At 35.6% G+C, this 69,930-nt stretch overlaps 3 protein-coding genes across 10 annotated transcripts; 1 reads left to right on the top strand and 2 right to left on the bottom strand.

Annotated features, from left to right (window-relative positions):
- Positions 1 to 30,858: 30,858 nt before the first annotated feature.
- HEN2 (RNA helicase, ATP-dependent, SK12/DOB1 protein) lies at positions 30,859 to 56,012 on the top strand. Of its 8 annotated transcripts, none has more exons than XR_005482210.2 (17): positions 30,860 to 32,249; positions 34,432 to 34,746; positions 34,871 to 34,975; positions 35,077 to 35,145; positions 45,363 to 45,530; positions 45,608 to 45,679; positions 45,767 to 45,883; positions 46,449 to 46,658; positions 46,788 to 46,946; positions 47,775 to 47,864; positions 47,960 to 48,052; positions 48,478 to 48,631; positions 49,510 to 49,658; positions 49,748 to 49,843; positions 52,521 to 52,613; positions 52,848 to 53,038; positions 55,619 to 56,012. XR_005482210.2 is itself a non-coding variant. In XM_039033249.2 (16 exons), exons 1-16 carry the CDS (start codon positions 31,206 to 31,208, stop codon positions 52,956 to 52,958), a joined length of 3,045 nt encoding a protein of 1,014 aa, XP_038889177.1. In that variant the 5' UTR covers positions 30,859 to 31,205; the 3' UTR covers positions 52,959 to 53,359. The 8 variants fall into 8 exon arrangements, 1 of the variants encoding a protein (XP_038889177.1); XR_005482208.2 differs by lacking the exon at positions 55,619 to 56,012 and adding an exon at positions 54,433 to 54,784; XR_005482206.2 differs by lacking the exon at positions 55,619 to 56,012 and adding an exon at positions 54,485 to 54,784.
- Positions 56,013 to 58,669: 2,657 nt separating this feature from the next.
- LOC120079060 (cytochrome P450 CYP73A100-like) lies at positions 58,670 to 60,676 on the bottom strand. The gene is made up of 2 exons (XM_039033251.2): positions 59,744 to 60,676; positions 58,670 to 59,597 (listed from the first exon to the last, which is right to left on the bottom strand). Exons 1-2 carry the CDS (start codon positions 60,613 to 60,615, stop codon positions 58,862 to 58,864), a joined length of 1,608 nt encoding a protein of 535 aa, XP_038889179.2. The 5' UTR covers positions 60,616 to 60,676; the 3' UTR covers positions 58,670 to 58,861.
- A 4,626-nt stretch (positions 60,677 to 65,302) lies between these two features.
- On the bottom strand, positions 65,303 to 67,189 carry LOC120080215 (cytochrome P450 CYP73A100-like). The gene is made up of 2 exons (XM_039034796.2): positions 66,283 to 67,189; positions 65,303 to 66,193 (listed from the first exon to the last, which is right to left on the bottom strand). The coding sequence occupies exons 1-2, from the start codon at positions 67,125 to 67,127 to the stop codon at positions 65,461 to 65,463; spliced, it is 1,578 nt and encodes a 525-aa protein (XP_038890724.2). The 5' UTR covers positions 67,128 to 67,189; the 3' UTR covers positions 65,303 to 65,460.
- Positions 67,190 to 69,930: the final 2,741 nt, after the last annotated feature.

A 69,930-nucleotide genomic window follows, 5' to 3' on the forward strand; every position in this document is an offset into this window, starting at 1 on the left:
TTCTGTTAGGCGGTCTAGCATTTGATCAATAAAAGGCAAGGGGAAATGGTTCTTCTTTGTCGCCGCATTGAGTTTGCGGTAGTCCATGCAGATCCGCTAGCCAGTGACGGTTCTCATTGCTATTAATTCATTGTTAGCATCTGGGACTATCGTCATCCTGCCCTTCTTGGGCACACATTGCATGGGGCTAGCCCATGTGCTATCGGTGATTGGATATATAGTTGGTGTCCAACCATTTGATTCAACCTTCTTCATCGCAGGGTTTAGTCTGCATTGAGGTTTGATAAACCCGAACCCTTTTTGGTTTTTTTTTAGACATATTCTGTGCATGCAATATGCGGGGTTAATTCCTCTTATGTCTGCTAACATCCATCCTATTGCTTTTATGTACTTCTTCAGGATGTTAAGCAGTGCATTCTCTTGTTCTTCTTGTAGCGCAGAGAAAATTATCACTGGCAAAGTGTCGTTTTGCCCCAAGAAAACAAACTTCAGATGGCTTAGCAAGGTTTTTAATTCCACGGTAGGTGGTTGTTTCAAGGATGATTGTTGTGCTTTTCTCTCTTCATTCAACGTCAATTTTTCTTCTTTGTTTGTTGTTTCCATGATCACATTGCAGATTACTACGAATGCGGTCACACCCTCTCTTTCGTCTTCATATTCGGGCTCTTCTTCTTCATTACAACTGGGTTCATTGTTGGAATCGGATAAGTCTTCATTTTCTGGATACTTTATGGCTTTAATAATGTCAAACCTGAGCTTCTTTCCATTTACATTCAGCGTGATCTCCCCCTTGTACACGTCAATTTGAGTGTGTCCAGTGGATAAAAATGGTCGTCCCAATATGATGGGTACATTCTTGTCCACTTCGTAGTCGAGAATGATGAAGTCTGCCGGTAGAATGAATTTGTCAATTGAGACCAGGACATCCTTCACCTTCCTCTCTGGATGAACTAGGGACCTGTCCGCCAGCTAGAGAGTCACCGTTGTGGGCGTCAGCTGCCCCACATTCAACTGTTTGAAAATTGAAAGAGGCATTAAGTTTATACTGGCTCTAAGATCGCAAAGTGTTTAACCTATATATATCCCGCCAAATGAGCAAGGTATCGTGAAACTTCTTGGGTCGCGCATTTTTGGTGGAATAATGGTGTTTAACTTTTATGTTAACGCCACCTTTGCGAACTTTCCTGTGATCCTTTTCTTTGTCACATGTCCTTCAAAAACTTAGTATATTTCGGCATTTGTTCAATTGTTTCAGTGAAAGGGATGTTGATATGTAGCTGTTTCAACATTTCCATGAAGCGATGGTACTGCACTTCATTGTTTTGCCTCTTCTTAAGTCTTTAGGGAATGGTGGCAGTTGTATCTTCACGGTTCCCTTTTCCATAGGCTTAGAAGTGGACATAACTTCTGGTTGCATCGTCTCATTTTCTGGTGGTTCATCTTGTGCCAATGGGGTCTTAGATTCCAATGCAAATGGAGTAGTCCTTCCTTGGCTCCGACTTCTCTTCCGCTAGTGTCTTTCCACTTCACAAGGTCACGACTTCACATTTTTCCTTTCCCGTATTCCCCAGGTTGCGAGGAAGCTCCGTTGATCTCGGCAACGCCGCTTGCGGTCTACTTTTAAGTTCGCTCGCAATCTGCCCTATTTGAATTTCGAGATTGCGGATAGAAGTCACCTGATTATGGAGTACTGTTTCATTCTTCTCAATATACTGCTTTAATAGGCTCTCCAGAGAAGAAAATGGCGATGTTTGTGAGCTGCTGGCTTGATTTTGCATTTGACCGTTCATTTGCGAAAAAATCCTAGTGGTCCTTCCTTTTGTGCCATAGGTTGATAACTTTGTTGTTGATTTTTCCACGTGAAGTTGGGGTGCTTTTTATACTCGGGATTGTATGTGTTAGAGAAAGGATTTTTCTTTACAAAGTATATAGATTGCGGGTTCCTCGGACATTCTTCAATTGGATGCGAATCTCCATAAGTAGCATAACTTGTGTTTGTCAGCTCGATTGCTTTGACCTGCCCTCTTTGCATTCCTGGGCTATTGATTGCGATTCCCTATATTAGATTCATTATCGTATTCATTTGATTTTGTAGGAATGCAATGGCCTCATTGTTTGCGTCACCTTTTCGAATTTTTAATCGTTGATCGCTTTCCCTGCAATCTTCGTGATTCTTCGAAATGCGATCAAGGATATTTTTAGCCTCATCATATGTTTTGTCAAGAAAACCTTTAGCTGCTACCGCATTGGCAGCCATCTGCAATGCAGGGTTTAAATCGTGATAAAATATTTTCATTTGGAGACAGTCAGGTAAGCCATTGTGCGGATAATCTCGAGGCAATCTTTTAAACCTTGCCTAGGCATCACTGAGCAATTTGTCAATATCCTGTTCAAAATTTGTAATGAACTTCCTTCTTCTTGCGTTCTCGGTAGGGGGGAAGTATTTCTTCATGAATTTCTCTACTACTTGTTCCCAAGACGTTATCTCTCCTGGTTCGAGAGAGTAGGTTCATTTCCTTGCTTGGTCGTATAGCAAAAATGGGAACAACGTTAGTCGAACTTCTTCAGCTGAGATGTTTGGAAACACAAAAGTATTGCAGATTTCGATGAAACTCCGAAGATGGGCATGCGGATCCTCGCCACACCTTCCACTAAACTGTCTGGCCGTCTGAATCATCTACAATATAATCGGCTTCATCTCAAACCTCAATCCGTCCAGAGCTGGCCTCCTGATTCCTGGGGAGAAATCATAGAGATTGAGCAACGCATAGTTCCGGATGGGTCTATTGCGGTCGTTCGGCAGGAGAATGGGGTTTGCCATGATATTGTTCGCATTTGCTGCTCTGTCTTCCGGTTGTTCCGCCATTCTAGGATTTCTCTCTTGCTATTATTGGCGGTTGTCTCTCTGTCTTCTTCTGAACGTTCTTTCGATCTCTGGGTCGTAATTGGACTCAGGAACTTGACCTTCGCTCATACGGCACCTGTTTCTACCCTTACCAAAGGAATGGCAGTGCACAGAGGTTGAAAGCTGCAAAGAAAATAAAAAAGTTACTGTTAGCGCAATATGTACTGTCGTAGTCCCCGGCAACGGTGCCAAAAACTTGATGCATTGTGAATGTGATGAAATAATGGTAATTGCGGTGACGAGTTATGCATTGCACATGCAAGTTTTCCTAGTAAAACCCAAGTATAAATCTCATTAGGTTTCCTGGTAAATTCAGGGTCGAACATAGGGACTACTGAGTTATGATAATGGGTAGAAATGCACGTTATTACAGCACAAAGATATAAAACAATGAAGGATTGCGACGGTATAAATATATAAAATTGCGTCCAAAAGCATTAAGTTTAGAACATTGCGATCGCATGCGTCCATCGCATTAAAGCAACTAACTTATGTATTTTGTGTAGAAAATGTGTTGATGCAAGGCGAAATTGTGATCCAAGGAAATTAGTGTCTGAGCGCATAAGAGATTGCGACCGCAAGGCTATGCGATCATATGCGTTCACAAAGATCTGCTAAAGAAGGTGGCCACATAGAGCCGGCGCATTAAGGTGACAGCTTAATAAATCACGATGGGACAGAAAGCTGATGAAGGTCGAATCCGAATTTAGTTGACAAGCCGTTAACGACACTGTAGCAAGTACACTCAGCTTTTCGGTGACAATTATTCAGCGCATCAGACAGAGAATTAATGACATCCCATCAGTGCAATCATTTGAGAGAAAAATCTTTTCACCCTGAAGCTCTATAAATACCGAAGGCCGCCTTCGTTAAAGGAGTTCGGAGAGTTCGGTTCCGCGATTCAGAATTTATAGTTCTTCTTCACCATAGATAGTAGTAGTCTGTAATTTTCTATACTTAGAAGGAGGAGGCGAGTGAAGAGAGAATACGCCGAGAGATCGTCCTGGTTAACTCGAAAGAGTGCCAAGAAGTGTCGAAAACAGAGAGAGGTCCAACCCTTGTGGAAGCAAGAACATCTTTCGGACAGAGTAGAGAAAACTCAGTGTAAAAGCCTTGGGTGCTACCAGGCTCTCTATCCTTACTTTCCATTTCCATTTTGTATTCTGAACTTACTTATAAAATGGAAATTGCATCTTTATATCTGTCCATTCTCTTTACCTTATGCATGAGTAACTAAACTGTCAAATGGGCTGAGAAGCACTTAGCTAACATGACCTGAGATCTTCACTTGATGTGATCATCTTGTATTATGTACGCGTCATTCATCCTTTAGAGATGCTTGGGAGGGTGGTCTAAGGATAGAATATAGGCTTGGAAAAGTCATATTAGAATCTAGGCTCGGGAAAGTCGGATTAGAATCGCATAATATAGAGATAGAAGCTTAGGAATAAGTTCTGTTTGCTATTAACGCATCGCATGCACCCTAGAGATAGGATATGATGGTATGCGGTCACCTTGTACCTGTGTGCATCATTCACCATCGCATAGGCAAGAAATAGAGACTTAGGAATAAGTCCTATAGACATCATCGCATACATCGCATGCGTCTTAAAATTAGGAACCATAGCATTTACATTGGAAGATGAATTGTTGTTGTATGTGTATAGCATGATCGCATAGCTTGAATGCAATTTCAGGAAGCGCTAACTAAATACCTTCTCAACTCGTTCCCCTGCATACTCATCGCATCTTTCGTATTATTAACTCTTTTCTCAATTCCGCCGAATAAATTTTATATTGCAAACAACATACCAACCAACACATTGTTTTATTTGTCAATGCAAAGAGATCTGAAATTACCATCGCATACTGTTCCATAGTCCTTGTGTTCGACCCTAGGCTTACCAGGCAACTTAGTAGGATTTATACTTAGATCTTGCTAAGAAAACTTGCATGCACAACGCATATTCCACTATCGCATTCTACACCATTATTTCATCGCATTAACCATGCATCAAGTTACTATGCCTCAATAAAATTGATTCCTTTGCGGTGGCAAAAACAAATAAGTTTGGTTGGTGTTTTGTTCAAGTATAAATCCTATGCGACGGATTTGAGTAAAGAGTTGATGATAACGAGAAGTACAATGAGTATACGGTGAATGGGTTGAGAAGAATTTAGCTAACACTTCTTAAGATTGCATTCAAGTTATGCGATCATGCTACACACACACAACAGCAAATCATCTTCCAATGCAAATGCCATAATTCCTATTTCTAGAACGCATGCGATGTATACGATAATATCGATAGGACTTATTCCTAAGCCTCTATTCTTGTCTATGTGATGATGAATGATGCACACATACACAAGGTGACCGCATACTATCATATCCTATCTATAGGGTGCATGCGATGCGTTAATAGCAAACAGAACTTATTCCTAAGTTTCTATCTCTTGCTTATGCGGTTCTAATCTGACTTTTCTAAGCCTAGATTCTATCTTTAGACCACCCTTCCGAGCATCTCTAAAGAATGAATGACGCATACATAAGACAAGATGATCGCATAAAGTGAAGATCTCAGGTCATGCTAGCTAAGTACTTCTCAACCCATTCGAAAATTTAGCTACTCATACGAGATATAGAGAGATTGAGCACAAGTTTAATTGAGATTTCCATTGTCTATAGATTAATTACAGAATATAGAATAACAATAGAATGCAGAGATAAGAAGTCCGGTAGCATTGTCTTGCTTCCCGTGGCCTTTTACACTGTCTTTTCTTTCCAACTCTACTCAGATGAATGTCCTTACTTCCGCAAGTGTTGGCCCTCTCTCCTTTTGTAGCACTTCCCGACAATCTTCCGAGTTTTCCAGCAATGTCCTCTCAGCGTCTTCTTCTCTTCGCTTGCCTCCGTCTTCTAAGTATATAAACAATTACAGACTAATGGCTATCTATTTGTATGTGATCTAACTTCTCCATATGGCGAACTGCTTTATCGATGGTAGCCTTCAGTATTTATAGAGCTCAAGGTGAAGAAGTTTTTCTTTCTAATGATTGCAATGATGGGAGGTCATTAAATCTTCTATTTGATGCGCCGATTAATGGTCACCGAAAAGTTGAATGTACTTGCTACAGTGTGTCATTAACGGCTTGTCAATTAAATTCGGATTCGACCGTCATCATCATGATTTATTATGCTTACACCTTGATACGTCGTCTTTATGCGGCCACCTTCTTGAGCGAATTTTCGCGAGTGCGTACGATTGCATGACTTTGTGATCGCCATCTTTCCATGCGTGCGGACGCCTAATTCCTTGGATTGTAATTTAATCTGTGCCAACATATTTTTCCTGCATAAAATAAGTAAATTAGCAACGGTTATGCGATGGGCGCATGCGATCGCAATATTCTCAGTTTAATGCTTTTGGACATGACCTTATGTATTTTTACCGTCGCATTCCCTCATTGTTTTACTTATTTGCGCTGTAATAACGTGCATTTTTGCTCGTTATCACCTATGACTCTTTTCTCGCGGGCCCTAACAAAAACACGATGAAGGTAGCTCTTTTCACCTCTACCCATGCACACACACACGTTAGTGAAGTTTATGTTAAATTGGCAAATTTGCTTTTTTTTTTTTTTTTTTTTTTGTGCTAACAACTTTTTTTTATATATACTAGGCTCTTTTTATTCCTCTATGTCTAGACTTGCCTCTAAAATAAGATGGTTGTTCTTAGACCAAAGTTTTTTATATCGGGGTAACAAAGAAAATTAAGTAGATGTGACATTTCTAAGAGTCTAAAGGTTTCAAATAAATTTAAAGACTAAGTATTCAAATTTTTTATGAAGTTAAAAGGAAAAGAAAGTTTCTTTTGAAAAATGAGTTTCAAATTTTTGTTTGAAAAACTTTGAAGGTCTAAAATTTTGTTTGTATCCTTACTTGAAAGAGTGCATCATCAAAATTTCATTAATAAGAATCAAGAGATTGAGTAAAAACAAATGATGCATAGAATCAAAGTCAATGAGATTCTTGAATGTGCCACCATGAATTTATTCAATTATGAATTTATTCCATTCAAGGAAAAAATGGTCTTTTGAAGAATAAAGAATTCAATGGACATCTTTTTCAAAGAATCAAAATTATACCATCAAGATGAATCAGAGTCTCAAATTTATTCAGATATATTATAACAGAATCGCATATATATGTAATCAATCTAAGTAATCAACAATCTATTAACCCGAGCTCAGATGCTCAAAGGTTCTAGACATGCAAAAAAAAATTGTGAGACTATTTTTAAAGCTAATCAAAGAATACTCAAAAGAATACCAAAAACATGTGATGTTTACCTACCCCCAACTTAAAGATGGAACATTGTCTTCAATATTTAGAATTAGCAAATGAATTCAAGAAACAAAAAGGAAGAGATGTAGAGAGAAACTTCTCTGGTGTAGTTGTTGATCATTTATTTGCTTCAGAGAGAATTTTCTTGCTTTTTTTTAGAGCTCTTTTTTCTTTTATTGAGTAAATCACCTACATAGAAAAAGAAAAGAATCAATTATTCTATTTATTTGAAATTCTAAAAATAAAAAAGAAAGAAAAAATGAGAAATGAGAAAAGAAAGAAAAAAATGAAAATGAAAAGAAATGAAACAAAAGGAAAATTTATCCTGTTTTTTGCAAATTTTTATCGTCGTTTGCTCGACATTGGTGAAGAGGGGTATCATGTGTATGATGGATTCGTTAAACGCAAGTCCAAGTGGACTTGGTTTACATGCCCTTCATTGTATAATTTGAGTCTCTGCCCGTTCACCTTGAATATTTTTCCTATTTTTCAGGGAAAATCAAAATTTTCAATTTTTCTTGGTTTTTACTTCTTGGGGTTTTTTAAACAATTTCCCAAGTTCTTGCTCTTCTTTGGAGAAGGGAGAGTTTTAAGCTCAATCCTTCTTACCTACACATTGAAAACAAAGCAAAGATTAAAAGCTTTATTTTTGTTTTTGTCATTACAAACAAATTTTAAATTTGAATTATCAGTTGAAGGGTTTTCATTTATACAAATTTTGTTTTGAAAATTTGAATCTTCTTTTGAAGTATTTACATTTGGGCAAAATTTTTTGTTGAAAGAATTATCATTATCCTAAACCCTAAACCCTAAACCCTAAACAGTGTTTAGGGTTTAGGGTTTAGGGTTGAAGAAGATTCATTCTTTTCAGAAAATCGAAGTGAAGAATTAGAAACATGCTTTTTATTTAGATTATTATGGTCACAAAAGTGAAGAGATGTAGAATCACGAGTAATCCAATCAAAATCATAATGAATGGAAGGGGTTACCAAACAATGAGAACTTTTGCATAACATGCATCATTAATGTGATCAATTTCATCATATGTGTCTATGGAGCAAAGAGAATAATATTTCTCCGAAAATTTCATGGCGTCATAAATATTAAAAGATTTTATCTCTCCATCAAATTCTACTGACAAAGACGCTTCATCTACATCAATTATTGTCTTTGCAGTTTTCATGAAGGGTCTACCAAGTAGAATGTTAGAGGAAGAAGTAGATATGGTTCACCCATTTTTAAAATGTAAAAATCAACAGGAAAGATTAATTCTCTGACTCTCAACAAAACATCTTCTACAATGCCTAGGAGTTGAATATATGACCCATCCTCTAGTTATATGCAAACATTCATTTTCTTTAGGCCATTCAATTTGATATCTTCATAGACATGAAAAGATATGACATTTACTGATGCACAGAGGTTTAGCATGGCATGAGTGATAATTCTATCTCCTATCTTACAAGGTAGAGTAAACATTCCAGGGTCTCTACATTTCTGAGGCAGGCCCTTTTTAACAAAGCAGACACGTTTTTGCTAACAATTACTCTCTCATCTTCTTTCCCTTTTCTTTTCTTAGTACATAAGCCTTTTAAGAATTTAGCATACTTAAGTATTTGTTGAATGACATAGAGCAAAGGAATATTAATTTGCATCCTTTTAAATGGTCAACATCTTCTACCTTAGGTTTTGCTAGTCTATTAGGGAAGGGGGCCATAGGTACATATGACTCTACATTAGAGAGAGAGTAGTTACGTACCTCAGGGAAGATGGGAGATTCCTCATATTCATTTACCTTGTTATCATGATCAATTACCTTTTCAGGCTTCTTGGGAGTTGGTCGAACTGGGCTAGCTACTTGGGAAGAAGAAGGAATTTCCTTACCACTTCTTAGAATAATTGTGCTTACATTTGCATGCTCTGGTTAAGCGAGAGCTTGCCCGATGACTTACTCTCAAGCTTGCTTACCACACTTTCAAATTGTGTGATTTGTGTGCCCAAGTTTGAGAAGCCTTGTTTAGTCTTTTGTTGAAAAGATTTTGTGTCTTGTTGAAATTGTTTGGTTTCTTGATGAAGTTGAATGTTGTCCTTTTGTAAATTGTGTCGTTCCGTTTGAAATTTTAATGAATGGTCAGTAAGGGATTTTACTGCGTCCTTTAAAGACATTCTTGAAGAGCTGGAAGAAGATGGTGGGTTCCAGTTCTCAAATTTTCTTGAGATCCCCACTTGAAATTTGGGTGATCTCGCCACCCTTAATTATAAGTTTGCCCATGGTCGTCGTACTTCCTTTGGAAACCTCTTATTGCGTTAACTTGAGGTTTACCTTGAGGGCAATCTTTCGAAGTATGTCCATGAAGGAACTCTAATGGGAGAACCTTGAGTGGAAACAGATCGACCAAATTCCATTTTTATTGAATACAAAGTTTCCAGTAAACAAACAACAAGATATGCATTTAATTCTAAGTTACAACATGCTTTAAAAGAAAAGGTTTCAAGAAACCTCACCTTTGAAGACCTTTCTTCGCGTTTTTCCCTCGAACAAATCACGAACAACTTAAAGACCTTCTTCAAGATTAACCTCGAACAAAACCCGGACTACCACAAAATTACCTTGGTGTTCTCAAGGTGAGGACCCAGGAGTGGTGGGCTCTGACTATTTTAGTTAAGAGGGAAAACTTAAGGTAGAAGAGGAAGATTGAGAACTCTCAAAACTCAAGACAAAAACATAGAACTCTTCTGTATTTTTCTTTCTCCATCTCAATCGTTTTACAACCTTAGAAGAAGAAGAAGAAAAACATTTTTCCTTTATTCTCCTTGCCAAAAATTAACCACCATGCACTTACGTGGGTAGAGAGAAAAGAATGGGAAGAGAGTTGTAATTCCATTCCTTATTATCAAAATAATAATAATAATAATAATAATAATATAAATATGATAATTAACATATCATATTATATATATATATAACATATAACCTATAGTTTTAATATTGTATCATATACAATATAAACTATAGTTTCTATTCTCTTTTATATGGCATTTAATATAAATCATATTTATATTAAATTTAACAACTATGAATCCAATTCATAGAAACTATATTTGAATCTCATTGAAATAATTTTTTTCCTCCCATTAAGCTATAATGTATCAAATACATTATGACAATTATATCACATATAATTGAAACAACTTAATTATATCACATATAATTAAATTCCTCTATTAATTTGAACAATTCGAATTAATCCAAAAACTGATTATCCGCTAAATCTTATTAAGCCACCAAGGGGATCTCATGGACTTATAGCTTAAAGCTCTAACGGTACATGAATAATTAATTAAAATTTTTAATCACATTATTCACCATCCGTAACTATCGGGCACTTCACTAAATACCGACAAGTGCACTCTTCGCATTATAGAAATATTTTTGTGTCCATTGGATATAACTCCTTAAGTACCACTGATCCTTTCAAACTCCTTAAGTACAGTTAGGCCAAATTACCGTTTTGCCCCTGTAGTTACATCTAACTCCTTAAGTACCACTGATCCCTCTAATGAACAATAGATCATAGTCCAACTATGACTAAACCCCTCTCGGGCCAAGAGAAGGTGTGACGTCACATTGTTCAAGATTCGGAATCATCCCTTAAGGGAGTAATTTATCTACATACCCCTGCCTCGGGGAAGGAGTGAATTCCATCTTGTGTAGTTGTGTTCTTAGCTCCCCAATCAGACGAATCCTTCAAATGGTAGGCATGTTGAGTTGGCGATCTGGCCACTCTCACCCAAACAAATCAAAGAACCGCCCTTATATGCAGGAGTTCATAACTCATTCAGGATTCAGGTCATGTTACCTATGGTCATCCTGGTGAAATGTAAGTCTCTATTATGAACGGTGTTATATAATAAGACTAAACATTTCATGGTCTGGTCTTATACAAACTTTTTTGTATAGAATATCCCCGCTCGCATGTCTATACATGAACGATTAGGATCAGATCATTTGTAGCACTTTACAATAATTGTAACACCTACAAAGTAGGCCATACTCGTAGTGTCACTAAGATAAGGTACCGAGCCTTATCCATCTACTACAAACCATTTAGGTTATCACTTAAATATGATCCATCCGTATGTCTCTACATACATGTTTAAGTTACAAAGATAACATTCGATGTTAGTTTATTGGTCTGTGAATGCAACTAAAATATCATATATTTTATAGACAATTAATAAAATATCATATATTTTATAGACAATTAATAAAATATCAAATATTTTATTAAATATATAATGAGTTTGTTCAATATTGTTTACAAACTGTAGGACCCTACAAGATTTAGAACATCAACCCCAATAGTCCAACCACTCCACATGTTGCACATGTTTTAATTTGGGGAAGTTCTCCTTGAGCAACCTAAGTGAAAAGGGAAACTAGATTAGATAATTGATTTCTCAACTCACTAACCACTTTAGCTTGAACTGATGGGAGATACAAACATGCAATGGAAGCAAACAAAATCAATAAGCACTCTAATAGTTTGAGTTCTAAAAGCATGCTTTGATAAAAAATTAGAAGAGGGTTTCTTATGAACATACCTTTGATGAAATCTCCCAACTTCAAGCTATTTTTCACGTGATTCTAGCTCCAATTCAGTAGTGAACCACCAAGAGATCCTTACTATTCTCAGCCTTGAATTTGAGTGGTGGAACTCTAATTAGAGTGAATTTGTGAAGGGTGTTTGTGTGGGCTTTGGTCAAGATGAATTTCTGCAGCATTCTTCTAAAGAACTCTGAAATTCACACTTCCAATATTCAATTTTAGAGCTTTTATACACAAAGTGCATGCAAGCATTCAATACTCAGCTCAATGCCAGCAGCAACTTCATGAAGAAGTGGGAATTGTGTGTAAATTTGGGAGGAAAACCTCCTACTTGGTGTATATGTGGGAAGAACCCACTCCAACCAAGTTTTCATTTTCGAATTTCAAATTTCAATCAATTCTATAATTACTAAAATTTGATTTAATTAATTCATAATTAATTAATCCAAAATTCAATTTCTCAAATTGAATTGAAATTGAAATTAATTTGATTTAATTAATTAAACATATTTAATTAATTAACTAATTTAATATCAAATATTAAATTAATCACACACCTAATTTTTATTATGAAACTTATTCATGTAATTAATATTTAAATCATTATTTAAATATTATAAACTCTCAATTTAATTTAATTTCAATATATCAAATGTTAATTATATCAAATATAATTATAAAAACCCTAATTTTAATTTGAACTTATTCAAAATCAAACCCTAATTCCAATTTGAACATTTTCAAATTGAAATTCACTTTGAACAATTCAAATTAATATCATTCTAAATTCACTCAATTTATTAATTCAAGGTGTTCATGTTTTACAAGCTAGTAGAGGGACCTTATAGACCTACAGATCATGAGCTCCAACGATTTGAGATTAATTGCCTAAAACTCTTTAACTAGATTAATCAATATTCGTTAACTATCAAGTCACACCACTATAGCTCGATAGTTGCACTCTCCTCACTATAGATATATTTGTGTCCACTTGATTTAAACATAATCAGTAAGTTGACCCTTCACAGGTTGTTCGTAATAACAGTTGAGTCAATATGTTGTTTTACCCTCAATATTACGTCTTGCTCCTTAAGTTCCACCGATCCTCTAATGAACAATTGGTTTGTGATCTAATCACTAAACCAATTCCCTCTCGGGCTAATGAGAGAGTGAGGCCCCTTGTTCAAGACCTGGATCCAGTATTTAAGATAACAACCTTTCTTCTATTCCTAAATCGGGTAGGCGTGAATTCCTTATTGCACCCTATGTCCCTAGCTATCTGCTCGGTCATACCCCTGAAATGGGAGGCCCATTGAATCAACCCTCACTTATGAAAATCTAAGGATAATCCCAAATAAATAGGAGTTCATAATTAGCTCAGGATTAAGATCGAGTTACCTAGGTCATCTAAGCGAAATAGCCAGTCTTAAAGAGTAAACAATGTTATAAAGTAAGAGTGACTTATTTCTTGATCTAACCTTATGCAAACTCATTGCATAGAACGCCCCCACTCCTCATGTCAATATATGAACGAATCAGGATCACCTCGTTTGTAGCATCTTTATAACAAATTGTAACAACTACAGTGCGGGTCGTATCCAATAGTGTTACCAGAATAAGGCACCCAACCTTTTTCTTATACTATAGACTGTTTTGGCTATTTACTCGGACTTGATCCATCTTTATGTCTCTACATAAAGTTCAAGTATCCATATAATAGCCATGGATCTTAGTTTATTGGATTTAGACTTTACAAATGTAATTTATAGATTCAATAACAACTTTATTGAAGAAATATTGAATAACATCTTTATTGATATTAGAATATATTTAACTTTACAAACTGCGAGTTTTAGGACATTCAACCCAACATGAACAACATAATATTCTAGATTCCTTGATCCAAAGTTCGCTGAATTCTCCACCATGGTTTATATTAGTTTACTAGCTTCAGTGGGCGTTTTGTCAGCTAAAGCTCCATCGACAGCTGCATCAATGTTGCTCCTATCAGATGGAAGCAATCTTGAATAGAAATACTGAATAAGATATTGGTAAGAAATTTGATGATGGGGAAAGGAAGTACAAAGTTGCTTATATCTTTCCCAATACTCATATAAGGACTCCCCTACCAATTGCTTTATTCCATTTATTTCTTTTCTAATATTATTAGCCTTAGATGCAAGGAAATTTTTTTCTAAAAACTTTTTCTTAAGACCATTCCACGTAGTGATTGATCCGATCGATAATTAGTACAACCAATCCTTAGCCACATCCTTCAAGGAGAAGGGAAAGGCCCGAAGATTATGTTGTTCTTGTGTTATCCTATGTGGGCGCATACCGTCACATATCAAATGGAATTCTTTCATGTATTTGTGTGGGTTCTCACTTGGATTACCTTTAAAAGTGGGTGAAAGATGAAATAAATCAGGTTTCAATTCAAATGGTACCATAGTCTCCGGGTACACTATACATAACGGTTGTTGAGTGTAATCCAGTTCGGTCAACACTCTTAACGTTTGCTCCCTTGCTTCATCCATAGTGTTTGTTTGTATTGGTTCCTCTTCTTGACTTGATTCTTCAAATTCTCCTTCTTCTCTTCTTATCCTTTCCTTTTGTAGTCTCCTCTCCTCACGGTCAATATCTACAACAAAATCACAAAGTATACTTTGGGAGGAGCAGGTCATGCACCAAAAGATAGTACAATCAAACTATCGGTTTTTTTTTTTTGTTTTTTTTCTTTTTCTACAGTAAAGGAATTCAAGGATTTTTTAAAGGCAAATTGCACGGCTCCCCGGCAATGGTCCAATTTGTTTGGCGTGAAATAGGTGTCATTAATTCTATCTTACCCAAAACAAAAACAAAAAAATTATAATACTCTAACTACAACTAGAACTAACATGTAGTAATAGTGGAGTAAAAGGTTGATCCCAAGAGAACCTTTATTAATTGGCCAAAAATAGACTACTTGAATTCCAAAATGAAAAAGATTAAATGGGGGGTTGTTTGTTTAAGAACTAGAAAGTAACTAAGTGAAAAAGATAAGAATTGATATAGGAAATTTATCGATGAGAGAAATAAGAGAGATTGTGAGATAAGATTCAATTAAAATGAAATCTTGGGGATTTTATGTTAACTGGGAAATTCTATCATTGACTTAACAAAAAATCATGCAATTAGATTATTCAATAGTTCATTATGAATAAATTTCTAATGCCCTAATTAGCTAATTTGACAATTAACCCTAATCTAGATCTTAATTGCTTCCTGAAAACATTCCACAGTTAATCCCTAAACTGCATTAAACTCATGGGTTTTCTTAACTATTCCAATCTTGAAATCAAAAGACTAAAAATTCAAGATTGATTGCATGAATGTTTTGAATTAATAGATTCCTTAAAGAAGAGAGGAAAAGAAATCCACATTTTCTATCAAGACTACTCATTCTTACAACTATAATTACAATTTTGTTATAGAACCATGTAATTTTTTCATACAGAAATTGATTAATCTTGAGTCGTCAATTCAATCTTAGTCAATTTTCTTCTAAACCTTTGCAAGAACATTCAAAAGAAAGTAATTACATGAAAGAAAATTCAAGGAAAAGTCTCAAGAAAATGCCAATCTACATAATTCCCCAAGAAAAAGGATTACCTACTCATGGATGATGAAATTCTTCAAGCAATCCATTGATAGTTTCATATTTGACACAAATATTGAATACAAATTCATTGAATCTCACAAAAAATTACAATAATCGCTCTGTAAATTCGAAGTGTGTCAAGACGTTGGCACTTTTCTGTATTTGTCTCTATCTCTTTATCATCAATTGTATTCATCTTCTTAGTCTATCATCCGCACCATGTATCAGACACTAAATATTAATATTGAATATCATGATCATTTTCATCTCCATCTTTCTGTCTATTTTCGTTCCTCCATTAATCCCTTTCTCCATGATGTTTTCTTAATCCCTTGGTAATTAGCATGAATCTCACAAGTAAATTAATATGTGCTAAAGAAATGAATATGTTTAGCTAAAGCATGCTAGACGACATCTTCACCTGTGAGAGCAGAAGTGAAGATGCCATTCCTTCTGTCGAGAGAAGGTTGGAAGAATGCGTTAACTAAAGAGAGAAGTACTTCCAGAGATGGAAGCAACCTTGCATTAATTACGTTCATCCCTGTTTCACCACAGAGATGTGGGAACACGGCCGATCACCAAGAGGTGTACACCAAGGGAAAGCAGAACCGTAATTATGTCTTTAACACAATTAATAACTTGCGATGTTTATACTAGTTATCTTTTCTATTTCTGTTTCATACATAAAGACTTGCCACCGCATAACACGACCCTTCGTATAATCTTCATAGTCAGTCTCAAACTCAGTATCATGTATCATGTATCGTTATCCTGTATCTTGTATCATAATAGCTTAGGTTTACTTTTATCTCACTTTATTTGATTATCGCAACTTTACTTTACCGTAATAGTTTACTTTACTACAATTTTTGATACCTGTACACACACACTTTTTATTAATTGAAAAACCCCAGGTCGCATATATCACGAACGTAACACATTAACTATGCAATCCCTGTGTTCAACCTCGGATCACTCCGAGAAAATTGCGGTGAAATTATACTTGGTTTCAACGCAAGGAAACTTGTGACAATGCATAGCATGCTACAAACATTCCATTAATAATGCATACATCTAGAAGTAGTAACATATATCATAAACTTGCGTTATAATCATCCATGCATTGTGTGACATAAGAAAAGATCAAATTCTATGCCATCAAGTTTATGGCGCCGTTACCGGGGATTGGTAACAGTTATTGTTGAATATGTTTGTGATATTTTGCAAGACAGATCTCTTTGTGCTGGCTGTTTATCGGGAAGAGCAGTCTGACAGCTTATGAGTACTGGAGTGATCCAGAAATTCTAAGCTGTCCCAGAGATCCAGTGTATTTTTCGCGCAAGAGCATATCAAGGCCAAATTAAAACGGTGAAGAAGCATGGCTAACAATAACGAGGCACCTGCAAGAAATCAATGGGAAAATTGGTCAGTGCAAGACTCCATATTTCTTGCTACTGACCGCAACATTCCTATGAGGAACTATGCGGCGCCGTATTTTTATAACTTGTCGCCAGGAATTTCAAGACCCATGGTTGAGAAGAATGTAAGCTTTGAGATACGACCGATTATGCTGCAGATGATTCAGAATGTGGGGCAATTCGAAGGATTACAAGGAAAAGACCCGTATGCTCATTAACGAGCTTTATAGACATGTGCAGTGCATTCTCCATGCCTGGTGTGACTCAAGAACGATTTAAGATTACATCTTTTCCCGTATACACTATGGGATGAAGCAAAAAGGTGGGCTCCATGCCTGGTCGAAAGGTTCATGAATAGATTTTTCCCTCCAGCCGTCAACGCAAGGAGAAGGAGGGATGTGTTGAATTTTGAACAAAAGGGTTATGAAACTTTGAGCACTGCCTGGGTGCGATTCTGACAACTAGTGAAGAGTTGTCCGCATATCGGGATTCCCGATGGCATTCTAATGGAGACCTTTTACAATGGCTTAGACCAACTAACGCAAGCAGTTACTAATGCCTTCGCAGCAGAAGGATTAATGGACAAATCATATACGGAAGCAAATAGCATCTTGGATCACATCTTGCGACATTCAGATGAGTGGATTGATATCGGGTTCGAGGAAATAAGTCTGGAGCAAAAAAGAGCTAAAGATGTCGTTGTGCCAACTGATGCAATGAGCACACTGGTAGACTGTATGACCACAATGACCTCACTTCTTCTGACTATGGCTAATCGATAGAGCCATCTCTCTCAAGGTTCAGCGCAAGTTAATGCGTTGACACACGTGGCCGCAATGAATTGCGTTCAATGTGGAGAGGGACATCCAGCAAAAGTTTGCTCGTGGAATCAACAGTTCATATATACTGTCTACAATGAACCGTTTGGCAACATCTACAACCCTGGTTGGTGGAATCACAAAACTTTAAGTTGGGACGGGAATCATAACTAGGGGAACCACAGTTTTCATCAGAACAATTATCAAGGGAATCGAGGCAACCCTCTGGTCTTCATTAATTCGGACCATAGCCCAGGTAGCTCTCAAGGCATGCCACCCTATGAGCAACCGTTCTTATCTGATACCTCTTGCAGTACCTCATCTCTGGAGACAACATTGAAACATTATATCGAAAAGAGCGAGGCAATTAGACAGTCGCAAGCTGCCTCCCTTTGAGATTTGGAAGAACAAATTGGACAGCTTGCGATTGAGTTGAAAAATAGAGTGCCTGGTATGCTGCTCAGCAGTTCAAGAGCATCGGGGCCGCGAGGTAAAGAGCAATGTTAAGCAGTAACATTGAGAAGTGGTAAGACAACCGCCCTTATGCCACCAGTACCAGATTCAATAACAAGACCAGTGGAATTAACCGTCGAAGATGACCAATAAACTAGTAATGGAAAAATTACCAGTTCAAAAGTAAGTACATCTACAATAGATGAATCTCATCAAGACTTGAATTCTAAATCAACGCAACCTCTAGTCATTACAACACAGCAACCACAGGACCTCAATGAACAGCCAAATAAACAAGAAGTACGGCGGGATCCTCCACTTTTCCCGTCCAGGCTGAAAAAGAAAGATAATAGTAAGCAATTTCAAAGGTTCTTGGATGTTTACCAACAACTACACATCAATATTCCCTTAATACAAGCTATGGAACAGATGTCAAGTTATGTAAAATTCCTAAGGGATATTCTGGCTAACAAAAGAAAGATCGGGGAAAATGAAACAGTTGGGTTAACATATGAATGTAGTGCACTGTTTCAGAACAGTATCCCCACCAAAATGAAGGATCCTGGGAGTTTTACATTGCCTTGCTCAATAGGAGGGAAGATGGTCGGAAACGCGCTATGCGATTTAGGGGTGAGTATAAACCTAATGCCCTTGTCGATCTTTAAGAAGCTGGATATCGGCAACGCAAGACCAACTACGATTACATTACAGTTGGCCGATAGATCGATAACGCATCCCGAGGCAAAATAGAGGATGTACTCGTGCAAGTTATTAAGTTTATCTTCCCGACGGACTTTATCATATTAGATTATGAAGCTGACAGAAAAGTGCCTAATATCTTGGGTCGCCCATTTCTTGCAACAGGGCGAGCACTGATCGATGTACAAAAAGGAGAACTCACCATCAGGGTTGACAATCAACAAATGAAGTTCAACATTCTCAATGTATTGAAGTACCCAAGTGATATGGAGAATTTCCAATACGTTGAGGAATTGCGAGAAGAACCTTGGCACGAGCCCTTAGAAGAGTTGGAGGAAAAAAATTTTGGAATTGGCGCAATGTAGAAGGAGAATTACGCCGCAATACAAGTTGAATCAAATTTTGAACCACTCAAGTTATCTGAACGAACATCGCAACGCACTAAGCCATCTTTGGAAGAACCACCCATGCTAGAGTTGAAGCCATTGCCTGTGCACCTCAAGTATGCCTACTTATTAGGTGTTACATGTTATCATATCTGCCTCGCTGAGTAAGGAGAAGGAAGAATCACTCGTCCAGATCCTGAAGAACAACATAAAGGCTTTAGGATGGACCTTGGCAGACATTCGAGGAATCAGTCCCTCGTATTGCATGCACAAGATTCGTCTGGAAGAAGGAAAAACGAGATCGATAGAAAGGCAACGTCGCTTGAACCCTGCCATGAGGGAGGTCGTGAAGAAAGAAATAGTGAAGTGGCTGGATGCAGGCGTCATCTACCTAATATCTGATAATAGCTAGGTGAGCCCAGTGCAATGTGTTCCAAAGAAAGGGGGGATGACAGTCGTCACCAACGACGGGAATGAATTAATTCCCACAAGAACAACTATGGGGTGGAGAATCTGTATGGATTACCGCAAGTTAAATTTGGCCAATAAAAAGGACCACTTCTCACTCCCATTTATTTATCAGATGTTAGAAAGACGTGCTGGGATTGAATTCTTCTGTTTTCTTGACGGCTACTCAGGGTACAACCAGATTGTTATTGCACCGGAGGATCAAGATAAGACAACCTTCACGTGCCCATTTGGTACGCTCGCATTCCGTCACATGCCATTTGGACTTTGCAATGCGCCAGGCACTTTCCAATGATGTATGATGGCGATATTTTTAGATTACTTGGAGGAGTTAGTCGAGGTATTCATGGATGATTTTTCAGTTTTCGGAAATAATTATGACTCCTATTTATCTAACCATGAGAAAGTCTTGAAGAGATGTGTGGAAACGAATCTGGTTCTGAACTGGAAAAAATGCCACTTTATGGTTGAAGAAGGAATTGTACTGGGTCATAAAATATCAAAGGCAGGATTGGAAGTTGATTAGGCGAAAATCGACGCAATTTCCAAGCTACCTCCACCAATAAACGTGAAAACACTTTGGAGCTTTCTGAGACACATTGGGTTTTATCGAAGATTTATTCGCAACTTCTCCCAGATCACAAGGCCCCTAAGTGCGCTCCTTGAAGCTGACCGTGAATATAATTTTGATGATGCATGCACTGAAGCATTCAACACATTGAAAGATGTGCTCATCACCGCACCCATTCTGATTGCGCCTGATTGGATGCAATCATTTGCATTGATGTGTGATGCTAGCGGGTATGCTGTGGGCACAGTTTTGAGTCAGCGCAAGGACACGGTTTTGTATCCTATCTACTATGCGACTAAAACATTGAATGATGCATAGGATAATTATACAACCACAGAAAAGGAAATGCTCGCAGTGGTATTTGCACTGGAGAAATTCCGACAGTACTTAATTGGAACAAATATTGTGGTCTATACTGATCACTTTGTGATCAAATATCTGATGACAAAGAAGGATGCAAAACCGAGACTGATGCAATGGGTGTTGCTTCTACAAGAGTTTGACCTAGAAATCAAGGGCCGGAAGGGCACCGAGAACCAAGTCGTTAATCATCTATCAAGATTGGAAAATTGCGAGGTTCAGGAGAAAGAAAAAGATATTGAAGAAAGATTCCCCGATGAGCTACTGATGTCAGTAGGTATTAATGTTCCCTGGTATGCAGACATTGTAAACTTCATCATTTGCGGTCAAGTACCAGAGGACTATACTTACCAGCAGAAGAAGAAGCTGAGACATGACGTCAAATTTTATTTCTGGAATGACCCATTCCTATATCGACTTGGACCTGATCACATTTTACATCGATGCGTTCCTGAGCACGAAGTCAAGCACATTTTGGACCTTTGTCATGAGTACCCTTACGGAGGACATTTTGGGGGGCAGCGGATAGCCGCGAAGGTTCTACAGAGTGGCTACTTCTGGCCAATATTGTTTTAAGAATGCCCATGCCCAAGTTGTTCAGTGCGATAGATGCTAGAGAATGGGGAATATGTCTAAAAGAAATGAAATGCCTTTGACGTCAATCTTGGAGGTCAAATTATTTGATGTATGGGGAATCAACTTTATGGGCTCATTTCTACCATCAAAAGGTCATCATTACATCCTAGTCGCGGTTGATTACATATCAAAATGGGTTAAGACTATCGCATGTGTAAAGAATGATGCGGCCACAGTGGCGAAGTTTCTCAAGAAGAATATCTTTGCTCGATATGGAATGTCACGGGCTCTAATCAGTGATAAAGGTTTTCACTTCATCAACCGCATAATCACCAACCTGTTGACTAAATTTAACGTCAGCCATAGAATTGCAACCGTTTATCACCCACAAATTAATGGGCAGACAGAGATTTCTAACTGAGAGATCAAAACTATCTTGGAGAAGGTAGTCAGTACCTCCAGGAAGGATTGGTCACCCAAGCTCGACGAACCACTGTGGGCATACAAGACTGCCTACAAAACTCCAATTGACATGTTCCCATATGCCCTGGTCTTCGAAAAAGCTTGTCATCTGCCACTCAAGTTGGAACATAAGGCGATGTGGGCATGCAAGAAGCTGAACTTTGATCTAGTAAGTGTGGGGAAAGTCTGGAAATTGCAACTGAACCAGCTGGTCGAATGGCGAAGGGACGCTTACGAGAATGCCAAGATCTATAAGAAGAGAACTAAGAAGTGGCATGACGACCGCATAAACAACCAGACATCCGTCGAAGGTCAATAGGTATTATTGTTTAACGCACGTTTGCAATTGTTTCCAGGGAAGTTGAAATCTCGCTGGTCTGGGCCATTCTGGATCAAGACTAACTTTCTCCACGGCGTAGTGAACTGACAACTGAAGACGGAAACAATGCATCTAAAGTCAATGGTCAACGGATTAAGCCTTATTACGGGGGCGATGTTGACCAACGCATGGATACCATTGACTTAGGCAAGCAGGATTATCCACTTGCGGGGAATGCTATTGCGGTAATTCTGAAAACTTTCTCCAATCAGCATCCCTATCTATGTTTACTTGCTTTCTTTACCGCTTTCTAAATTACGTTATTTATTGCATTATTAGAATTAGCCTTTAATGCTTTATGTATTTTCCTTCAATTTAATTCGTTAATATCTTTCTATGTCAATTCCTTTGGTTCGTAGGCATTAGTAGCGATGTTCTTAAAATTTTTGTGAATGACTGGATGAAAAGTTGAACACCACAAAGTCTTTTTGACTTGCATTATTGATGAATTAAAAAAAAGAAAAATAAAAATTGGTATATAACGCGATGATGGGTGCATTCCATGTTAACAGATACACTTTGCGTCCATTACACCCAAATGCATTGCGTTGAGGGGTGTATTGCGCTCGTATGTGTTCTTTGCCCGTCCTTAGCGAAGATGCACTATGTTGAGGTAGTGTTGAACTGGTAGAAATACTGTGCACCCGTCCTCTAGAAATGCGTTGAGTTAAGGGGTGTGTTGCGGGAATACATGCGTTGTTGCCCGTCCTCTGCAAAAATGTATTTGTGTTAATGGAAGCGCGGTGTAATTTTTAATCGTGCATCTGTCTAAATCAAATTCAAAAGACAACTGCAATTCATTATTTTTCTAGGTTTAATTAAATTCTTTGATTCTTTGTACAGGAACAACTTTCTGTATTGCGTTATTTGTAATTACTTGTATACTTAGTTAATTTTCAATACAACTAAGTAACAATTCTATCCATATGCATGTGCCTCTTCTCTATCATCCTTTGACAACTTTGCGATATTCTTAATCTTTCATTTTTGCGTTATTCATTGCGCTACCATGATGTATAATATGCATACACTTAGTAACATTTCCCACACTTTGTATTTTCTAACTAACACTTAGTTAATTCGTAGCTATAGCAATGCTTTACCTTTTATCCTTCAAAATTTTGCTCAAACCTTCTTTTTGAAATTTTGTCTAAGTGTTTGTCTATTCTGTTCAAACAACGCAATGAGAACCTTGCGCATCTCTAAATTTGGGGGTGGGAAAAGTCTGAGCAGATGAGATCAAGAGTATGCGGTCATTAAGAAAAATGCGCTCATTATCTCCAATATATATATATATATATATATATATTAATAAATTTTCATATAAACTCCAATGTCAACGCAAGGGAAACCTCAAAAACAATCCCAACCTGATATGAGTTAAGTTGTGAAAGAAGCCTGCTCGTAGTTGGATGTTCGCATGACACCTGTGGGAGCAAGCCAAAACGAAGGTGGGTTTCCAAGAACAACGCAATATGAAAGGAGAAAAATGAGAAAGAAAAAATAAAAGAAACAAGAGATAACTCCTCTGAAATGCATGAGTTAAAGTTGAGATTGGCACACAACCGTAGTTGGATGTTCGCATGACGCCCGTGGGAACAAGCTAAAATGAAGGGTGTCACCATTTTCAACAGTCTCTACTAAATGACTCAAAGTTTGACCACCGCATCCAGACGCATCAAGTTGTTTTGACAATTAGAGGTAAACATTCTTTATAAAACTAGAAAAGCATTTTTGAGCAGAAATTTGTAGTATAGAAGAATAAAGTAGGGCTTTGTTTGGAATTAGCAAGGATAGAAGGAAATTGCGATGTTAAGTAATGTGCCTAGGTGGAGCATTCGGAGCAACCAATCAACGCAAAATTTAGGATATGAATTGAGCATTATTGCCTTAGTAGAAGATATGCTTGAGGACAAGCATATATCTAAATTTGGGGGTGTGATAACTTGTAGAAATACAAGTTATTTATACTACTTTATTTAGATATTGTGGCCAAAAGAAAGGAAAGTTGCGTCAATTGTAGAGAAATTGGGTAAGAAATGCAAGAATTGTAAATTGTCGTCAATACACCCACTGACACCATTGCGATGGTAGAAAAGAATATTTCAATTCTGTTTTGCAGGAAATTAAGTCACCGCATGCGTTCATGGCTCAAGATAATCTAAACAATGCATCTACGTCGCATTGCATCAATCATTCAGAAATGAATAGACGATCAATGCAATGACGGCACATGCGATAATCGATCAAGAGTTAAGTGATTAACGCAACTTTAACCACATGCAGTAATAAAAAAACAACACCGCATGTGGGCAAACGATCGAAGATGCAAAAGAGCAACGCAATTACGGAGGATCCAGACATGTGTACAGCTGACCGTTGTGCATTTCTGACGGGATTGATCGCGTAACAGAAGGAATATCCACTCCACCATTTCCAGAATTGCCACAATAATAAAGTGGGGTCCACAAGTCAGAGAATCAAAGCTGAGCCTATAAATAGCCTCTGAAATTCTATTGGAAAATATACTTGATATGAGCATATTTTAATATTTGTATATTGAGAGAGAGACTGGTCTGAAGAGCCTGATCGGAGAAGATCTGGGAAGATTTAAGAGACAAGGCCGAGAGGTGAGTCTCAGGGCAAATCCTTTCTATCCCCCTCGTGGAAGCTCTGTACCAAGGTCACTTCTACCAGACGAGCAAGCCTGAGAAGGAAGCTCTTCTCTATATTCACTCCATCCGTTGGCAAGCACATCCACCATCCAAATTTGTGTCAAGACGTTGGCACTTTTCTGTATTTGTTTCTATCTCTTTATCATCAATTGTATTCATCTTCTTAGTCTATCATTCGCACCATGTATCAGACACTAAATATTAATATTGAATGTTATGATCATTTTCATCTCCATCTTTCTGTCTATTTTCGTTCCTCCATTAATCGCTTTATCCATGATGTTTTCTTAATCCCTTGTAATTAGCATGAATCTAACAAGTAAATTAATCTGTGCTAAAGAAATGAATATGTTTAGCTAAAGCATGCTAGACGACATCTTCATCTGTAAATTAAAGAAAGTAAATTAATCTCTCAAATAAATTTTATATTATAATGTATCAAATACATTATAGTAATTATATCATATATAATTAAGTTAAATTAAATATATCACATATAATTAATTCCCTCAATAATTTAAACAATTCAAATTCATCCAAAATTAATTCATAATAATTTCTATTGAGTTACAGAGGGGACCTTATGAACTTGTAAATTGAAGCTCCAATGGTACTTGAATAATTAATTAAACTCTTCTACTAAATTATTCAACATCCATTAACTGTTGGTTACTCCACTAAAGACTGACAGTTGCACTCTTCGCACTATAGATATATTTTGTGTCCATTGGATATAACCAGTAGACAATGTGATGACCCTTCATAAATTGCTCATAAGTACAATTGGGCCAAAATTACCATTTTGCTCATGTAGTTACATATAACTCCTTAAGTATCATTGATCCCTCTAATGAACAATAAGTTATAGTTCAACTATGACCAAACTCCTCTCGGGCTAAAAAATGGTGTAGTGTCACATTATTCAAGCCCTGGAATTAGCCCTTAAGGGAGCAATTTATCTACTTACCTAGACATCAGGGAAGGAGTGAATTTCATCTTATGTAGTTGTATTCCCAACTCCCCAATCAGAGGAATCCTCAAAATGGTAGGCTTATTGAGTCGGCGATTTGGCCACTCTCACCCATACAAATCAAAGGACTGCCTTCATAGGCAAGAGTTCAAAACTCATTCAGGATTCAAGTCAAGTCATCTGGTCATTCAAGTCAAATCATGAACGGTGTTATATAATGAGACTAGTCATTTCGTGGTCTTTGTAGCACTTTACAATGATTGTAATATCTACAAAGCGGGTCGTATTCTTAATGTCATCAGGATAAAGTATCCTGCCTTATTCATCTACTACAAGCCATTTCGGTTATCACTTAAACATGATCCACCTGTATGTCTCTACATACATGTTTAAGCTACAGGTGATAGCCTTAGATGTTAGTTTATTGGTTTTGTGGGTTAATGCTACTAAATGATAAATAAAACATCTCATATTTTATTAAATAAATAAATTGTATGCACGTTACAATTACAAACTATAGGACCCATGAGATTTAGGGCATAAACCCCGACATCCCTCTCCCACATACTATAAACACTCTCTCCATTCACCTTGATATTGACACATACAAATGCCATTCGAAGGGGAACGCTCCCAAGGCACCACGAGGTCAAGCATGAGTCTCGCAGTGTGAACTTTTAGGGAGAACGTGAGTGGAAAAATTGACATATCGTATATATTTTTTTCCTCTCACTGAGTATTTTAAAATTTTAGGGTTTCATATTTAGGCAAATTCGACTAATTTGATTTATCTAAGTCATTGTTAATTTGCTCAAATAATGCTAATATTGAATATTTTAATAACATGTGATCTCATTCATCAAACTCTTTAACAAAATTGATCCCTTATTGCATGCTTATAAAATATTTGCCCAATTCACTTCCTAGTCGGTTCCCAGGTAGAGATGTTTCATTTCCATCAGTTTAAAAATCTCAGCCTAGACAAAATGTTCCTTAGACAAAGGTCCCTTATGGGCATTCATTTTATAAATTTAATCTTTTAATTGGAGTTCATTTTAATCATATTAAAATGAATTAAAAGATTAACTTATTTCTAATCTCATTAGAAACGTGTTTAACATAAGTCTAGGTGAATTAATTTTAAACCATTTAAAATTAATTTTGACCTATGTTTACATGCAACTCTTATTATAGATTTTAATTCTAATTTTATTACTTTTAACCATTATAAAATAATGAAATATAAAATCTATAAATTTGCAGTTATGACATTGATTAAAATAACGCTTATATTAATCTAAGTAATGTCATGTTCAATTGAAAATTCATTTTTCATCTAATTATAACGCTTATAATTATCATACATGAAAAGTAAACATACATATTCATTTCTCTACATCATACATTATAACATTTATAATATATGAATATACTTCCTCAAAATATGCATTCAAATAATATAACAATTATATTATAATGCATGAGCATACTTATATTAATCAAGTAACCATATAACTTTTATATGATGCATGATCATGTTTATCCTAAAGGTGGGATTTTAAAACTATATGACATACATAATGCAACATATAAAACATATAGTTAAATAATACATCACATGCATATAAAACTATATAAAAGCTATGATAGACCAAATATTGAAACCCTAATTTTAATAAAATTAAAATTACAAAGGAAAGTTGTCATCTTTGCGTTGGAATAAACTCTTGTGATCAGCTATCAGCCAAGTACCTTCTATAATGCACAAATCGAAATGGACAAGGGGTTTTCGTTGAACCCCACACATGGCAGACAATGTGCTTAACGCATGGTGCCTCGCTCGACGCATAAGTTTCGAGTACTGCATGCGTTAGACAATGAAGTTCAATGCATGGGCATCGTCCATCCATATGCGACTGTGAGCATTGCATCCACTACGCCAAAGTCCCTTCACCAAATGGACATTGACTCACCGCATGGGTATGCTGCCTGCCGCATGGGTTTGCATTTAGCCTTGTAAGTGTCGACGCATGGTATACGTTGGCGCGCTTATCTTCAAACTCCTCTACTTTGCAAGGCCATCACCCCATCACATAGAATGCGTCCAGCCGCAAGCCATCATTGTATGCCATCTCACCGCAATGCATCATCACATGCCATCTTGACGCAAGCCATCATCGCATGCCAAGATACTAGGCGACGCGAGAAAGAAGCAAATCCTCTATTTTTCTCTGAAAAATTGGGCTACAGACAGCTTCGATTCTGACCCTAAACAACCCAAAAAATACAAGCTCGATTGCAAAAATAAAATGCTCAAACAATAGGCCCTTATATTGATCAAATCAACATAAAATTTTACAATCTATGGTGCCAATAAATGAAATTATCTATCAATCAAACCTTATACATGTTCAAGCAAAAAGCAGAAAAATAACTCACCTCATGAGTTGATTTTTGTTTCAAGAAATAGAAAATCAAAATGCAAGAAAACATTGGCTCTGATACCAATTGAAGGATTCGAATTCCCATGGAAGCGTGTGAATGCCTTGCATTCTGAAATTAGTTTTATGGAAACAAAAGTAGTAAAATAAAACATGCATTTGTAGGATAAACATTCAAACGAAACTATAAGCATGCTAGAAAAAAGGAATAAGAGAATAAATCAAAACTCACATTTGTTGATTCTTCTAGCTTTCCTCTTTCACCATTATCAATGATCTCGAACTTCTCCAATGAAGAAAGACCCAACAAAATTACCTTGCTATTCTCTAGGATTCTAAAGCACTTGAAAGAGTGATCTCCAAGAACTTTTGAGGAGGAAAAGAGTAGAGAATTTATAGAGAGAAGGTAGTTGCTTGGAGGCTAGATTTTATGTAATAAAGAAACCCTTACCCAAAATGAGATATAATGATACATGTAGAAGGGTTAACCCCTTCTCCAAGAATTTTCCTTTATACCTTTAGTGCTAATTAATTAAATAATCCTATTCAATATACATTTAATTAATTATCATAAATATCATATTATTATGCTAACCTCCGATCTCCATTGTTTTTTAATCAATTAATTAACTATTAATTAATCAATTAAATAACTATATTAAATCATATTTAGTATGGAGTTAATCAACATATAAATATCACATATTTATATGTATACATCTCTTTATGAATCCAATTCATATGAATCTAATATTTGAATCTTATTCAAATATATCTCTCTTACATAATTTGGATTATAGATCATATATATAATTAACTGTTATATATTAATCTCATTAATATAACATTCCTTCATTTGATTTGAACAATTTAAATCCTTCCTTATTACTATCCTTTAGTGAGCTAACAATGGGACCTTAAGGACCTACAAATTAGAAGCTCTAATGATATGAGATTAATTCATTAAACTCCCTTAATCCAATTAATCAATATTCATTAACTCTCGATCACTCCATTAAAGATTGATAGTTGCACTATTTGCACTATAGATATATTTTTTTGTCCATGTATATAACCAATCAACAAAGCGATGACCCTTCACGAATGCTCATAACTACAACTGGGTTAACATTTTATCCCTGCAGTTACATCTAACTCCCTAAGTACCACTGATTTCTCTAATGAATAAAAAGTTTATAGTCCAACTATAAACTAACCCCTCTCGGGCCAGTGAGAGGTTGAGGCCTCATTTTTCAAGACCTAGAACTAGCTATTAAGGGAGTAATTTATCTACTTTCCCAATGAATGGGAAGAAGTGAATTCCATCTTCTGTAGCCATGTTCTCAACTCCTTAATCAGACAAATTCGGCTTATTAAGTCGGCTATCATGGTCACTCTCACCCGTACAAATCAAAGGATTGTCGTCACAAGCAAGTGTTCACAACTCACTCAGGATTAAGGTCAAGTATCATGTGGTCATCCTAGTGAAATATTAGTTTCTTCAAGTAATGGTGTTATAAAGAAAAACTAATTATTTCATGGTCCGGTCTATGTATAAACTCCTTTATACATGAACAATATGGTTCATATTGTTTGTAACACTTTAAATCTCATGTAACAATTACAAAGTGGGTCGTTTCTGCAATGTTACCAAGATAAGGCACCCAACCTTCATCCATTTATTGCAGACCTTTTAGGTTATTGATTGAACATGAACTACCTGTATGTCAACCACATATTGTTTAAGTGACTTCATATAACCTTGGATCTTAGTTTATTGGATTGAATTAATGTTGTCCGAATGTCAAACAAAATATCTCTGATTTTATTAGATAAATAATGTGTGTTTACAAAACTATAAACGACGACATGCACTAGATTTAGGACATCAATCCCAACATGATCTCCTTTAGATGCGGACATTGATCCTCTCTCTTTGGGCCGAGACTAATTCAATGATTTTCTAGAACTTTTTGATGGGCTCATTCATGATATCATATTAAGATTCATCATTTTGTGGATTCATTGCGTAATCTATGAGGTGCAATCCAAACTTGTTAGCCACAAGTACAATTGTATTGCGCATGAGCTTGTTTTACATGCTCTTAAAGACATAAAATGACAAAAAATTGGCTTGAAAACCACCCACCCGGGGTGGAATCCCTTGTAAAGGTTGATTGTTGCCTTTTCTAGTTTTGTTCGTTTTTTCCTTGTCTTGCTAAAAAAAAAGTAGTGAGCATATGAGAGATTTGAACCTCTTAAAAAGAAAAACGAGTACATGCCAATTACTAAGTGAATTAAATTGTTGAACCATGCTTGAGTTGACGATATAATTACACTCTTAACCGACAATAAAAATATTGATGTCAATGTTGATATCGAGATTTCAATTTTATTGACATGTCAATAAAATATTGTATCGACAAATATTTCTGCAAGTAAAAATATTATGAACTTTATTTAGATTAGTAATTAAGTTATTTTTAATCCCAAACTAAGTTATGAATATTATGAATATTATTAATAGTATTTCTATTTTTTATATAATAAATAATATTTTTATTTATATTCAATTAAGTAGATTTTTTTTAAAAATATTTTACGAAAATTTATAATAGATATTATAAATATTAGTGGACGCTTAATATTAATATCTAACCCTTGGACGTTTCTACGGATATTTTCATAATTCCTCTTGACCTATGGCTCTTGTCCCAATTTTCTTCGACCCTTTAACCTATTTTAAATTTGTTGGCCTAAATATCCCGAAATGCCCAGCAGCAGTTTACACTGAACTTCAATCGTCGCCGGTAATTCTCTTCCGCCTCCGCTGCTCAGAATCCCTTCGTTTTCGGCCTTCGTCATCTCATTCACCTGCTGCTCACACTCGCCACTCCCAAGCAATCTACTCTCACTCTTCTTCTTCACCTTTCTCCCTCTCATTTGTCTGTTGACAACACTCCTCTCCCCATTTCCACACGCTATTGAAGTAAATTGAAGTTTGAAGTTGCTATTCATCACTTTCAAATGGAAGAATCTCCCACCCTTGGCAAGCGGAAAGACTCTGAAGAAGAATCAGCTGTCGCAGAAACTGGCAACAACCAAGAAACGAGCTCCAATAAGCGACCCAAGGAATCGAAAAACCTGGAAGATGAGAAGGCAACTCCGAGTCAGGAAACTGTCTCCAACCGACGCAGTTTAGCGCGGACTTGCGTTCATGAAGTAGCGGTCCCGGCTGGGTACTCTTCTACAAAAGACGAGTCGATTCATGGAACCCTATCAAATCCAGTTTACAATGGTACAATGGCGAAAACGTACCCGTTTACACTCGACCCATTTCAGCAGGTATCGGTTTCTTGCTTAGAACGAAATGAATCTATTTTGGTTTCTGCTCACACTTCAGCTGGAAAAACTGCGGTTGCTGAATATGCAATTGCAATGGCTTTTAGAGACAAGCAGAGGGTTATATATACTTCCCCACTGAAGGCTTTGAGTAATCAGAAGTATAGGGAACTGAGTCAAGAGTTTAAAGATGTGGGACTGATGACTGGGGATGTTACTCTTTCGCCTAATGCTAGTTGTTTAGTCATGACGACGGAGATACTTAGGGGGATGCTTTACAGGGGTTCGGAAGTTTTGAAGGAAGTAGCATGGGTAATTTTTGATGAAATTCATTATATGAGAGATCGGGAAAGAGGTGTTGTTTGGGAAGAGAGTATAATATTTTTACCACCGGCTATCAAGATGGTCTTCCTTTCTGCAACAATGTCCAATGCCACGGAGTTTGCTGAGTGGATATGTAATATACACAAGCAGCCTTGTCATGTGGTGTACACTGATTTTCGACCAACTCCCTTGCAACATTATGTTTTTCCTGCGGGTGGCAATGGGTTGTATCTTGTGGTTGATGAAAATGAACAGTTCAGGGAGGATAATTTTCTGAAGTTGCAGGATACATTTGCTAAACAAAAACAGATTGTTGGCCACAGGACTGCAAATGGGAAATCTAGTGGGAGAATTGCTAAAGGTGGCAGTGCTTCTGGAGGTTCGGACATTTATAAAATTGTTAAGGTTTGTTTGTCATCTTTTGTTTTAATATCTTTCGTTTCGTTTTCTTTTCAATGTTCTTGTGATTAGAAACAAGTAGAATTTTTTGTTTAAATAATGAAAAGAGGAAAGCCTCAACCGAGCTAAAGAAAGTTATAGAATAGCCGTCTATGTGATACAAGTATCCATGATGCAATAATTACATTAGAAGTCCTCAAGTTTCCCAAAGATGAAGAGGCTGATTAAGAAAATATATGACTTACTTGATAATGAAAAGTTTCGGTTTGTCTAAATTTGTTTGGCTTTTATAGAGAAATGAGTTACAAAAAATTGAGCTTATGTAGCCAGTGTTTAGTTTATGGATTTTTGTTATATGAAAATAAGTATCCAACCTGAGTGAGTTGCAAAAGCTTGAGTTAGCTCGAATCTCTGTAGCTTTGGGATTAGCAATCCCATAATTTGGGACAAATACATTCGTTATACATATATCAAATATAGGGTTGACTTTACAATTTAAGTTTTACAATCCCAACTTTGAGTTTAATTTAATACCTTTTAACGAGGATAAGTCAAAGGGTTTTAGCTTTATTTCTAAAAGAGTGAACGTGTAAGTGGAGATGTGGATATTAGATAGGCAAACATATCATGAAGTGAAATTCTTTTCCCTTTTTTTATCTATTTTTTTTATGGTTTTTTTTTTTTTTTTTTTTTTTTTTTTTTTTTTTTTTTTTGGGAAATCTTATCATATGTATTGACATTTCACAACAAACCTTCCCACACAAAAACTTCTACCCTTTTAGGGTGCTTATCTTTCTAAACCAACTCACTCATTCAGCTATCAAAGACATGCCATGCCAACTACGGTTCAGATGTTTTTGGAAAGGCTTGCATTTAATGCCTGGGTTATTGCACAGCCAAATCCAAGAATCCTCATGTATAGTGGAAAAGATACCTCTAAGCTGTCCATATGGATAGTTTGACAGCCTCTTTTGTATAATAACTTAAAAAAATGTTCGGATGACTTGTAAATATTAGGATCATTGTGGGATTATTCACAAGCCAATGATTTCCAAGAAAGATTAACTTCCATTGTTCTAGAAAATAGGTCAAGGCGATAACAACATACGAAAAAAAATCCTCCCTCAACTGCCAATAGGTATGCAATGTAAAATTGGAGAAACTGTAATCCTCCTAATTCAATAAGATGCCCAATGATCTTAAATGACTGTATTATTCTCTAAATTTATATATTGACCCAATCTCTTCTTCCTATCTACAAATAGAGATCACAATGTAAAATCAGAGATATCCCAATCCTTTAAATTCTACCATGGAATTGGGTGTCACATTCGAAAACATACTATAATAAGTAATGAAATTTATAACATGCAATTTATAAAAGGGAGAGATCCAATTCAAATGAAGTTACAAGAAGTTTCTCTAGTTGGATAAAAAAGAGTTTAAACTATTATTGGTAAAGGAAAGGACATGTTTACACCAATGTAAAACAAGAAAAGGATGGTCAGTAAACTTCTGATCTAAAAATTGAGAATTGTGTTTAGAAAGAAATACTCCCCAGCTTCTTTCGGGTGAAATCTCCTTGACTTATTCTCTCTTTCGTCAGCTCACCCTTTCCCTCTCCCACGGCTTCCCCATCATCTATGCCGACCTTCCTTGCTTCTATATACTCTGCCTTGACAAGAGAACTTTCAGAAAGCTATCTGTGGAACTTTCAGCTGGTCGACTCTGCCAAACAACATCTATGGTGCACACTCTCATTCTGTAAGGGCACCATCCAAAAATGAAGTCAAGATGTTGCTGCTCACTTCCATTTTAAACTTTTTGTTGTGCATACAAAAGAAACAGTAGAGTGATTTGAATGTAAAGATATTTTTCTTTTCCTTTTTAGGAAGAAGCTTATTTTTGTTGCAGCCACTTGGTGCAAAAGATACAGTTCATCTAGTAATTCATCTATCTTTTCTATTTCATTAGCTGGAAGACCGTTTTGACATCCCTATTTAAGGTTCTCCCTTTGTAGTACCTCTCATTTAATCAAAGTTTCTCCATGCAAAGAATCAAATATCAACACTATTTCAGCATATTTGAATAACTTTTCATAATCTCTTACTTCTATTGTTTCTTATTGAAAAAAAAAAGAGTATTAGATAATGTTTTGTGCCTGAACTGGCGTGCTTTCTTGTATCAGATGATTATGGAGCGGAATTTCCAACCAGTCATTGTCTTCAGTTTCAGTAGAAGAGAATGTGAACAACATGCAATGTCCATGTCCAAACTTGACTTTAATACCCAAGAAGAAAAGGACATGGTGGAACATATTTTCAGAAATGCAATTCTTTGCTTGAATGAAGAAGATAGAGAACTGCCTGCAATTGAGTTAATGTTACCTCTTCTCCAAAGAGGTATTGCTGTTCATCATTCTGGGCTTCTTCCAGTAATTAAAGAATTAGTTGAGCTCCTTTTTCAGGAAGGTCTTGTTAAGGCCCTTTTTGCCACAGAAACTGTAAGATACCTACCAATCACCTGGTTGTTTATGCTTGTTTTATATTTTTTTTATTGCTAATTTAGATCTTTTTTTTTGAGCTTCAATACTGATTTGTAGTACTGATTCTTCTTTTGTGTGGCAGTTTGCCATGGGTCTGAACATGCCAGCAAAAACAGTTGTCTTCACTGCCTTTAAAAAGTGGGATGGTGATAGTCACCGATTTATTGGATCTGGTGAGTACATTCAGGTGAGTGAAGGCCCTATTTAAGCTCGTGAAACTATTTTTTAGTACACAGTTTTATCTTACTCTAGGAGAAAAACTTGACTTCTGCAAATTTTGCAATTCAGATGAGTGGAAGGGCTGGACGCCGTGGAAAAGATGAGAGGGGTATATGTATTATAATGATCGATGAGCAGGTAATACTTCTGCCTGTCACAATTTTTGTTGTGATGTAAATTTCTACTAATTTCTTTCTAAAGTTGAAGTTTATTATTTATTTTTTGATAAGTTAATTGGATTTGTGATTATATTTTGTCGGTTTGGAATTACTTATTTGGAGTGTTTGGCCTTTAGATCGCCTCACACAGAGCTTATATTGAGATGATCGAGGAGCTCTTCTATCTGCTTTTTAGGGGAAAACGGAGTTCTTTATGAGAAGCTGGGGTGTTTGTTGTGGGTATTTGGGGAGAGGGAAATAGTAAATTTTTAGAGGGATCGAGAGGGAGTCTTTTGTTATTCGGTCCCTCAGGAGATTAATGTCTTTCTTTGGGCATCGATGTCGAATTCCTTTTGTAATTATTTGCTAGGTCCTATTTTGCTTGATTGGAGCTCCTTTCTTTAGAGTGCTCTCTTTTGTGGGCTTTGGTTTTTGTATGCCAAAAACGATTTGTAACTGAGCCGAGTCCTAGTAGGAATTGCGTTCACTCTGGGCTTAGGCCTATTCCTATTAGGAATGGAGTTCACTCTTAGAATGGGGCATATAATGGTCAGTAGGTTTTAATTGGTATATGATTATAGAGTTATTTCTTTTGGTTAGGAATCAGGAGAAACGGGAGCTCTCAAAATCTCTTTAAGATCGTTATTTCTATTCTTTTATCAATAAATTTCATTTTATCAAATTGATTTTATCAATTTGGTATTAGAACAACCAATCTTGAAGAATGGTGAATAGAATGGGAAGCAGAATTGAGGAAGTAGAGCAACAACTTATAGAGATAAAAGTAAGGATTCAGTAGCTGAAACTAAAAATGGAAGAAAAATTCACAGCAATAAGGGAAGAAATTCAGAAGGGGTTTGATATGATACTGCAAAGATTAGATTCAAGGGAACACCAAAAAGAAATTGAAGAGAATAGATACCTCAAAGGGGAAGAAACTGACAGCTGAATTTTTCGGAGCAACATTAGGTAATGAATGGGAGGATCAATATTTTGGGACCCCTCGCATCTGTATTTGATTTGTGTTACCTAAACTAGAGGTGCCAGTTTTTTATGAGAATAACCCAGATGGATGGCTACACAAGGTCAAATGATATTTTGTGGTAAATCAACTCAGTGACAAAGGAATTCATAAATTGGAGATTGAAAGAAATTTGATTGGGGACCTTAGCTGCATACAACTCAAGTATCCTAAAGTTACTTATCAAATCAATCTAAAAGAAGAAACATGGAAATTTTATAGAGTTAAATGCCACAATAACATATTCAACATGAAAAGGGACTGAAGACTTGATACATTGATGAAATTGCATCAAATTTTAGAACAGTACTCTTATGTGTTTGAACCAGCAGTGGGACTTTTCCCTCTGCGAAGTTGAGATCACACTATCGAGAAATACCAATAACAGGAGAGTGAGTTCACGTCCTTGTTGATATTCTCAGTGTCAAAACGATGAAATTGAGAAGTTGGTTAAAGAAATGTTGCAAGCAGTAATTATTCAAGCCATCACAAGTTCTTTTTTCAATCCAATCCTTCTTGTTAAGAAGATGAAACTGAGAAGTTGGTTAAAGAAATGTTGCAAGCAGTAATCATTCAAGGCATCACAAGTTCTTTTCCTGTCCAATTCTTCTTGTTAAGAAAAAAATATGGGAGTTGGCGTTTCTGCATGGACAATCGTGGCTCAAATAAAGTTATCATACAATATCAATTTCCCATTCCATCCAATGGTGGATGAGTTATTAAATGAGCTTTTTTAGCCTTGATATATTCTAAAATTGGCCTGGAATCAGGATATCACCAAATCCAAGTCACGACAGGAGTCATGACATACGTAAAATTACTTTTCATACCTGTGCAGTATTTTTAAAAGCTCAAGGCATAATAAAGGGCAATAGTCTTCTAGGGCTTAAGTGCAAATTGCAAAGAAAAGTGTGAGTTTTTTTTTTTTTAGGCACAATATAGATAAAAGTACTACATAAAGAAGAGAGAGCATAGTTAAAGAAGAAATATGAAAAAAAAAGATCATTGGACACAAGAAATTTTGCGTTTAGGCTTAATAAAATATGATTTTTTTAAGATAATAAAGAAGAAAAAATCTTAGTTATTACCATGGTTGTTAAATCGTACGATATATGAGTTGTAACGTATGATTCAACTCGAAACAGAGAGAAATTGATACAGAACGTGAGTATGAATCAGAAATAATAAGAATCGTACGATTTCAAAGTTGAATCGTGTGAATCATTTCAAAAATCGGATTGTCCGATTCAAGAAATACCAAAAGGTGAAGAAAGAAAACGACGGCGACGAAAAATTACCTCGTGGATGTTGGATGTTGCGTTACTAGCCGGAGAAGACAATGTATAGTTGTCGGTGATTAAAAGAAAAATGAAAGGGAAAAAAAACAGTGACTTGCATTGGTGCAAAGCAGTCACGAAGAACAAAGCAGAAAGAAGAAAGAAGAATATGAAGTAGTTGAAAAGAAAAATGAAAAACTTTGAGAGGAGGTGTGAAGAAAGACTGAAAGGACAAGTGTTGGAATGTGTGATTCATATCATTATCCAATATTATTAACCAATTTCAATTTTAAAGTATTAACTTTTTTTTTTTAATTTTTATAATTAATAGTTTAATAAATTTTTCGTTTTCTATCATGTATACAAGTGTCACATAATTGTAGTGTGACTCTTCATTTCTTCCCATCCCAACCATTATTTAAAATTTTATTCTTTCAAAGAAGTTATATTGTTTTTAAACTTCAAAGTTTCATACTTATTTTGAAGTTGATTGATGTTTTTTCTATTGGGTGTTTAAGACTTTGGATTTAGATATGCTTTCAAATTTATTTTAGGGTTAATTTAATGTTTAGCTGATTATTTCTCTTTGTTTATATTTAAACGTTGTTCATCAAATTAAAACTTACGATACACGATACTTTCCAATGTACAATACCTTAAAGTTCCATTTCGATACGTGTTCTGTTTCACGATTTAACAACCTTGGTTATTACTATCTTTTAAAAATAATGAAAAAGACCCTAGGTTCGAGGCTTGGGCTTTAATAAAAGGTGCATGCATGAGGCACACCTTATTTTGTGTGTCTCGCCCTTTCAAGGCGAGGCGCTAGACCTGCACTTTGAGACTTGTGTGCCTAGGAGGGCTTTTTAAAACACTGTACATGTGACGATGGTCATTGTGAATTATTTTGCGTTTGGGTTGAAGGTACCATCCACTTCTCAATCAGTCATGAATGAAGTTTTGAGTCCTTACTTACGTTGCTTTGTGTTAGTGTTTTTCGATGATATTTTGGATTATGGTCAAAACATGGAACACCATAAGACATATTTAGAGGCTTTTCTCAGAGTTTTAGGAGAACAGAAGTTTGTAGCCAATGCAAACAAATATTACTTTGAGTTTCCACATATTGAGTACTTGGGTCATATTGTATCAGTCTCAGTTGATCCATTCAAAATTGAGGCAATAGTGCAGTGGCTAATATCAGAAAATGCCAAGGAACGATGGGATTTTTTTTCCTAGCTTGACTAGATGGTAGATATTATTGAAAGTTCATGGTATGTTATGGTATGATCGCTTTTCTTCTAATTGAACTCCTAAAATAAAGAGAACTTTTTTTGGAGTAAATTAATTCAAATATTAGTTTTAATGCTTTGTTTGGCTTAATTACTGTGTGTCATGGGGCGGAAGCGCGGTGTTGCGTATTTTGAGGTTTTTTCATGCGGCGTCAAGTCTCACTTGACCAGCTTACTTGTTGGGCCTTAAATTTTTGCTCACAAGTGACTATGGCAAGTTGAACACACCCTAGAATGGGTTGTGTTAGGCACTCACGACTATAGGGGAGAAAAGGAAAGATACATTTGTGGAAATAACGCTTTATTACTCAAGGTTATAAGAAGGAAAAGGGATAACGTAAATGGCCTCATAGAGAAGATTAGAGATGTCATTTATTACTCAAGGTTATAAGAACCACAATTACAGAAAGGACTCTAACTCGCAAGACCAACGCTAGAAAAGTTTACAATGGAGAGAACTCACTCTTGCTCTCAAAATGCACAAGTGAGTTTCCTTGTGACCCTTACAAATTTCGAACCCCATGTCTTGGCATTTCAAGACATATTTATAGGTGGGAGGGAGCCTAAAAACGTAAAGGAAGTGGGGGAGTGGCCAAGTGGGTCTAACCGCCCACTACCCATGACTTTAGGGTCATTCCACGTCTCCACTCTTCCTTCCTTTTATGAAGGAGATGTCCACTCTTTCCCCCTTTTTAGCTCCCACTCTCCCACTTACTACTTTTAGGACACCACTATCCTTGGAAGTAGGAAGCCCCCCTCCACCAATGTAGTTGCTTGCCCTTGAAAGTCTCCTACCCTTATAGACCACCTTCCATGTTTTGAGGAGTCTCCCACGCCTTCATGGAATGGAGTGCACCAAGTACACATTGTTCACGCTCGGCCGCATGGGGTGTCCTTATCGTGGACCATCACCCCCATTTAGGTGAGGCATTAGGTTGCCTCGACTAGGAATTCCATTCCTAGTACCACGTCGAAATCATCTAGTGGAATCACTGAGAACTTGCAGTGGTTCCTCCATGAACCGAACTCTAATTTAGCCGTGGATGCACCCGCAGTTGGTCGGGCCTCCGCATTGACGGTTTTGACACGACTATCACTCCGGGTCACCATCAAACCCAACTTGTCCATCACCCTTGTAGAAATGTAGATATTGGTGGCCCTAGTAACTAGCATGGCCATCACCTCCACGTCATTTATCCTGATGGCCACGTGCATCAAATTGTAATGACATGACTTCGGGATAAATGATAGGGTGTTCAATAACTGGAGGGTGTTTACCCGACAGGTTTCATCCTCGACTTCCCTCTCCTTAAGCATCACATTCAGCTTCTCTCGTCGCGGGTAGTCTTTTGCCTTATGCGGGTCTTTTCATAAGAAGCAAACGTATGTAGGAGTCGGGGTGGTAGCTTTGTCCTTCCCCTTGTCGTTGCGGTCTCCTTCATCCTTGGATTCACCCTTCTTCCGATTGGATTTCTACCGTTCTTTCTTCTTCTTCTCGGGAGAGTTAGAAGAATGGCTAGACTTGAAATCCATCAGGGCATCAACAGCTGCAATAGAAAAAGGTAGATCCTTCACACCCTGTCTCCGGAGCTCTGTTTGAGCCCATGGTTGGAGCCCCGAGATAAAGTTGAATAGCTTGTCCTCCTCGGGCATGTGCTGGACGTCAAGGATTAGGGAGCTGAACTCCTTGACGTAGGTTCAGAGGGAGCTTGTATGCTTTAGTTTCTTGAGGGCCTCCTTAGCAACCCAACCAGTGTTGCTGGGGAGGAATTGCTTCCTGAGTTCCTCCTTCAGTGATTCCCAGGTCTCGATCTTTGCTCTCCTATATTCTCATCATCAACTTTCCGAGTAAGCCACCATAGTTTGGCGTTTGAGGCGAGGTACATACTGGCAATGCCAACTTGTGCATCCTCAGTGATCTTTGCGGCTTTGAAATGTTCCTCGATGTCCCAAAGGAAATTCTCCAATTTGTATATTTTGAACCATTAAACATAGATGGTTCTGGAATGTTCACCTTTGAATTTGTGTTCGTCTTGGGAGGAGAGTCGGCCAAGGCCCTCTTCACCAGGGTCACTTCGGTATTTGTCAGTTTGAGTTCCTCCCTCAGACCCCCTATGTTGAAGGATAACTCGGTGGCATGTCCTCTAGTTTTGCAACGATCGCGTCCAAACACTTGCTAATTTGGTATATGAAGTCTCCTAACGTTCCCTCCACCTTTAGGAACCGAACTTCATGGGTCATTGCCATCTTAATTAATGTTGTTGGATGTCCCTTGGGAAGAACGCCTACGTGCTCCTCCAATCGGCTAACTTGATCCCTCATGGTTTTGACATGTTGAAGTGATTACCTCTCCCCTCTTTGGTGAGTTTGTGAGTGAACTTTGAAAACGGGGCTCTGATATCACTTGTCACGGGACGGAAGCGTGGTGTTGCGTATTTTAGGTTTTCCTATGTTGCATCAAGTCTCACTTGAACAGCCTACACGTTGGGCCCCAAAATTTTTGCTCACAAGTGACTATGGCAAGTCGAACACACCCTAGAATGAGTTGTGTTAAGCACTCACGATTATAAGGGAGAAAGCGTAGAGATACACTTGTGGAAATAAGCTTTATTACTCAAGGTTATAAAAACCACAATTACAAAAAGGACTCTAACTCGCAAGACCAACTCTAGAAGAGTTTACAATGGAGTGAACTCACTCTTGCTCTTAAAATGCTCAAGTGAATTTCCTTATGACCCTTACAAATTTCAAACTGCATGTCTTGGCATTTCAAGACATATTTATAGGTGGGAGGGAGCCTAAAAATGTGAAGGAAGTGGGGGAGTGGCCCAAGTGGGTCTAACCGCCCATTACCCATGACTTTAAGGCCATTCCACATGTCTCCACTCTTCCTTCCTTTTAGGAAGGAGACATGTCCACTCTTTCCCTTTTTTTAGCTCCCACTCTCTCATTTACTATTTTTAGGACACCATTACCCTTGGAAGTAGGAAGCCACCCTCCACCAATGTAGTTGCTTGCCTTTGGAAGTCTCCTACCCTTATGGACCACCTTCCATGTTTTGAGGAGTCTCCCTTGCCTTCATGTAATGGAGTGCACCAAGTGCACATTGTTCATGCTTGGCCGCTAGGATGAGCCTTAGTCACCACTCCCACGTGCACTGCCTTGCACGCCTGTGCCTCTGCTCGTCTACTTGGCGAGCGCCTTGGGTACTCGTGCACTGGTCTGGCGTGTGCGCGTGCCCAACGTCGCATAACTCGTGTGTGTGTCGTGCCTTGTTTGGGCGGGGCGTCGTGCGCGCGCTCGCGCGCGCCTTGCTGAAGGACTCCCACACATGCACTTGATGGTGCCTTCACGTGCTTGTGCGCGCACGGGGTGTGGGCCTCCTGCCCATGCTGTGCACCTTTTTCGCCTAACCTCCTTGTTAGCCTATCCGTGCCATTGCCCTTGGTGCTTGCTAACCTCCCTCGCCCTGCCTCGTGCGCTAGCTCACACGCCCAACACCCTTGGGCTTTGTTGTCTCGGCCAACCTCCTGTTGGCTTTGGGTGTGTTCTTCGCCCATGGGACACGACCCACCCACCGTGTCATTGGCTTCAGTCTTGGGGGCCACAAGTAAGGCTAGTTTCTAACCTTTTAAATAGGGTCCCTAGGTTGTAAGAGGGATGATTCAAATAAAAACAGATTCAAGAATACTCAAGGAATTGTTTTGCACTACTTTATGTTGGTATATGGTTCATCTTCTTGGGTATTGATTTTTGCAAAAGTATTTGCCTGATTTTGATGGTAGGAACGTGATAGGTATCCTTTATTTACTTATAGTTCTCCAATGAGATACTTACAACCTATCAACCATGACTGATTCGAGAGGGTCACAATCAGTGGCGAATCCAAAAACTTTGTTGAGGGGGGTTTTATAATTTAGTAAAAATAATTTGAAAAAACAAACGTAAGGAGCGAGGCTTGAACCTAGGTCTGAATGAGGTTGGAAGAGAGATTCACCACTGGGCTAGAAAATTGATACTATGTCTGTTTTTTTCTTTTTATATATATATATATATAAAGAGCATAAAGTTGATGGGGACTCCCCCCGTGGTCATAATCCCTCCACACTAGCTTCATAAAAAACTACCCACGCCCCTTTTCCAGAACAACCCATACATATATAACCACAAAACTAAGTAAGTTACAACTCCCAACACAAATATTATAATTGCTATTCAAATACAATAACCGCTAAAACAACTATTTGTCCTTGCCCTTGTCCTTCTTGCTCCTTCTAGCATATACATTTACAATTGGAGGTTTAACAGAGCGTTTTGATGACTACCTTATTTTTCTTATTTACATCAAACTTGTTATTGCTGAGTTCTTCATGTTTTGTTTCTATGCCCAAGTGGGTTGCTAAAAAGCACCGTCACCCCTAAAATGGCCAAGTGTCAGTGTCGGATACATGTTGGACACCGACACGCCCCGACACGTGTCCGACATGCCAGCTGGTGTGTCGATTATTTTATTATTAAATTTGAAATGTTCGACATGGCGGAACACGCCCCTGACACAGGTAGACACGATGGGCAACACCTCAGTACACGACAAGCTATAATTTTTTTTTAAAACAATTAAAATGTTGCATTTTTTATTCAGCTGAGAGACATTGAAGTGAGGGAGATCGGCCACATTGAAGAGGAGAGGTCAGTGTCAGCAACATTGCTTCGGCTGAGTGATAGTGAAAGGAGGGATCGTCATTGAGAACATTGACAGTGGTGGTGAAGGATGAGAAGAATCGAGGAGGAAAGGGAAAAAGCAGAATCGGGGAGGAGAGGTGAGGGGGTTGTTGTGGATGTCAAAAAGAGAATAGTGGAGGGGAAAAAGAAACATCCTAGTTCGGGTTTTTACTCTTAATGGGCTTTTGGGCTTCTTTACATCCCTAAAACACTGGGTCTTTTTTAAATGGGGTTTTGGCTTTTCTCTTAAATGCCCTTTCCTTTTTTTTAATTATTATTTTAAAATTTTCTTCTTTATTATTTATTATTTATTAGAAAACATTATTTTTAATAATTAATAAAAAAACTGAAGTATTTTAGGTTTAATATTTTAATATATATATAAATAACATATCCTCGACATGTTGTCCTACATTTTAAAAAATTGGCGTGTCGTCATGTCGTGTTGTGTCGTATCCCATGTCTCGTTTCCGTGTCCGTGCTTAAGCGAACTGAAGATTGCCGTATCCTGTGTCAGTCTATATATGTTAAAAAATAAAAAAAATGAGGGGTCTTCGTTGTTGGATTTCTAATCCTTCCTGGGGTACACTTGCACATTCTTTGTCTTATTGTTTGGTTAACCCCTTATTGTCCAACGTTTTTGTTTTTTTCTTGCTATAGAAGGTTAAAATTTCCAAGAAGGATACGTTTTTTAATTGACAGGTTCTTCATTGTAAGGGCGTTCTCATTGATTGGTTCACCTTTGCAGTTTTATATCCTTTACAAAGGAGTAGCAGAGGATCTCGATCATCTTTTGTGGTCTTGCAATTCTGCGTTGATTGGCTGGTACCATTTATTTTAGAACTTCAGGATTACCGTGGCTCACCAAGAAATTTTTAGTTCTATGTTCGAGGAGTCATGTCATTCACCCTTATATTAAAAGGTTTGTTTTGTGTGGGTAGCTGACATTTGTGCTTTGCTTTTGGGTTTAGAGAGAGAACACGAGAGTAAAGGTGTGGAGCAGTCTAGGGAGGAAGTTTGGTCCCTTGGGGTCCATATCTCCCTTTGGGCTTTAGTTTGTAAGGACTTTTTTAATTATCTATTAGGTCTCATCTTGCTTGTTTGAAGCTCATTACTTTAAGCTGGCTCCTTAATGTTGTTTTTTGTATGCCCCCCTTGTGTTCTTTCAATTTTTTTTTCTTAATGAATGTTTAGTTTTATTGTAAGGGGAAAGGGAAAAAAAAAAAAACAACTACCAAGATGATAAAAGAAAGTCCTTTAATTGGCACAATTCAAGAGTGCAGTTGCCAAGAAACATTCTTTGACTACTCTGAATCGAGGTTTCAAAGAATAAAACTATATATTCTTCTTTCCTTTTAAAATTCTACTATTCTGCTTAAACACACTTTCCACAAAATGTACTAGGTGCATTAATCCAAAGAAACTTTCTTTTTAAGAGAATGGTCGGACCATATGAGCAAAAGTGTAATCCAAGAATTAGCAATCCGGTATAAGATCACGATATTTTATATCACTGATTGACCAAGTGATATTTGTTTTCTGTGTAAAAGAAATAAACTACTGATCCATAGTTTCCTCACCCTTCTTACAGAGACATCACCTATTACAAAATAAAAGTTTTTAATTTTTATTCACTCTTAGTCTCACTCCTAGAAATATATAACCATAATTCGATCTTAAAGAGAATGATAGAGGAAGAGTAAGGAGGGAGGAACACACAAATGTTTGATGAAAGAAAGCTTGGAGCTCATTGTAATTCATTTTCTTTGTTAATTAGTGGACCTTTGTGTGGGGCAGGTGCTGTTTTTAGTGCAGCCTTGTCTTTTGTTCACTTGTTCTTTTTCTTACTATAAAATAAAGCATTGACTGCGTTACCTCTTTCCAGATGGAGATGGGAACAATTAAAGATATGATTTTGGGCAAACCAGCTCCTCTTGTTAGTACGTTCAGACTGAGCTACTACTCAATTTTAAATTTAATGAGCCGGGCAGAAGGCCAGTTTACAGCTGAGCATGTTATTAGACACTCATTTCATCAGTTTCAGCACGAGAAGGTTGTGGCTGAATCCTACATATTTGAATTAGCATAATGTGATATTGAAAAAGTACTTCTTAATACTCTCATTTTTAGGCATTGCCTGATATTGGGAAAAGAGTGTCAAAGTTAGAGGAGGAAGCTGCCACACTTGATGCTTCAGGGGAGGCAAGTTTTTTGTCCTATTTATTTTTATGTAGTTATTAATATTTTGATCATCCACCAGAATTTAACTATTATGCTTTCTTCATTTAGGCCGAAGTTGCTGAATACCACAAGTTAAAACTTGATATAGCACAACTTGAGAAGAAGATGATGTCTGAAATAACAAGGCCAGAAAGAGTCCTCTATTTTCTTCTTCCTGGTCGATTGGTATGTACTAGGGGAGTAGGAAGATCCTTTATTAAAGATGATAATTTATCGTGCCTAAACCTGATGGCAGCCATCACAATCCAAATCAGTAAAGATGATGCAAATGATTGGATTTTTTTTTTTTTTTTTTTTTTTTTTTGTGTGTGTGTGTGTGCGCTAAACTTGATTTTTAAGCATGAATTATAGCCTCTTGAGGTGTCCGTGTTGGCTAAGGCCTAGAGTCTCTATGTAACACCTGCCCAGAGGTTCTGTCTTTGAATTTTCAAGTGAGCATAATATGAAAAGCCATTAATGTCTCCAGGCCTTGGGATGCACACAATTGTTTTGAGGAAAAAGAAAGATGTGTCTTACACACACACTATTTATTATATTTTAAATGCACGTATTTGATTGTTAGTGAAAATTAATAACTTTTTTTGGTTTAAAATTTAATAGGGAACAATAATGTTCCAGCAAAACCTTTTGATATTATTTTTTTTCTTTTGAAACCTATTTCATTTGATGCTTACAGTTTTCTGTTACCTTTACTTGGCAACTTGCTTAGATTGGTTATTCTGTATTGTAGGTTAAGGTAAGAGAAGGTGGGACAGATTGGGGTTGGGGAGTTGTAGTCAATGTTGTTAAAAAGCCTTCAGCTGGGTTAGGCATCTTGCCTTCACGTGGTGGTGCATATATAGTGGATACCTTACTCCAATGCTCTCCTTGTCTAAGCGAGAATAATTCACGACCAAAACCTTGTCCACCCCGTCCTGGAGAAAAGGGTGAAATGCACGTGGTTAGTTTTTGATGTTTATGTTGGGATTCTTATGTCTTGATTTTTAATTTTCTAAATCCTTTTTCTGATTTTATTAGTTAGGTGTGATGGGGTAAATGTGAGATGTCATCGTTTTTGTTACCTTTTCAGGTCCCAGTTCAGCTGCCTCTAATTTCAGCCTTGAGCAAACTCAGAATATCTATTCCTTCTGATCTCAGACCCGTGGAAGCAAGGGAAAGTATACTGCTCGCATTGGAAGAGCTGGGCACTCGTTTTCCACAAGGTTTTCCGAAATTGAATCCAGTCAAGGTAAAAACTAGATCAGATGCTTACACATATTTGAATAGTTGTATCGTATGTTATATCTTTCATGAAAATTTTATCTAATCAAGACTTGTTACATTATAAAATTGTGTTTCCCTAGTATGTTTTTGATGAGGAACGAGAGCTCTGTTTAGTTTATTATTATTATTATTATTTTTTGTATTTTTGATAAGAAACTATTTCATTGATGATGAGTTCCTGTTCAGTATAATGAAACTTACAAATCTTCCAAAGGATTACAAAAGTTCTTATTGGAAGTAACAACCGTAAAGGGAGAAAAAATTGCAGAAATCTGAACAAAGAGAAACATGGTTATCTTTTCAATACTGCAATTTCTCTACCTTCTTGCATACTTGAGATTAATTGGTGACTACTCTGCATCATGACTTTCTTTTTGTTTTTGCCAACCAAGCAGATCAGTTAAGATACGGGATTATGCTTTCTGTTCTAATTTAGGGATGCATTTTAATCATTGAATATAATTTAAAGAAGAAGCCAGTTTGCATCAAGAATGAACCCTCAGTGCCATATAGTTGTTGATTAGCATACAATTTTTTTTTATAAGAAACAATTTCATTAATGTATGAAATTTCAAAAGAGGGGAAAGATGCCACAATCCAAAGGAGTTACAAATAAGTAAACCTTAAATTCTTTTATAATTTAAATAATAAGTAATTGAGTTCCCGTTGCATGTCAATAGAATTTGCAGTCCTCTTTTCTTTTCCATTATAAATGTGGTGCTTTATGTTAACTTAAACTATATTTGAGAGAAAAACTGTACTGGAAATTCAATTTTCTTTGGCTCATTCTCAGGACATGAGTATAGAAGATCCAGAAATTGTTGAGTTGGTGAATCAGATCGAGGAACTTGAGCGGAAATTATATGCTCATCCTCTGCATAAGGTATATAAAATAATCTTAACTTTTCTTTTATCATCGAGTACTGGCATAAAATTTTCTTTGAAGATTTTCATTGGTTGCCCCATTAATTACCGCAGTCACGTGAAGTGGACCAGATGAAATGTTTTCAGAGGAAAGCAGAGGTTAATCATGAAATTCAAATACTCAAGACCAAAATGCGTGATTCTCAGGTGTGGTTGATCATTGATGTTTCTTTAACATTCCATGATTGAAGAACCTCTTGTCTAGTTTTCCTTAGTATATTAGCAATGGCTTTATTGTTTGACATGAGGTTTAACCAGCTACTTAGATGCCTCCCTACTAGGGTTTGTCTTTATGCTTTGTTTGAGTAACATGTATTTTGATTAAGATCTATTAAATGTTTTCGTTGTTAGGGCGGTCAAATTTTTGGAGTTGAGCTCCATTTCTCTGTAACTCCATTCACAATTAAAAAAAATAAAACAATAAAAAAGGAACAAGTTTTTCCCTAGCATAATAATGTTCGAACAAATTGCAAAAGTATCATGTGGAGAAGCACGTATGAAAGGATTGACCATTCTCATCAGATTTGTGGACTTGGTTTTGAACAATAATTTTTTAATTTTTTAACGTCCAGCTTCAAAAATTTCGTGATGAACTGAAGAATCGTTCTCGGGTCTTGAAAAAGCTTGGTCACATTGATGCTGATGGTGTAGTTCAATTGAAGGGGCGTGCAGCCTGCTTGATCGACACAGGAGACGAGCTCCTTGTTACTGAATTAATGTTTAATGGTGAGTTAGGGTGCATATTCTTCTGGTTTTCATATTCACTTTAATTATTATCCATTTGGAATATCTGAAGATTTGTTTGTTAAGTGAACCTCGTAAACTGGCCTTCCAATTCAGATTTACAACATCGTTTTGGAGCTTGAGCATGGGGAATGAAAAAAGTGAGATCTTTATGTGAGCTGAATAGGAAAATCTTAAGAACTTTTTTACGTATAAAAATTATCGTAGTATAAATGATAAGGTAATGAAAAGTTTAAAAAACTAGAGATTATTTAGGAATTTATGGAGAGAAATAAACATTCCTTAAAAACGTATTATTTGGTTTATTTATAAAAAAAAAAAAAAAGAAGAAGGATTAAGGTGCAGAGGCACCTGTAGAGAAGCATGTTCCTCAATGTGCCTTATTAAGGATACCTGGCTTCTTGAAGTGAGGCATCCTTGCATTTCTGGAAAGTGTGTTTATGGTCTACATGATAATCTCAAGATCTTGTGCCTCATAACTTAGGCCATGTTTTTGGAACTTTGGGTTGAAAGTAATCACTGCATGATTGTAGTTGTGAAGCCAGATCGTGGATAATATTTGTCTCCTATCTCTGCCAGGCCTTTTATTCCCTCAGAATCTGTTCTATAATTACTTATCTTCTGTGAACCCGATCATGGCATGAATGGTTCAAAACATTATATCCTCAGAAGATTAGAGATCCAAATTTTCAATGCCACATGTTGCAAAAACTATTTTTTTCTTGATTGAAGCCGACTGGAAAGCTTTTAATTTGTTCTGATTTATTTTAAAAAAAATCTCTGTTTATTTCTTTTTAAAGATTAGTGAGAAACTTTCTTCTTTTATTAGGAAAAGTTATATTTTGTCAAAATCTCGACAGGGACATTCAATGACCTAGATCATCATCAGATTGCAGCCCTCGCAAGTTGTTTTATACCAGGAGACAAGTCAAATGAGCAGATTCAATTAAGAACCGAGCTTGCTAGACCGTTACAGCAACTCCAAGATAGTGCAAGAAGAATAGCTGAGGTTTTAAACTGCTAAGTACCTACTGTTTATTCTTTTCTATGGGCGTTTTAATTTATGTTCGAATGCAAACATGTTTTATTTGGATATAGATACAACATGAATGCAAGTTGGATATAAATGTGGAAGAATATGTGGAATCAACAGTAAGGCCGTATTTGATGGATGTCATTTACTGTTGGTCAAAGGTAAGGTTTTTATTTATTTATTTTTATTTTTTAAATTTAATATTAATAATAATTATACACACACATATATAGTTTTATAATGAGAACTGATGGCTGATTTTGTTTATTTTGACGCATTTCATGGTACATGTAACATGAACATATTCATGTGCATTGTCATTTACTAGCATTTAGTCATCTTGCAGAAACTAAAATTTTAATTCCTTCTGTCTTGGATTCTGTAGATGATTCATCAACAATATAAGGCTACAAGCAACTCTGGATCTTTTTGTTCTCATTTTCTAATGTTTTTGTTATGGAAACATATGATAGATCCTGTTTCATGCACTAGGCATACATGGAAGTTCTAAACAATCAGGTAAAATTACTGTTGTTTCCTTTTCCAAAAAAAAAATAAAAATAAAAATCAGGTAAAATTACAATAAAAAACATCAATACGATCTGTAACAATTATACCCATCCATGCAAGACTAATGCTTGAAGTACAATGAAACCAAAAGCTAAAATTCCAAAATTACGAAAACATACAAAGAGGAGAAAAGGGCCAAGCAGGAGAAATAAAATCAATTCAAATCAAACGTGAAAGAGGCTTGAATCCATACTAAACCAAAGCGAGCAATCCAATGAAGAGGTTTATTCTGTATAGACCGTTCTATACTTGTACACACTAACATTTTACTGTGTCTGTGTCCACATTGCGTCTTGTACATGATATATCAACAAAATATATTTTAAACATGTCCTTATCATATGTTCTAGACTCTTAATCAATTAACGTTTTACTGTGTCCATGGTATGTCTTTGTCCATCCCTGTGTTTTTTATGTAGACAAGGAGAGAATTCACTGAATAATGCTTTTAAGTTATTTTATTAAAGCCAGCAGCGCTTTTTAAATAGGCTGAAAGCTGGAGAAATTGAAAATAGTTATAGCTAACTGACCCAACAAACTAATCGACTTGGCAGTCTTTTAAACTGAGCTGACAAAATAGAAAATACAACCAACTAACTAAAGACAAGGATTGGGAAATGGATTACATAACAAGGACCAACTGGAAACAAGAACTTTCAAACAAGACAAAGATCCAGAAATGGCTGATCATTCTCCTGTTGGTGTAGGTCTTCTCGGTTCTTGGGAAGATTAAGATTCCTAGGTGTTGAATTTAGGAAATATTCTCCCATTAAGTTTAGTAATTCTTACCTTTTTATATGTTTTCTTTTTCGGTAAAAAGATTTCCTTATTTCTCCTTGACTGTTATTCTTATTCCTTTATATTCTTTTCCCCTCTTTAAATGAAGGTTGTGTATCTATATAGAAATTAAGAAGAATTTTGAGTATTTAGAAATTCTATACTAGGAAAGTGAGGTTCTTTACACGGGAAGCTCTTCATGGTCATGCTAACACGATGGATTGGTGGGTGAGGAAGTTACTTTCATTTGTTGGGCCGTTCTGTTGTCTTCTTTGTTAGGTGGAGGAAGACCTGAATCATATTCTTTGACAATGTGAGTATGCTAGTTTTGTTTGGGAGCTGTTTTTCCAAACGTTTGGCTTGTTTGTGGCTCGTCAGAGAGGGTATCAGGAGTATGATCGAAGAGTTCCTCCTCAATCTGCTGCGGGGGAGAAGGGTCGTTTTTTATGGCTTGTTGGGGTGTGTGCTATTTTATGGACTTTGTGGGGTGAGCGGAATAATAGAACTTTTAGGGGAGGGATAGGGTCCCTAGTGAGATTTGGTCCCTTGTTCGCTATTGTGTTTCTTTGTGGGCTTCGATTTTGAAGACATTTTGTAACTACTCCATAGGACATTCTTTTGCATTGTTGGAGTTTCTTTTTGTAGAAGGGCTTCTCTCTTTTGTGGGCTTAGTTTTTTGTATGCCCGTGCTTGTATTCTTTCATTTATTCTCAATGAAAGTGATTGTTTCTATCTTAAGAAAAAACAAGAATTATAGGAAGATCAAGAACCATTCAAGAAGAACAAAAGATCTCAAGATTTGACAGGGGATGTCCTACATCAGCTTTCTTGTCCAGCTTCATGCTTTCTTGTTTGTGGGAAAGACTTGCATTAGATTTTACAAGCCATTATAGATGTGTATAGTTAAAGTATTGATATAATTAAATTGATCATAATCGATTAGCTTAAGCTTTTGAGTTAATTGGTGATTTAACTTAGTATTATCCTAGTCTATCAGAGTAGGAGGTCCTATATTTAAACTCTTGTATTGTTATTTCCTCTTTAATTTAATATTAGTTTCCACTTATTGGTTGTTCTTCAAATTTTCATACCCACAAATGAAGTGAATTGTTAAAGTATTGATATAATTAAATTTATTGTAGCTAGTAGATAATCTTACATTAGATAGATGTGTACACATCATGTTCCTGTATTTTTTTTGCTAGTTGAAATTAGTTATTTGGAGAAGCAAGGAGCAAAATGTGGTGGCAGATGAGTGTCACTTCAATGTGGGAAAACTCATTTTGCTCGAAAATCTCTAGAACTACTTTTCTATGCGCAGCATGTTCTGAATGATTTCTTTCACTAGGAAGGACTATATAACATATTACATTCTAAAATTGAGTGTTCCAATGATGTCTAGTCCCTCAAATTTGCTAGTTATCATTATTTGGGTGCTCAAAACATATATGTTATTGGTTCTACAATGTAATGATTACTTTCATAATACAGGGATCAAGTTTCTCAGAGGTGATTCAAATGACAGATATTTTCGAGGGTAGCATCATTCGAAGCGCTAGACGGCTTGATGAATTCTTGAATCAGGTGCAAACAAATAACATATAGATTTACATATTTTCGGTTGGAAACCTGCTTGGAAACCTGAATCCATTTCAGTTGCAAAGACCTGGGGAAATTATTGTTTTATTTTACACGGTACTAAAGAAGCTTGGGCTTTTGGGATCCCTGAATAAAAGGGTTTATGATATGCTTCTTTTTCTATGAGATTGTTCTATCATGTTTATTCCTTTTTTTTTTTGGTTTAATCTTTTAATTCAGTTGCGTGCTGCTGCCAATGCTGTGGGGGAGGTAACCTTAGAGAGCAAGTTTTCTGCAGCCAGTGACAGCCTCCGCAGAGGTATAATGTTCGCAAACTCACTCTATTTATAGATTGTCCTCTGCTTTGGTTGCATCTTCAGGGGTTCATGAAGCTCGGAGATTGTGGTTTTCACCAACCATCTTTCATAGAGGTATTTTTTTTTTTCTTTTTCATGTATAAGATGTACCAGAATACAAAATTTTGGATATTTTAGCATAAACTAGATAGAACAGATATTACAATCTGAGAAGCTAACCAATCTCTTAAAACACTAACAAAACTGTTAGTGTAAATGTTTTACACAATTTTTAGTTTGTATTTCCTTAGGCATAGCAGCAGCTTGTTTAGTGCAATTTTGAACTTAAACGTCTGCATTACTTCCCCATATTTGGAGAAAAATTGTAAGTTTAGCTGTACTAGTGGAAATGTACTTAAATCCATGGTTTATTAATTTTCCGACGGTTATGGAAAATTTGGCACATGGTTGAATGATTGGATACTCATGGAGTTGCACATTTTCAAACTAAATATGGTGGGGGAGTTAAGATTTTTATTGGAGAAGATTTGAGGACCGAAACTCATGGCCAACTTCGAATCTGCGTTTTGTTTTTCAGGATCCCTCCTTTCCCAATTGTGCACTCTGAATATACAACTTTCTTTTCCAATATGACAGATAAAGTGTATGTAATAGTCGGTACACCATTTTCTCTTGAGAGAAACTACATATGATTTTTGCGATGCTCCTTTTGAGTATCCTTATGTTGGATTGGGCTCTTTTGTAATTCCGCACTCGAGTGCCTGATTGCATCTCCTTGCCCATTTTTATACTGAAATTGTCGTAACTTATAGAAAAGATATATTAATGGTCACATGTTCATTAAGAATACTGACATAATCTATATGTCGAGTTTCATATTTACATGCAGAAAGAATAAAATAAGTGAATTCATATCAACGAATTACTGGAAATATTTTCTTTTTATAGTGTATTTCATTGATGGTATGAAAATACTATGAGGAGTTGGGGTTCTCCCTATTAAAGAGGTCCTATCAAAGACGGATATCAAATTAGTGGTAATTTAATGCAAGGATGGTCTTAGATACCCTCGGCATCTAGGTCTTGAATGGAGTGAGTTCGTAATTACTTGCATTTATTTTTCTAATTAATGCATATTAGGTTATTTATTTAGTTCATTTGCAATGTTTATTAGCTTTTAGGTTAAGCTTTCCTTACCTTTAATACATGACTTATTACTCTTTTTTTCTTAAGAAGAGAGTCAGAAATCTCGTGTGGAATAGGTGCAGGCACATCGCAACCAAAACCAATTAGCTGCTTTGCTCAAGCACTGAGACTTCTCATCATTCCCTTTTTGAGAAACCCTAACCCTAAACCCTAATTTTAAAAACATATCGATCCCATTTTTATACATGACTTATTACTGATTAACAAAATCAGTTAATTTATTGATTTCTTTCCTCTTTTTTTTTTTCGGTTGGAGAATTAGTAATACTGATTTATTGATTTTTATTATTTATATTTCTTAGTTTAGGGATTCATTTTGAACTCTAGAAGTGAGATTTTGTACTCTTACTACAGTAGCTCCCAAGGAAAAAGAAAAAAGAACGAAGAACAAACAAAAGCTTATTGTAGGACCCAATCAACAATGACTCCTGATCTTACTTCAACATATGTTGGAAATAAAGAAAGCGCAATTTACATTCTAGCCTTCACTTTGGCAATATGTTGCAGACTAGAACATTTGTTCTCGCAAATTCTGTCTTAATGGACTCAGATCCTCACCAACATGGAGAATTTAAACTTCATTTTATTGCACTAGAATGAATTCTATTATTTTAGGTCTCGTTTGATGACCGTTTGATTTATTGTTTTGGTTTTTGAAAATTAAGTCTATAAACTTTATTTTTGCCCATAAATTTCTATATTATATTGTCTACTTTTATACCCGTGTTTTCTAAGAAAAAAACAAGCAAAGTTTTTTTTTTTTTTTTCCTCTGAAAAAAGACTTTGACTAAGAGTTCTGATGTTTCTTTAATGAGAGTGAACATCATAACAAGAAAATTATAAGAAAACAAGCATAAATTTTAAAAACTAAAAGCTAAAAATGAAATCGTCCAAATGGGGAGTAAGCTTGTTGTAATAGGAATATTTTGATGTAACCTAAAGGACATAAAAGGAGAATTCTCTCCTAGAATCAAGTCAAGAGTATTTTTATTAATGAGAATGTGTCCTAATACAAGGAGACTCTCTCTATTTATAGAGAATTACAAGAGTCCCATAAGGACAACTAAAAGAGATTAAAACTAAATTAGTAATTAAAATATAATTAATCAAGGATTAACTATGATTAATTTAATTTTACCAAAATATCCCTATCCTATTGTATCATATTCTATCCCTCCCAAAAGAAACTTGTCCTCGAGTTTTAAAACGGAAATGAAGGTAAAAATAAAAAAGTAAGCCATTCATACGGAAATACTTTTGAACAACCAATATTAATAACATCCAAATTTCTTGAGCCCAATTAATAGGTGGAATATTTATCTTTTCCCTGCAAATTCAATGAATAGATGATATATTTATCTTTTCCTTGTAAATCCTTTATAAGATCTCCAACAATAATCTTCTAGTGATATGATCCTCAATTGGTGAAAATAAATCCTTCGACAATATGGAACTCTTATCGAAAATTTGAAAATTGTTTATCTTTAGGTGTGGGCAGAAAATGGAAGATGCAAATTCTTTTAGTATGCTTTGGCGACACATGCGGGTCGGGTCAACTAGGTAATGCATCAAATCTTTTGAATTGTGTCGTGCAATGGATAGGTCATTCTCATCTTCTTCCTCACATGAGTCACCTTCTTCAACTTTCAATTTGACCTCTTGTATATTGTCATCTATTCCACTCAAAAACCAATTTTTTTTTTTTCAATTTCGAACATATCATCTACCACGTTGTTTCGTGGTCGACTACAATTAGGGTTTGGAACCTTTTCGAAGTAAGATGGCCATGGGTATAGTTTTCTTCTGCTTATGTCATGTCTTTGCTCTCCACCACCAATTTCATTAATCGATTGTTCCTCCTCGTCCGGTTCATGTTGTGCAATCTCAAAGTTAATCTCATTGGTTTTTTTATCCTTGCTGTCGACAATTCTTCAATTTTCTTTTTGTACGGTTGGTCTTCATTTTTGCAATGGATTTCTTTTCCATTCGTTTCTTGCTCGATTTCGTAGCCCCATTGGATGGATTCTTGATTTTCTTGCATTAATTCTTTTTCAAGTTCTTGCAAATGTTCAGAAAGGTGCTCCACGTTTTGAGTCGTCTCTCCCAACAAATGTTGGATTTTCTTGGCTCCCTTTTTCATTTTCTCCAATATTTCGGGATCGATGTACAAATTGGATGTTCTTGAATAAGTTTCTTCATGAAAATTGTTGTAGGACCGATTTTTGAATTTTCTCGAACATGTTTTGAACCTTGGTCGTTCTTCATAGCACGGATAGTAATTTCGGTCCAAAATGCATTAGATCTTCTATAAAATTCCATTCTTGAATGATTCTTCAAGCTTCTTCTAAATTTTCTTGAATTTAAAGGGTTCCCCCTAGTTAGGCGTGTGTTGTTTGGTAATGAGCACAACTCACAAAAATTCCTCTTACGATCAGCGTCACCAAGAGTTTCCTGGACTTCCACCGGCGACAGTCAGTTCAGCCCAAATTGGACGCTCTAATACCAATTTGATGTAGCCTAAAGGAGAGAAAAGGAGAGTTCACTCCAAGAATCACATCAAGAGTCTTTTTATTAATGAGAATATGTTCTAATACAAGGAGGCTCTCTCTATTTATAGAGAATTACAAGAGTTCCAAAACGACAACTAAAAGAGATTAAAACTAAATTAGTAATTAAAATATAATTAATCAAGGATTAACCAAGATTAACTTGATTTTACCAAAATATCCCTATCCTATTACATCAAAGCTTCTAGGTTTTGGTTTTTGAAAATTAAACTTATAAATACTACTTCTAGTATTCCACCTATAAGTTTCTTTTTTTTCTTTCTTTTTTCTTTTTTCTTTTTCTTTTTGTCGTCGTCTTCTTTTTTTTTTTATTATTTTTTTATTTTTTTATTTTTAAATTTACTTTCTATCGATGTTATAAAAAATCAAGCAAAGTTTTGGAAAAAAAGGTAGCTTCCAAGAACTTGTTATTTTTTTTAGAATTTAACCAAGAATTTGAAGTGTTTCTTAATTGAAAATTGGGAGGAAACAAGTATAATGATTTTGTTTTTAAATTTTCTATTAGACTACTTTTTACATTTTACACTTTTTTGTTTGGTTAATGAGAAACCAAGCTTTCATTGAGAAACAATGAAAGAGTATAAGAGCATGCAAAAAAGAAAGCTCACAAAAAAAGACATAGATAGCCTAAAGAATGACTCCAATCATGCAAAATAATTTCTATGGAGTAATTGCAAAAAAGTTCGGTAGGAAACACGTAACATAGAAAGGATCAAACATCGTTTGGATGATGCTTCAGCCCTCTAAAGGTCTTAATGTTCCTCTCCTCTCACCCCAAAGTTCTCACAAAATACACACACTCGCTTGTCACAAAAAACTTTCCTTTTTATCAAAAGGTAGGATGAAAAAGGAACTCCTCGATCATCTCTTTGCAGTCTTGATGTCTAGCCAATTCAATACCAAACTTCTCAGAGAAACGGGCCCCAACAACATAAGCAAAATCACAACTCCAGAGCATATGATCAAAATTCTATTGCAAAGAATGCAATACCACGACCCTATCAAATTAGGCAACTTCCTTGACACCCTGTCCGAGGCACTAACCCTTCCATGGAGGACTTGCGGAACAGATCTTTCAAGGGAGAAGGGTTAACCAAACAAAGGAAGAAGGATTTACGTGAAAAGTCTTCCTTAGGGATTGGACACCAATAGTAAAAGTCCTTTCCCTTCTCCCAAGAGAACACTGAAACTTCCCCAACAAAGAGAGGAGGGGAATAATATCCCTCGTTTCCCTCTAAAGACAACGAACACTGACGGACTCTAAAGCAGAGGCAGGCTGCATTGACATAACAGAATGAGTCTTCATCGATGAAAAATAGTATAAACAACTAAAAGTAGAGTAGAGATTCCCCAACCACCCATCTTCCTATAAAAACTTTCCCATCCCCAAAACAGTAAAACAGAGACAAAAAGGGATTCCCCAAGCAGGGCCTGGTTGCGGGCTCTCAAATTATCTATACCTAAACCCCAAAGATCCACAGGCTTTGAAACCTCTGCCCATACATTTTGAGCACTCGTGAAATCTTAACCAATGTCAAAACCACTAAATGAAAATTTGAAAAAAAAAACTTCTGTTTTAAAGTTTCACTAGGGTCTAACAGATATTTTTAGAAGTTGATTATTGAACAAAAAAAAATGTTATGAATGTACAATATTTAAAAGCAAAAAGATTATCAGACCACCACTATTTTGGAAACCTTGAATGTGCTTAAGCTTTCTGTTTGAAATGAATACCACTGTGTGTCCATTACTCTAACCGTTCACAAATTAGATGGCTTACTTGAAACTTTCATTGAGAAACAATCAACTTTTATGGTGTGTAGACATTCTCGGTAGTTTTTTCATATTTCAGTTTTATAGTTGTCTAGAATTATGTTATGAAGATCTTACCGAGAAAAAGGTTTTGTTCTGATGAATTGGTTGTGTTGGATATTTGGAGAAGCATTTATCTCTGATAGACTGAATCACTGGATTTAATGGAAATTATATATTTTTATTTCCTCGTGACTCTTTCTTCAATAATATTTTCTGTGATTTAAAACATTACAGTCCCCCCACCCAAAAAAAAAAAAAAAAAAAAAACCAAAAGAAAAGAAAAGGAAAAACATTATACTGAAGATAATCTTGTAGAACATTGTTTTATAGTATGAATACTTTGACCAAACTAAGCAGTTATAGGTTTGAATGCCACAGTTGAGTGGTTGGCGATATGCAAACTGAATTGTCCTCCTTTTTCGCTCACATCAATCTTCTCTGTTCCAATTGGAGGCTTCATTTCAAAATTGGTCACTAATTTAGAAATGATCAGTCCCAAGATTGGTAGCGCCAAAACAATTCCCGGGCAACTTCTCCTACCAACACCAAATGGTAAGAATCGGAAGTCGACTTTGCCTCCTGCTACAGCTTCTGTGCTACTTTCTTCTTGGAGGAATCTCTCTGGCCTGAATTCCTCTGGATTTTTCCACCATACTGGGTTATTGGCCAACCACCATGCATTTACCACCACCTTAGATTCTTTTGGAATTGTATAGCCTCCAAGCTTGGCTTCTTCCAAGTTCATATGTGGTACTAATAAAGGTATTGGTGTGTGCAGTCTCAATGTCTCTTTCACTGTGGCTTGCAGATATGGCAACTCATGTAAGGTAGATTCTGTGACTTCCTTTCCTTTTAGGACAATCGAGATTTCCTCTCGGATTTTTTGTTGTACAGTTGGATGGTTTACCAACTCAGCTATTGCCCACTCCATCGACCAAAGTGTCGTCTCTATTGCTGCAACATTAATATTTTCCACAATGTATATCACATTCTCTTCACTAATTTCTCCTTTTAGTTGAGCATCTATAATATGATCCATGGCACAACTTATCTTGTGCTTGTCTCCGTTAGTAGCCATAATTTTTCTGTTAAAATGGGAGAAGTTTTAGTTGATATGACTAGTATTAGTTTCCACACCTTTTCATCGGTGTAGTTTTATGTATCTCTGATCTTATAATAAAACATATCATAGCAATGTTAAAATAGTTCAAAAGTTGTCAATGGTACATACCTTCTTTTCTCAACATAGTTATTGTTGAAAAAGGCCAATCTCCTGCTCTGCAAATCCTTGCATTTGTTCAAGTAACCCCTCAAAAAGGGTCTAAGCAAAGGAATGAAATCTCCATAATTGTATTCAAAGCTTTGTGCCAATCGACTTCTTTCGGAATTGAATCGAGTTGCCTCAATGAATAAAGGATCATCTTGAGATTCAAATTTGGTATCAAACATCATTCTATACATGATGTTGTACAACATCAATTGCAAACGCTTTCTTATGACTAACCCTTCCGATTTTACCTTTGGGCTATTCATAAGATCACGAACAACCAAATCCATTTCCTCCCCCCACATGCCACTGTAGTTATGCACAACTTTGTTTGTAAAAAATGGTAGTGTCATGATTCTACGCATTTTACGCCAATGGTCGCCATAAATGGTGAACACCATATCTTGTCCATTACCAGTGAAAATGTCGAAGACGACATTTCGAGGACGAGATCCAAACTCCACACCTTGAGCATGGAGGACTTGGTTAGCAAGCTCAGCATCCGACACAACAACTAGATTCTTGTAACCAAGTTTAAGTCGGAAGACTGAGCCGTATTTTTGCGACAAAGAAGCAAGAAGGCGATGGTTGAGATCATTGCCAACTTGGAGCCAATTTCCAAAGATGGGAACAGGGAGAGGACCTGGAGGATTTTTGGAGGAATTGGATAAGGAAAAGAAGATGAAAGCAGAAACAAGTGCAATGGAAAGAGTGATTGGAAGGATGTTTGGGTAGATGGACAAGAATGAAGTGGGGAAAATGAACTTGGTGAGCAAACCCAGTGCTAGTGTAGAGGCTGAGCAAAGGAAACCAAACTTTGCTGCAGAATGGCCCATACTGAAAGAGGAGAGAAAGAGAGATATAATAGAATTAGAGAGATAGAGAGTGCTGAGCTGAGAGATAGAAAAGGGAAAATGGGTTTATATACATTTGGTGAAGGGGTTGGAGGGATTTGGTGAAAAATGGTTTTGAGAGAAAAACCTATGGGCTTTAATGAAAATCAGGGTAGGAAAGACAATATTTCCAAAGCATTAGAAATTCAGAGGAGGTGGTTGGTGCAGTCCTTGAGAACACAAGGAAAATCTACTTGTCTTAACTTTTGACCATATCCAACTTGCTTATTATCCCCTGGCCTCCCAATTTTTTTTTAAAACTAATCGGTGAAAGTAAATTTAATATTATATCATCTAATACTTCTCCTCACTTGTGGGCTAAAAATATGTAGTAGACTCAATATTTAGTACACGCAATAAGTGAATCGATTTTAATTGAGGAGGAAATAACATTGTAAGGGTTTGAACACAATACCTCATACACCTGCTTTGATACCGTGTTAAATCACTGATTGATAGAAAAGTTTAAACTTATGAAGGGAAATTTAATATTATATATTATCTAACAATTATATATATTGCTAAATTATAACAAATAACTCCCTTGAACTTTCCTCGTTGTTTCAAAAGTACCTGTATACTTTCAAGCTGCAATATTACCTCTCAACTTTCATAAACTTCTCATAACTATTCTTGAAATAATGAATAAAAATCAGGACTTAGAATTGTGTGACAATGACTTAAAACGATGTGGCGATTCAAATTTTTGTTCTGTCACTTACTATACCATTTCAGTCTCAATTTGTATCCAAATTTCAAATATTCATATTATATATACGGTCAAATTATAAAAAAAAAACCTCTTTGTTTCAAAATACTTCTATACTTTCAAAAGTTACAATATTACCTCTCAACTTTTTAAAACCTTTCGAAACTATTTTTGAAGTATAAATTCTTTAGAATTTCAAAATGAAAATCAGGACTTAGAATTGTGTGACAATGATCTAAAACGATACGGTGATTCAAATTTTTGTTGTCACTTACTATACAATTTCATATCTCAATTTTTATCTAAAGAATTTCTACTCCAATGATATTTTTGAAAGTTCAAGAGCAATATTGTAAAATTTGAAGATATGAGGGTATCTTGGATACAAATGTCAAAGTTTAGGAAATCTAACCGATATATTTACAGAAGTAATAATAACTTTTGTTTTGTTTTGTTTCTAATTTTTTTAGCTTTTAATGAACAGGGGCGTATATGATATAAACAATTGTTAATCAAAAGCCATAAAAGAAACTATTCATGTTTTGTTTATGTTTTTCTTAGTATTTTTCTAAGCAACATTATTTAAGTTGGATTAATAGTCCTTAATGGAAAGGACCATTTTCAATATACGAAAATGAATAAAAATATTTAAAAATATAGTAAAATTTAATTATTTATCTATGGCACATAAACAATTGGTATTCTATTACAGATAGATCGTGATATTTTACTATTATTTGTAAATATTTTCAGTAATTTTATTATTTAAAATAATTTTCTTAATAGTAAAAGAATATATACAAGTTTTTTTTAGTTAAATTAACAAATTTATATACAAAAAAGATTTAGTTGCAATGGTTACGTAAGTTTTGGAATAATATCTTGTATCAAAATATGAAAATCTTATTGTAAATTCTATAGTTCAATGGTAAATATATCATGTATTAGAACCCTTTTTTTCCCCTCAAGTGGTTTGGATATATTGTAAAAGTGGTCGACAAATTAACATGAAAGCGTCAAAATGCGCATAATAATAGATGTATTAGCGGTTAAGAAGTATGTAGTTTCGATTCTTCTAATTTTATTTACTTAAAAAGAAAAAAAACTAAAATGTAATAAAATTTTCCAAGCGAACACGTTTTTTTTTTTTTTTTTTTTTCTATTTATAGAAAATGCCTTTTAATTTCTCAAAGATCCCATGGTGGCAAAAGGAGAAAATAACGATAAAGCCGCCAGAAAAGTGGTGGCATTATTTTAATTTCAAGTTTGTAGCAAATGGAATAAATGACAAAAGGGATTAATAGAAAAAGAAAAGAATCCCACCGTTTTATTTAATGAAACATAGTGGTCGTTTATTTATACTATAATGGATTATTTTTTAGCCATCAAATTTTAAAAATATATAATATTTACGTTGAAATGTCGTTAGGAAATGTTTTGAAAATCATAAAATATAATATAACTGATTATTTTGAAAACATTAATTAATCATTTTTAATATATTTGTACTATTTACACGAAAATGTCCATGTTCCATATATTTTTGGAAAAATGATGAAGAATGAAAGTTAATCATATTTTTAATTAGTAAATAAGAAGGGATCTTTTTAAATATAAAAATAATTTAAAAATATTTATACTTTATAGCAAAAAATTCCAAAAGTACAAAGGTACTTTTGGAATTTTTTGCTATAAAGTGTAAATATTTTTGGGATTTTTCTATTTATAAGAAATTCCCAAATAAGAATTATAATTGTTATTTGTTTATATAAGGTTTTAGATTCATATAAAATTTACATTTTGTTATAAAATTAAGGACGAGTATATAATTTTTTTTTTTTTTTTTAATATCCATGAGCGTGTTTGGGATAGTACAAATGTACATCAACTAATTTTGTGGGACAATGAAAATCTATCTTAATCTTATAATATTTAGGTGTCAAGGAAACTCTAATATTAAATCATTGACATGTGGTCACATTGATCTCTTAGCTTTTTATCAATGTCATATCCTCTATTTACTGATAGGCCGACCTATAATGGTTAAGAAGATATGTAATATTTGAACAAATAATGAAATAATTTTGAATTGTTAAATGTACAATGTACATTGTCTAACACTAAAAAAAGTGACGATGGAGCATCTACTTCTAAATGTTGATAGTTTAAATAAAAATTACAATATTGCTCTCAAATAACTAATAATGAGAATAGTTACTAAATGAAAACGATACGACTTGTACTCTCAAGTCTTTGAAATCATTTTGGCAATCTCAGGGATTGGACTGTTAAATCCATCGCTTACATATGAAAAATACGAGTCATCAACATCATCATTTAGATCTGGTTTGACACGAACCAAATCGAGGTAATATATTTTTGCTACATACACATAAGTATGTTGGATAGTTTTAAATTCAACTTATATTCTACCACTTTTGTTGGTGGTGTAGCAACAATTGGTTCAGTAAAACTCATTTTTACATCTCTAAAATGTACAAATTGCATTCAAAGATTATGGATTAGGTGAATTCATAATTCATATCAATTCAAATATAGATAATTGTGTATGGATTTTTTTTTCTATTATTACCTCAAATCCAAAATCTTTAGCATTTGGTCCATCCATAATAATTAATTGTATATTTAAGAACAATCTCCATTAACTTAGGATTCATTCTAATACTAGTGGTGTATTGATATTTTTTAATTCAAATAATGAGTTATATATGTTATGGCAATTTGATTAGTCTAAATATATTTATATTTGATGTGATGAATAAAATTGGCAAGTTGAATTTCTTAATTAGTTCTCAGGTAGGGGATCCTTTAAGACAAATTTAAATACTCCTATGTTGAAGAAACTATTTTAGGAGCCCTTTAATTGAACTTCTAATAACAAACTTTAAAACCTCTCAAATCGATTTTACGTCAATCTAAATGAAAGGACTAGATTTGGATTATCATTTGATCTATGACCAAGAGATAAGAAGAACTAGTTTCTCACTCCAAGTTCGAACAATCGACATGCAAATTGATCATGCTTACTTGAATGTTCTTCGCATGCAACCTTGACTCAAGAATTGCAAAGTGGCGATGAAGCTATATCATCTACTAGAGGATTAGTAGATGATTTGATTCTGGAGAAATTTAAAAACTCGAAACTGATTGTTTAATCATTAATGTTCCTCCTTCAACCCCTTAAGACCTATCCGCTTAGTTAAAAAAACACTAAAAGTCCATTTTACTCCTACCTCAACAATACATAATAAGATTAAAAAAACCTCAAAATAAGATACATATGGGTCCAAAACGAAAATACCAAAATAAAATATACTTGCAATTAAATTATACAAATGAACTTTAACAAACCTCAATCAATTTCATCTTGTAGTATCATATGAACCAATTATGGAGCTTCTGATATGTTTTTGTTCCTTGAATCTTTTCAATTGAATTCATTTCTATTTGTATGTGAGAATTTTATATCTAACTGTAACTTCTTGGGCCTTAAACATGTGATTGGTCATGGAGATAACAAAGATATCTTGGTTCACATCATAGTGATTTCTAGACATACAATTCATCATCAACAAACAACCTTATTAATCAAGTGTTCTTCAGCATGCTACTTAGGGCAAGATGGTTTGTGTCAACATAGTGGTACCAGGTTGCATTATACCAGTGTCCCATAACTCATTATTTCACTAAATAATTATCTATTGTTATATATATAATTGGTCACCCCTTGTGTAATTCTAATAGCGAAATCTACTGATTAAATCTGCACAAGGGGTCATAGTTTGGTTTTTGGTTACAAAAAATAAAAATTCAAATAATTATCAAACATAACCTAAGAAAATGTTATTCACCGTGATGGGTTCAAATACCAAAGTTGAGTGTAAACTAAATAAACCACAATTGTGCAAACTAAATTGCTTTCCTTTATGTGAGAAATTACTTTGTATTCTTTTCATCTCTTGATGATTTAAGATATTTATTTGAACATATCTGAGAAAGTAATGAAATTAAATCTATAACAAAAATGAAAGTAAGATATGGGGAGTAGGTAGTCAATTCTAAGCCATGGGGTTAAAAACAACCGTCGAATGGTTGGCAATATGCAAACTGAACTGTCCTCCTTTCTCTGTGACATCAATCTTCTCCATCCCATTTGGAGGCTTCATTTCAAACTTTGAAACCAACTTGGCAACAATGAGTCCTAAGATTGGCATTGCCAAAACAATTCCAGGACAACTCCTCCTTCCAACTCCGAATGGTAAGAATCGATAATCCACTTTTCCTGCAGCAATGGCCTCTGTTCCACTTTCTTCTTCAAAGAACCTCTCTGGCCTAAACTCCTCTGGATTTTTCCACCACTCGGGGTTGTTTGCTAACCACCAAGCATTCACCACCACCTTGGATTCCTTTGGAATGGTGTACCCTCCAAGTTTTGCCTCTTCCAAGTTCATATGTGGCACCAACAATGGTATTGGAGTGTGCAACCTAAGTGTTTCTTTTACTGTTGCTTGCAAGTGTGGCAATTCATGAAGGTTAGATTCAGTCACTTCCTTTCCTTTCAGAACGTTAGCAATCTCCTCCCGAATCTTGTGTTGGATTTCTGGATGATTCACCAACTCAGCTATCGCCCATTCCATCGACCAAAGTGTTGTTTCTATAGCGGCCACATTGATGTTCTCCACGATATAAATCACATTCTCTTCACTAATTTCACCTTTCAGTTGAGCGTCTATGATATGATCCATGGCGCAACTTATCTTGTGCTTATCTCCATTGGCAGCCATTATCTTCCTGTTAGACATTAATAAAATCACATTAGTCAAATACACTTCAGCTTGAAATAACAAAAGTGGTCATAATGTAATAGACAATTCTAATACCTTCGTTTCTCAACGTAGTTTTTGTTGAAGAAATCCAATCTCCTACTCTGTAAATCCCTACACTTGTTCAAGTAACCTCGTAAGAAGGGTCTGAGCAATGGAATGAAATCTCCATAGTTGTACTCAAAGCTCTGTGCCAATCGACTTCTTTCTGAGTTGAATCGAGTTGCTTCAATGAACAAAGGATCGTCTTGGGACTCAAATTTTGCATCAAACATCATTCTATACATGATGTTGTACAACATCAATTGCAAACGCTTTCTAATGACTATCCCTTCTGATTGAAACTTCTTATTATTCTTAAGGTCATGAACCACATAGTCCATCTCATCCTCCCACATGCCACTGTAATTGTGCACAACTTTGTTCGTGAAAAACGGCAGAGTCATGATTCTTCGCATCTTACGCCAATGGTCTCCATAAATCGTAAACACCATATCTTGACCATTTCCAGTGAAGATATCAAACACGACATTTCGAGGGCGAGAGCCAAACTCGACACCTTGAGCATGCAGAACTTGGCTAGCAAGCTCGGCATCAGAGATGACAACGAGGTTCTTGGAACCAAGCTTCAAGAGGAATATGGAGCCAAATTTGTTGCACAAGGAAGCAAGAAGGCGATGGTTGAGATCATTGCCAACTTGGAGCCAATTGCCAAAGATGGGAATGGAGAGAGGGCCAGGAGGAAGCTTGGAGGAGAAGGCCATGGAAGAGATGATATACGTAAGGAGAGGAACAAGGAAGATGGTTACTCCAAAAGCAAGTGGAGACATGGGGAATATGAACTTAGTAACAAGAGAAACAATAAGCATTGAAAAGAGAGAAACGAAGGCATTGGAAGCCATATCTAAAGAGAGAAAGATCTAAAGAGAAGCTATTGAGGGATTGAAAGAGGGGGAAATGGTTTATATAGATATGATTTCGGGGGTAGGAGGCAAATCTATGTGCTTTTGGTTTTATAAGTGGAAAATAGAAGTGGTTTTTGGTGAGAAGTATTTTAATGTAAAGGTCAAAACTTGGAGTTGGTGATGGTTGGTGAAGCCGCCTTTGGTAACTATAAGCAATTCCTTTTGTTCCAATTTTGACCATATTGTGCTTTTGGCTTGAGTCAAAGTGCTTCTTCCTTTCATATTTATATATGTCAATGAGGGAGACCTTTTCTCTTTCTTGTCTATCATTGGTTTGTTGTAAGGCTGCTTTTTATAATACCTTCATTTTTTCCATCTTTAATTTCCATAGCTATTGTAAAAAACTAAAAAGTGCTAAGAAAACATTTTTAGTTCCTAAATTATTGTTTGTAATTGTTTATTTCTTATGGTTTCTAGTTTTTGTGACACTTTTTTTCATATCCTGAAGATTAGGATTAATTTTGGATGAAATATCGTGACCGATCAATTGATTAGGAAGTAAGTGAATTTATTAAACAATAGTAAGTGATTAGTCAAGCTATAAATACTTTTCATAGGTTTGAAAATATATATTTTTTTCTTTTTTATTTCAATAATATGTGAGATGAAATTTGAATATCTGACTTTTAATTGAGAGTACATACTTTACCATAATTAAGCTATGTTAATGTTGACTAAAAATACTTTCATTTATTTTGATCCTCCTTTGTTTTTGTTAAAACATTTTTTTTTAAAAAAAAGGGCAGAAGAGTATACCACTACACATTAGGGAATATATCGTAAGATCTTAAGCTAATAATTTTATCCATTTAACAATCTTGAACTTTTACAAGTGTACCTATTTATAATATCTATTGTTACTTTAATCGTTAGCGCATCAATTTTAATCATTTATTTTATTAATCTGACATTTGAAGACGTCTACATGCATGTAAAAATTGATGCTATATATATATATATATATATATATATTATTGTTTTGAAAAAATATGTTTTAAAATTTATATTATAAGACTTGACTTTAGGTATCTTTCCATAAAAAGTAATTTTACGGAAAATAAAAATTGAGGTATTATAAATATTATGATAATAAATGACTATTAGATGCACATGCTTAGTGTCCATTGACCATGTGTCATGCTCTCATTTCCCAAAGTGTTATCCATGTGTCTCAACATTACACATTATTAGTGTCCATGTAATCCACCCCTACTTACCAAATTGTCTACAAATAGTGGCACAAATAGTGACATTTGGTGGGGTTTTGGAAGATACAGATTGGACAAAATCCATGAAAATTGGAGAAAGTTGAGATTTTAGAGAAATTTATTATTTCATATTTTGTTAATTTAATTTAATTTAATTATATATTATATTTAGTTTATTTTAATATTTATTTATTTTATTATTACATTATATTTTATTAGTATCCGTGTTCCTGTTATGCTCCTCAAGTTCACAACATGTTATCAACACGAGCTCCTATCATTTTTCTTGCTAAAGATATTTAAGTTTTTCTCTTTTCATTATAATTAATAAATTAAATGTTGTTTTACATATTTGATATATATTAAAATTCTAATATAAATATAATATTTTGTAATAGTGCTACTATAAAAATATTATAAAATTAGAATTTGTAGCATTTGATATTAATGGTAATAATTATTTATCATTAGTGCTTGATGTCAAAATATACCTGGATGCCACAAACATGTGATCATCAGAAAATAATTTTTCTTCCTAAAGCTCGTTGTAAATGGATGCACTTGAGGCTCCAAAATTTTAAATTGATATGTTAGAGATGACATTTTTCTATATTTCGGATATGCTCCTATAGTAATATATCGAGAAAAAGGTTTTAAACAGTATTATGAACTAATTTCATGTCTTCTCGTAGTCGAACAAAATAACGAGTTAGTAATGAAAAATCATGAATCTTGACCAACCAGAACGATACCATTCCTTGAAGTGAATGTTGTGAATTTTAGTAATAATCGTGGTTGAGGTCATGACTGTAGTAGAGGAAGAAATAATTACTATTTTCGTGGTGGTCGTTACAATCATTCAAATTTCAAAAGAACTACACAAAATGATGATCACAAAGGAAAAACTCCATAAGATAAGAGTTAAAAAAGTGTTGAAAATAAATGCTTCTGGCGCAGAATGACTGAGCATTGGTCACGTACCTGTCGTACGTCAAAACACTTAGTTGATCTCTATCAAGCATCCCTGAAGGGAAAAAAATGTGAAAGCAAATTTTGCATACCAGGATAATGACATATTTGACTCATCCCATATGAAAATTTTGGATGTGGCGAACTTCTTGAATCTCCTAAAGAGAAAATCGGCAGAATTGATGGAACATCAAGTATTTCTTTTGACTTTAAAAATATCTAGACTTAATGCTATTTTTTTCATCTCCATATTTTTTTCCTCTTAGTAGATGTTAACTTTTGTGTATTCCAAGTATTATTGTAATTATTTTCTTTTAATGAATAAACTTTGATCATTTTCATATCTTGAGTGACTAAAAAATGGATAAAAAAGATCTATATCTAGCAGACAGTGTAACTACACATACAATACTTACAAATATAAAATATTTTTTCAAACCGACAATGCTAGAATCAAAAGTCAATATAATATCAGGTTCTACAAACTCAATTGAAGGGTTTGGAAAAACAAATATTATTTTGCCTAGAGGAACAACATTTACAATTGACAATGTATTGTTTTC

The sequence above is a fragment of the Benincasa hispida genome, chromosome 6 (genome assembly GCF_027475165.1).
Source record: "Benincasa hispida cultivar pf3 chromosome 6, pf3_genome.v1.1, whole genome shotgun sequence".
Classification (NCBI taxonomy): domain Eukaryota; kingdom Viridiplantae; phylum Streptophyta; class Magnoliopsida; order Cucurbitales; family Cucurbitaceae; genus Benincasa; species Benincasa hispida.

Bases quoted from the DNA above. Each gene is read 5' to 3' on its own strand.
- HEN2 (XM_039033249.2), top strand. From the start codon at position 31,206: ATGGAAGAATCTCCCACCCTTGGCAAGCGGAAAGACTCTGAAGAAGAA. The intron at 49,659-49,747 runs GTTTTAAACTGC...ATTTGGATATAG, and splicing joins GTGCAAGAAGAATAGCTGAG to ATACAACATGAATGCAAGTT. The intron at 52,614-52,847 runs GTGCAAACAAAT...CTTTTAATTCAG, and splicing joins TTGATGAATTCTTGAATCAG to TTGCGTGCTGCTGCCAATGC.
- LOC120079060 (XM_039033251.2), bottom strand. From the start codon at position 60,615: ATGGGCCATTCTGCAGCAAAGTTTGGTTTCCTTTGCTCAGCCTCTACA. The intron at 59,598-59,743 runs GTATGTACCATT...CCATTTTAACAG, and splicing joins AACTATGTTGAGAAAAGAAG to AAAAATTATGGCTACTAACG.
- LOC120080215 (XM_039034796.2), bottom strand. From the start codon at position 67,127: ATGGCTTCCAATGCCTTCGTTTCTCTCTTTTCAATGCTTATTGTTTCT. The intron at 66,194-66,282 runs GTATTAGAATTG...AATGTCTAACAG, and splicing joins AACTACGTTGAGAAACGAAG to GAAGATAATGGCTGCCAATG.